Source organism: Nansenia antarctica, assembly GCF_963989245.1.
Source record: "Nansenia antarctica genome assembly, chromosome: 2".
NCBI lineage: Eukaryota > Metazoa > Chordata > Actinopteri > Argentiniformes > Microstomatidae > Nansenia > Nansenia antarctica.
The window spans coordinates 46,367,492-46,429,247 of record NC_137675.1 but is presented as its reverse complement, the minus strand read 5'-3'; the positions used below and the strand labels follow the sequence as shown (position 1 = coordinate 46,429,247).

The 61,756-nt window shown below is 45.4% G+C and overlaps 3 protein-coding genes across 3 annotated transcripts; all 3 read left to right on the top strand.

The window, feature by feature from the left end:
* Positions 1-9,350: 9,350 nt before the first annotated feature.
* Positions 9,351-19,567, top strand: LOC308150189 (alpha-N-acetylneuraminide alpha-2,8-sialyltransferase-like; the record flags this gene model as incomplete). Its single annotated transcript, XM_080523048.1, has 9 exons — positions 9,351-9,463; positions 10,559-10,645; positions 13,236-13,380; positions 14,238-14,350; positions 14,462-14,548; positions 15,576-15,858; positions 15,976-16,144; positions 18,314-18,526; positions 19,557-19,567. 9 exons carry the CDS (start codon positions 9,351-9,353, stop codon positions 19,565-19,567), a joined length of 1,221 nt encoding a protein of 406 aa, XP_080379174.1.
* Positions 19,568-39,371: 19,804 nt separating this feature from the next.
* LOC308176047 (fructose-bisphosphate aldolase A-like) lies at positions 39,372-48,632 on the top strand. The gene is made up of 8 exons (XM_080550642.1): positions 39,372-39,442; positions 40,420-40,538; positions 42,942-43,208; positions 44,033-44,193; positions 44,772-44,855; positions 45,212-45,386; positions 46,650-46,849; positions 48,109-48,632. The coding sequence occupies exons 2-8, from the start codon at positions 40,427-40,429 to the stop codon at positions 48,202-48,204; spliced, it is 1,095 nt and encodes a 364-aa protein (XP_080406768.1). The 5' UTR covers positions 39,372-39,442; positions 40,420-40,426; the 3' UTR covers positions 48,205-48,632.
* Positions 48,633-55,184: 6,552 nt separating this feature from the next.
* On the top strand, positions 55,185-56,492 carry LOC308150188 (actin-1-like; the record flags this gene model as incomplete). Its single annotated transcript, XM_080523047.1, has 1 exon — positions 55,185-56,492. One exon carries the CDS (start codon positions 55,185-55,187, stop codon positions 56,490-56,492), a length of 1,308 nt encoding a protein of 435 aa, XP_080379173.1.
* Positions 56,493-61,756: the final 5,264 nt, after the last annotated feature.

Below are 61,756 nucleotides of genomic sequence, written 5' to 3'. Positions count from 1 at the left end.
GGTATTCGGCCGAATGTGTGAAAACACCGAATGTTTATTACCGAATAGTGGGCGTGTTTTGATGACGCAATCAAACAGTGTAAGCATCCCATGCTGCTCAGCGAATGAGACGAAGAGCCCAAATCGAACGTATAACGAGTTGTTTGTCCGTGAATAACACCGGCTATGCCCGAGGTAGAAACACAAGACTATGCTGGATAAGGTCCTTAGGTCATCACGGTCATTTTAAGCCGTCAACCAGCCCTCTACGACCCCGGGAAGTGATGTTAAAAGTGAAGTTACTTCTGTTCAACTGGCTAAGCTAAACATCGCTAATCGCCATTACTTCTTAAAGTCACAAGCGCCCTTTTTTAATCTAGTGTTCAATACGTTTTCCCTGTTTCATTCCACTTTATTACACATAACTTTATTTACATATGGACTTAAATATTTAGATTTTTTGTCTGGATTGTTTGAGTTAATACCAACTTTAGATTTGCAGCCCGTTCCTTGGCCAGAGCCTTCAGCAGTTTGGGCATCGATGAACCTGCCACTTTTCCTGAATAAGTAGGCTTATATTGTTTTAAAGGGCAGCCAGTTATTCATTTGTTTTATTTATCCCTATGCACATTTTTGTTATATATTGTGTAACTGACATGCCATAGCTGACAAGCTACACATACATAAGTTATATACATACGTTATACAGACAGATTTAATTTGAGCAGTCAGTCAAGTATAGGCATAATGTTGTTTGTTTGTTTTCTAATGTTTTGTTAAAATGAAAAAAGTTTAAAACATTTTGTTAAAATGTTAAATATAGTCTTTTACGAAAAGAAGTAGCCTAGTAAAAAGTAGGCTCAAAGCACTTTTATCCCAATGCACTTTTTTGTTGTAGGCCTACAAAGATTTTCTTTCAGCAGCTATTCAGGGAAAACAAAAACATTTAATTTGACTGATTTATTTTATTTATTGTGCTTTGTTGGTATAGACTGATGTCTGCTGGAATGTTCAATAAAAGTAACAATTTTTCAATCTCAATTTCTTTCTTTGAGAAGCATGAATAAAAAGCAAAATGTATTTAGTTTATGCAATGATAAAATTAAAAACTGCCGATACACATTCGGTATTCGGTATTCGGTATTCGGCCAAGTGTTTCCTTAAATTCGGCTTCGGCCTCGGCCAAGAATTTTCATTTCGGTGCATCCCTAGTGTGCAGTTGTCCGGCTGTTCTCAATTACCACATCGTTAGCCCTGCATAAAGACCCGGTCCAGCCTTCACTACACTGCCAGATCGTAGCTTCAGCTTACCGTAAAGATACGCTTCCAGCTCCCCTACCTATTTACTACCCTGCCTGTACCTGCCTCCTACTTATCCTTTGTTTGCCTTTACCCCCCAGTACCCCTACCGGACTCCTCCTGCCTGCCTGCCCTACCTGCCCTCCTCCTACCTGCCTGCCTGCCCTACCTGCCCTCCTGCCTGCCTGTCCTACCTGCCCTCCTGCCTGCCTGCCCTACCGGCCTGACCCCTGCCTGCCTAACGACTACTCCTCCTGCCTAAGCCCCTGCCTGCCGACTACCCCTCCTGCCTAACCCCCTGCCTGCCTGCCGACTACTCCCCCTGCCTAACTCCTGCCTGCCTGCCGACAACCCCTCCTGCCTAACCCCCTGCCTGCCTGCCGACTACTTCTCCTGCCTGACCCCCCCGCTTGCCTTACGACCATCCTCTGCCTACTCCCTTAAATCAATATACTTTATTTTACTTTATCTGTCTCTGGTCTGTGTCTGCGCTTGGGTTCCCTATCTGACCATAACAATTGTGCTGGCTTCAAGGTTAGTGGACAGAGGGTGTTGAAGGATGAGGTGAGAGTGGACAGGAGGGTGGAGGTTGCTGCATCAGTGGATCGAAGGGAGAAGGATTCAACAGAGGGGTTTATTGTAATAGTTTTAGCTGACATTGAATTGTTTTGTATTGTTTTGAAATGAAATAACTAAAAACAAAATGTTTGTTATGCTCCGCCCCATAGTCTGGTTAAGCTAGTGTTGTTCCTTAACTCAAGTAACTTGTTTGAGATAGATCACGAGTTAACATCTGAATTCTAAGACTATTTATTAAACAGAATTACAGTTACAGAGATTACATAAAAAATGGTGCTGATGGGTGAGCTTAGTGGCTGAAGTGAAGAGAGGTTGCTGGGGTGAAAAAAAAGGAGGTTGGTTTCATCTGTCCCCACCTTTATACCTTTTGGTATGCAAATATAGCTTCAACAATGGCCCTATAATTTTTACTGTAGGGATGCTCGAGGTGTGAAAACTAGGAAGACCTACATGATGTCACTTAGGTTATAGGTCAGGGGGGGAGTCATAGATTACCAGAGGTGTCAAGTAACGAAGTACAAATACTTCGTTACCTTACTTAAGTAGACATTTTGGGTATCTATACTTTACTGGAGTAATTATTTTTCAGCCGACTTTTTACTTCTACTCCTTACATTTTCACGCAATTATCTGTACTTTCTACTCCTTACATTTTAAAAATAGCCCCGTTACTCCTATTTCATTTCAGCTTGTTTTCATTACAGCTTTTCATCGTTAAAAAAAACACACAAAAAAAACCTATCCAGATAAGTCGCGCCATCCGGATAGAGTGAATTTGATTGTGGTTGGATGAGAAGTATAAAACAAGGTAGCCCGCACTCACTTTTCGTTGCTCCAATTTTTATTTAGCAAGCAGCAAGTGTACTAAATATTACTGCACTGTCAGTTATAGCTCAGCACCGAAGACAGGAGGATGTGCGTTATTTTTTCTCTAAATGGATGAGAAGTATAAACATTATACCATTCCGACACCCTATTGGTTTGTACGAGATGCATTCCATCTGCTGCACATGACACAAATCACACTCCAGCAAGGAAAGCAGATGTATGTAGCCAAAGATGTCCGTGACCGTGCCAGAGACTCAAAATAACAGCGAAATGTCCCAACCAAGCACCAGCATCAACCAGGTTGATAGCCAGGAAGATCAGCCAACCCTTCTCCATCCCTGGCCGTACCTGGAAGAATTTTTTGAAATGGTTGGATGCAAAAACAACTCCTTTCGAATGCGCTGCAAGCTCTGCGCACCCAAGTACCACGAGCTAATGGCCTTCAAAAACTCACCGTCTAATTTGAAAAAGCATATTGAGGTAAGCTGAAAGTTTGTTATTATCAGTCGACATTTTGTAGTAACCTAGTAACGTACTAATGGTAAATTTGCAATGTTTGCTATGGCTAAGAACATGCCATGGTTTGCTTGCTAGCAGTAGGCTATGATTCAATGTTTCATTTGTAATCCTTCATGTGTTGAGGTCGGAGTTTTACCGTGTTTGTTGCTGTAAAGAGTTAATTATGTTCCCACGGGAGAAGAAATGTGCGCGGTGTGTGCCATTAACAATAATGTTACTTTTCAGTCATGCCAGCAGCTGCTTGTGGTCCTAAAACAGCTTTAAGTGGCAATATTCTGGTCTGCTCAACATAATGATAGTCTGACCTCCATTCATGAACTTCCAGCGTGACATTTAATACAGCGGAAGTCCTAGATAGTCTCAGCTTATGGTTTGAGAGAAATAATATGAATCTCAATCTGTGCCTGTGCATTCATTTTCTCCACAGAAGAAACACCCCACTCGTCTAGAGAGGTACACACAACTTTCTTCAACAGCCCTCAAAAGGAAGTCATCCACTGAAGGTTCTTTGACCCCACCCTCCAAACAAACCAAGCTGTGGGAGGCTCGAAGAGTGTCCCAGGCAAGTGTGGATGAAGTAGTCCTCAAATTCATTGTCCAAGGCTTGCACCCACCACACATTGTTCAGCAACAGGGCTTCATTGAGCTTGTGCAACATCTTCAGCCAAATACAAATGTCATGACGCGTAATACTGTTGTTAACAAAGTCACAAAGGCCTCTGTTGAAATGAAAAGAAAACTGAAAGCTGCCCTTAGTGAAATTGAGTTCATAGCAACAACAACAGACTGCTGGACGGCACACCGTCGCGGTTTCATTGGTGTCACTGCGCACTGGTTTAACCCCCAGACCATGCAGAGATCCTGTGCTGCCCTGGCATGCAAGCAACTTAAAGGGTCACATACCTTTTCTGCCCTGGCTGGTGCCCTAAATGATATTCCCACAGAATTCAATGTCAGAGAGAAGATCGTTCGCACTACAACTGACAACGGATCAAACTTCCTCAAAGCCTTCAGAGTTTATGGGCAGACTGACGAGAACAACAATGCTGAACCTGTAGGAGAGGGTGATGGAGAAGAGGATGATGGTGGCCAAAATGATGATAACGATGAAGAAGAGGAAAGCCTTGAGGGTGTTGAATTTGTTGATGCCGGAGCCCTGTTGGAAGAAGATGACTACTTAGAATACCAGCTACCCAAGCACCATCGCTGCGCCTGCCACCTCCTCAATTTAGTGTCCACAGTTGATGCTTCAAAAGCAGAGGTCAACCCACTGTACAAGCGCGTGTCAAGGTCCACATTTGCCAAATGCTCTAGCCTGTGGAATAAAAGTTCAAGATCAACCACCGCATCTGAAGTAATTGAAGACCACTGCAAACTCCAACTCGTAAGGCCTGTTGCTACAAGGTGGAATTCACTCTTCTCAGCCGTAGAAAGAATAGTGAGAATAACACGAGAACAAGGCGAGGGAGCCCTTGCAGCTGTCTGCAGTGAACTAGATACACCCAAGTAAGTGCTTGTTTTTCTGCCTTACAGTTAATGAAGTGAATAGATTAAGTCACAGTTTTATACTTGGAATACTGTAGAACACGTATGCACTATGCCAATATGCAGTCCCCATATTTACTATGAATGTGATTTGTAGCAACACAACTTCATTTCTAAAAGTCTCAGATGACAATATTTTTCCTTTTTAATGATCAGTTCCTCCAGTTGAAGGTGCTACATCAAGTAGACTTAATGTTCCATGTTGTGTTTTTCTCTTCTTCTTTGTACAGGTTTACTCCAGTGGAACTTGCATTTCTTGCAGAATATGCGAAGACAATGAGCCCAGTTGCAAAGGCACTGGATGTTCTTCAGGGAGAAACCAGTGTGCAGATGGGATGGTTGGTCCCCACCATATCTCTGCTAAGGACCAAGCTACAGCACCTTCAAGTCGCCTCCAAGTTCTGTGAGCCTTTGATTGCTGCACTTCTTTCAGGCCTTGAGAAACGCTTCGGAGAGATGCTTGCAGATCCAGAACTGATAGCCGCAGCCATTCTAGTTCCCAAACGAAATTACATTTAATGACACACACACACACAACACTATCCAATACACAGTTACAATACTGCCATATACCGGTAGTCTAAATTGTCATGATTTTTGTTTTTTATTCCACAGGCCTTCACTATATCAGAAGCCACTTGGACTGTCAGGCCGAGAAACACTTCAGTGAGGGCTCCCAATCGTCTGAGGAAGAGGACTTCTTTTCCTCCTTGAAGAAGACCGGCCCTCTTGAAACGTCCCAGCAGTTGGATGCGTACCTGGGGTGCCCAGGAGACACAGTAGAGGTACTGAAGACCTTCCCAGCTGTGTGCCAGCTATCACTCAAACTTAATACGGGACTCCCTGCCTCAGCAGCCTGTGAAAGACTGTTTAGTGTCGCAGGGCTGATCTTCAGGCCAAAAAGAGCATGCATTGGCTCAAAGAACTTTGAGAACCTGCTGCTTTTGCGGCTGAACAAAGCTTATTGGTAACTCTGATGCTGATGTAGATTGTGTGTATGTGTGTTTTTTCAGGAAATATTGAATCACTACTTTGTTATGGTTTGTATGGTTTTGCCCTCACAGTTCCAATAAAGGCTATTGACTTTTGACTTTTGACGTTTGACTTTTGACTTTTTGCACCATTACAATACTTAGGCAACTAGTCATCATATCTTCCGTGTTCACATGTTAATGCTCAGTAGTACACATATATGGTTCTTTAATGTATTTGCATTGTACTAAAATGTGTTCATTTTCAATGGGCATAAATGAGTCTGAAACAAGTGCATCCCAAATGTTTCAACATTAACATTTTAATAATAACATAATAGTCATTATGGCCTTTAGAAAAAAGTTTTTTGGGGGGGAGGTGGGGTAGTGCACTATAGGCCCCTGTGGCGTGGCCTAAGCTTTTGTCCTTAATGGCATTTTTTCCCCCTTACATTACTTTTACTTTTATACTTTAAGTAGTTTTGAAACCAGTACTTTTATACTTTTACTTGAGTAAAAAGCTTGAGTTGATACTTCAACTTCTACAGAAGTCTTTTTAAACCATAGTATCTATACTTCTACTTGAGTAATGAATGTGAATACTTTTGACACCTCTGTAGATTACAAGAAAGCCATCTTGAAATGCCCACATGGCTTTAACAAAGGGTCATAAACCTTACCCTATCCCCCACAGTCAGGAGGATGCTTATAGCAAAAGACAAACTATACAGTTTATACATTCTATATAGTTTATATGGTGTGTGCCAACATATACTACACTGGCGTGGTACTGCATCTGGTCCACTTCAGTAAGGTAGACACGCCCATTATAAATCAAGGGAGCACTAGACCAAGTGATTGTGTGGGTCTTCCTCTTTCATGCACTTATCCAGTGGTTTCATTTAGAGTGCTGTGTGTGGCATTGCCAGTGAATCTCCTATTGTGTTTTATTGTCTATTGTTATTGTGCGCTCCACTATTGTGTGCCCTATATTGGGTTGAAATACCACCTTTATCTCCAGTGTCCCTTAGATACTAGGTGGCTGTTGCTCCCTGTGTTGGGTCTCATGCTCCCCTGTTAGCACCATTCATACTGTGGGTGTTCCCTTTTTAAAAGATGTCTTGTTTTACACCATGATTGTAATAAAGTGATATTTTATATACTTTTCTAAACACCTTGTCTCTGACTACTCTGTGGCCTGTCTACCTGCAAGAAGGGAATCCCTGTTCATGATAATCAGCCAGCCAGGCTTGCCTTGTTGGTATCAGTAGACTCTTTAGGTGAAAGTCCTAAGGCGTTGTCACACCTTGTAATGTTAGGCCCCCCGCCGTTGACCGGGTTACAATCTGATTCATTTGTGTTGTGGTAGCCTTTGGACTTACATTTCACAACTATAACATTATAATGTTAGCTAGCAAAACCGAAGGAAAATAGTAATGTATAGCTAGCTAGCTAGCATGCCATCAACTCAGGCTAACAACGTCTGGCTGGCTGCTATTAAGTTAACTTACGTTAGTCAACAACAACATTTCTTGACCAGAAGTCTTACCTTGTAACAATTTCTAAATAAAATAGTTTTGCTCACCACAGGTGGGTCCAAGCACAGTGTTACAGGGGTACTGGCACCTGTTGGATACTCCCCAAAACCGCCAATGGATAGATGAATCACTTACTTAGACAAATGTATTTGTTGTAAGTTCCATGGATAAAGGTGAGCATGCCAGAAATGTAAATGTAAATGTACACAGTCTGTTTGTGTCTGTTTAAACAAACTTTCAGCATGTAAATCAAGTGGCACTCCCACACACACCCTCACTCTTGTGTCATCCTTGCCACCCCACACAAACGTCCACATCTCTCTCCTGTGGTCCAGTGTCTCTGCAGGAGGGAGCATGGCTCTGAGTCCACATCTCTCTCCTGTGGTCCAGTGTCTCTGCAGGAGGGAGCATGGCTCTGAGGCCCATCTCTCTCCTGTGGTCCAGTGTCTCTGCAGGAGGGAGCATGGCTCTGAGTCCACATCTCTCTCCTGTGGTCCAGTGTCTCTGCAGGAGGGAGCATGGCTCTGAGTCCCAGACCCACATCTCTCTCCTGTGGTCCAGTGTCTCTGCAGGAGGGAGCATGGCTCTGAGTCCACATCTCTCTCCTGTGGTCCAGTGTCTTTGCAGGAGGGAGCATGGCTCTGAGGCCCATCTCTCTCCTGTGGTCCAGTGTCTCTGCAGGAGGGAGCATGGCTCTGAGGCCCATCTCTCTCCTGTGGTCCAGTGTCTCTGCAGGAGGGAGCATGGCTCTGAGTCCACATCTCTCTCCTGTGGTCCAGTGTCTCTGCAGGAGGGAGCATGGCTCTGAGTCCACATCTCTCTCCTGTGGTCCAGTGTCTCTGCAGGAGGGAGCATGGCTCTGAGTCCACATCTCTCTCCTGTGGTCCAGTGTCTCTGCAGGAGGGAGCATGGCTCTGAGTCCCATCTCTCTCCTGTGGTCCAGTGTCTCTGCAGGAGGGAGCATGGCTCTGAGTCCACATCTCTCTCCTGTGGTCCAGTGTCTCTGCAGGAGGGAGCATGGCTCTGAGTCCCAGACCCACATCTCTCTCCTGTGGTCCAGTGTCTCTGCAGGAGGGAGCATGGCTCTGAGTCCACATCTCTCTCCTGTGGTCCAGTGTCTCTGCAGGAGGGAGCATGGCTCTGAGTCCACATCTCTCTCCTGTGGTCCAGTGTCTCTGCAGGAGGGAGCATGGCTCGGAGTCCCAGACTCACATCTCTCTCCTGTGGTCCAGTGTCTCTGCAGGAGGGAGCATGGCTCTGAGTCCACATCTCTCTCCTGTGGTCCAGTGTCTCTGCAGGAGGGAGCATGGCTCTGAGTCCCAGACTCAGACTACTGTCCACATCTCTCTCCTGTGGTCCTGTGGTGTCTCTGCAGGAGGGAGCATGGCTCTCCTGTGGTCCAGTGTCTCTGCAGGAGGGAGCATGGCTCTGAGTCCACATCTCTCTCCTGTGGTCCAGTGTCTCTGCAGGAGGGAGCATGGCTCTGAGTCCACATCTCTCTCCTGTGGTCCAGTGTCTCTGCAGGAGGGAGCATGGCTCTGAGTCCACATCTCTCTCCTGTGGTCCAGTGTCTCTGCAGGAGGGAGCATGGCTCTGAGTCCACATCTCTCTCCTGTGGTCCAGTGTCTCTGCAGGAGGGAGCATGGCTCTGAGTCCACATCTCTCTCCTGTGGTCCAGTGTCTCTGCAGGAGGGAGCATGGCTCTGAGTCCCAGACACATCTCTCTCCTGTGGTCCAGTGTCTCTGCAGGAGGGAGCATGGCTCTCCTGTGGTCCAGTGTCTCTGCAGGAGGGAGCATGGCTCGGAGTCCCAGACTCACACTACTGTCCACATCTCTCTCCTGTGGTCCAGTGTCTCTGCAGGAGGGAGCATGGCTCGGAGTCCCAGACTCAGACTACTGTTCACATCTCTCTCCTGTGGTCCAGTGTCTCTGCAGGAGGGAGCATGGCTCGGAGTCCCAGACTCAGACTACTGTTCACATCTCTCTCCTGTGGTCCAGTGTCTCTGCAGGAGGGAGCATGGCTCGGAGTCCCAGACTCAGACTACTGTTCACATCTCTCTCCTGTGGTCCAGTGTCTCTGCAGGAGGGAGCATGGCTCTGAGGCCCAGACTCAGACTACTGTTCGTGGCTGTTCCTGTTCTGTTGTACGCTCTCCTGCTCTGCTCCTGGATGCTGTGGGACACAGGGACGCTGAGGGACGCAGGGTGAGAACACGTGTGTGTGTGTGTGTATGTATGTGTGTGTGTGTGTGTGTATGTGTGTGTGTGTGTGTGTGTGTAACAGTATGTTTAACTGTTGGCAGGAGTCCCTGGTTCTACGCTTCCCACACTTCTCATGGATGTGTCTCACTGAAACACAAGTTCCTTTCTGTGACATCAGTCCAGATGTGAGTGAATCTCAATGTTGTTAAACACCTGTAGAAATGTCTGTACCTGATCAATTCACAAAATGACTGTCTACTTGTCTCGTGGTAACGACTAACTACTGTCTTGAACAAGAGATCCTAATAAACACCTAATAAACACTTTTTGCTGGCCGATTGTTGTAATTCTGTTCTGGAAAATGTAAACACACTCTGCTCCTCTGAAAGTCTCGTATGCTAGTTTTTGAATTGAATGGATGCAAAATGCTCATAAGATGTCCCAATGCCTCAGTACATCTTGTAAGAAACGTTTTATTTTTGGCAAAGGTATTGTCACTTAAAATGCTAATTTTGTGTATATGCAACCTATGGTCTTACGGACTTACACACATTTATGCTTTCCTGTTAAATGATATTTGTGTGGCTCCAAAGCTGAATGAAGACGTACATTTAGAGTCTGGTTCTCTTTATCACACATGAGTATATGAGAATGTTAACTGCCTGTATTATAAAATAATATATATATTTACATTTAATATATATAAATGATATACATTTCCAAGTCGTTTTTCCATTAAAAAAGCCATAGAGACATGCATATAGGCAACATTGCTAAACTATTGATATTATTATTAGTTTTATACCAGAACTGTGTTGTTTGGTGTCTCCTGGGGCAGTCATAATCACTGCTTAATATTCATGCAAGGAAAACTGTCTCTGGGTATCTAAGGGTTAAAACTGTCTCCGGGTATCTAAGGGTTAAAACTGTCTCCGGGTATCTAAGGGTTAAATCCGGGTCCAGGTATCTAAGGGTTAAAACTGGGTCTGGGTATCTAAGTTCAAATACCCAACACATACCCAACACTCTCTCCCTCCCACTCCTTCTCTCTCCCTCTCTCTCCCCCTTCCCCTCCCCCTCCGTCTCCCTTTCTCTCAGGATAAAGCAACAGTATCTTGTAAAGGAGGTGACAGAGTTGATGAACTGCCATCACAAAGTCAACATCACCCTGAGAGAACAATACAGGTAATGTCTGATCAGGCCTCAGATTCAGATTCAGATTCAGATTCAGATAACGTTTATTGCCATTATGCTTGACACATGTAGGAATTTGCTTTGGCATTACAGTAGGTGCGTTCATGCTTTTTTCACATGTATTCATGAACAACAACAAATGCGAAAAACAGGACAACACAGTACAGACAACAGTGCATTGGATAGTGCTATATATATAAAGTGCAGTGCAGAGTTTTTCAATGGGTCCAGTGCATATTCAGTCCTGAGCAGACTTGGGGGCGGGGGGAGGGGGAAGCCAGAGTCATTTAGCAGCCTGGCGGCTGAGGGGAAAAAACTGAGCCTGTGGCGGGCCTTTACTGTTTTAGGCAGCCGCAACCTTCTTCCAGAGGGAAGCAGGGTGAGGAGGCCGTGGCTCTACAGGTGTTATGCCCATGTGTGGGGCTTGCCTGTTTGTTTACATTTGCCTTGCAGGTAGAATGGAGGCTGCTGAGGCTGCCTATTTGAGTGGCACCTGTTACAGTTACTGATGAAAATATAATTAATTTCTCTCCATATACCCAAATATGTCAACACGGAGAATCACAACAAAACATGTCCCAGTTTTCATGCTACTACAGTAATGTGCATAACACTGTATGCTTAGCAAATATCAGACAAACATAAAATACTCTATCCAGTACAGGAAAATACAGTACAGAAAATACTAGACATTATCCCTTCACCTAGCTGGATCTGGCCAGAGAATTTCATCTACATCACAGGCGATATCCTCATTGGCAAGACAACGTGGGAAGAACCGTCTTGAATTTCAAATCCATCCTTGTACAGCTGCGGCGTCGATTTGGTCACACGCCTCAACATGGCCTGAATGAGACCAGAGGCCTGTAATGGCCTGACCTGAGCCCGGAGATCGTAAACCCTCCACCTCCACCACCATGCCCAGAAAAACTCTTCAATTGGGTTTAGAAACGGAGAGTATGGTGGAAGGTATAGCACTGTAAACTGTGGATGGTGTTGAAACCAGTGCAGAGTGGTGGTATGACACATTGTCTCAATGTATTGCATCTGGTGCATTTGGTTTACTGCTGTGATGATGTTGTGCAATCGGTCCAAAAATGTGAGACTGTGAAGTGTGTTGTAAGGGCCTATTGGCGGAGGAGGACCCCATTCTGTGTAACGGCAGCGCAAAGGGTGATGTTATCCCCGTGTTGCCCTGGGACATTTATTATAGCCCTGTGGCCAATGATATTTCTGCCTCTCCTTCTTGCTTTTGTAAGGTTGTGTATATGAATTCATGCGGGATTTCCTCAGCATCCATCTGTAAAACTCTCTGAAATACAGTGAAAGACAAGATTGTGTAGTTCAGCATAGATCTAGTATGCAATACATTTACATGTAAAAAGGTTACGGTTATGTCTGGTAAACATTTTTGTCATTGTTACTCTTGAGTAAGTCAGACTGTCTGGGTTAGATAAACACACTTAACGACATCAACCTGATAGACAATGAAAACCAGTTTTTCTACTTGAAGGTTGACATTGGCTAGACATCAGATACATTTAAAGGATCGCAAAGACCTGATTGATTTTTGTGTTCCTTTTCCACCTTTGTGTCTCTAAAGCCCCTTTCACACATAGTTCCTTGTTAATTGCATGGAATCCCAACCCGTGTCCACCAGTGATTTTCGCCGTTCACAAATGAGATAAATGCCCGACAATTACCGGGTTGCTCCCTTTCACACATGGCTCCGACCTGGGTCTTGAATCACGCATTCAACTGGATGCAGAACTGGAACGAGACAGACGCAAGAGACTGCCATATACCATATATATCTGCCATATATCATACCTCCGTTTTATATGTATTTATCATCATATTTGTCACATTAATTTAACAGCGAATCAACTCGTATTATGCTTACCATCACCAAGTTCGCTTGCCAACTAAATTACCGTTGATATAAACATACTATACTAGTCCAAAACCACAGTATGGGAGAACTTGGTGATGGTAAGCATAATACGAGTTAACTCAATTAGACATATTGCTATGCGCTCTGCGCTGCGGGCTCTCTCCCTGCTGACTGCGTGATGCAGGACAACTGGGAGGAGATGGTGTGGGTGCACTGCTCCGTAATGCGTCTATATCACAAAAATGTACATTTCATAAGTAAGTAAGCTAGCTAAGTAAGTAATCTAGCTAACTATGATTGGAAACAAAGTAGTATCCAGTTGTAGAATTATATTTATCATTACTTTGGCTGATGTGATATGGGTTAACTAGCCAACTCTCTAACATCAGCGGAGCGAACCAAAAGTACCAAGTGAGAAACTACTCGCTGTGATTGGTTAACTTGTTCCATGTGAAAACGTCTTACGTCTCCTAAAACTCTCTACCTCCCTCACTCCCTCCCTCTATCCCTCCCTTCCTCTTCCCCTCCATCCCTCCCTGCTTCTCTCCATCACCCTCCCTCTCCCCGTCCATCACTCCCTCCCTCTCTCTATCCCTCCCTCTCTCCCTCCATCTCTCTCTCCCTCCCTCCTTCTGTCCATCCCTCTCTACCTCCCTACCTCTCTGCCTCCATCCCTCTCTCCTGTAGGGTAGGACTGCGATTCTGCTGTGATGCCACCAAAGATCTGATTCTGACCCAAGAGAACACTCAACTGGGCCAGAAGATCAAATATGAGAGCAACCAAAAGAAAACTAAAACTGTGGACAAGAATCTCTACAACATGCTACCACAGGTCAGTGCGTGTGTGTGTGTGTGTGTGTGTGTGTGTGTGTGTGTGTGTGTGTGTGTGTGTGTGTAACGATGGTCAAACAGGCAAACTTCTTTCAACCAATTCTTTTTATTGATCTGCATGGAAGACATATAAAACACAAATCTTCCTCTGGTCTGCAACTCTTGTGAATCCATTAAGATGGCAGCCATATTCTGCTACCACCGTGTATGTATATTTCACATCAGGATAATTTGTTTACAGAAAGAACACAAATTTCCCTCAAACATTACAAATAACAATTACAAACAACATGTGGAGCAACATACCTGCATGGAAGACATATAAAACACAAATCTTCCTCTGGTCTGCAACTCTTGTGAATCTGCGCATTCAAAATAACATACAATAAATGTTCTGTTTCACATCATCACAATACATCACATCATCACAATACATGTAAAAACAAACAGCACAGTACTACACCAACATTTCCACCCTACATTACAAGATTCTCCACACAAACAACAAAACACGAGGAGCATTTTACATCGCGCACATACCCATTAAGATGGCAGCCATATTCTGGTACCACCGTAAGTACGGCAACAACAGAAGGACAAAAGAACGCGCAGACCTGCAGTACACCCAAACTCCAAAGGGGGCTCCAACAACAACCAGGGCTGCTCAAGCACGGAGAAACTCATCTACATTCACCACAACTAAACATACATTCCCAACTCTGTTACATGTGTGTGTGTGTGTGTGTGTGTGTGTGTGTGTGTGTGTGTGCGCGTGCGTGTAAAGGGAGTAAAGGGTGTTTGTTCACGGTGCTGTTGTATAATGTGTGTTTGTGTGTGTGTGTGTGTGTGTGTGTGTAGAGTCATCCCTGGGGTACAGAAGTGTTGGGTCGCTGTGCTGTAGTTGGAAGCGGAGGCATCCTACAGAACAGCAGGTGTGGAGCTGAGATCGATAACGCTGACTTCATCATTAGGTAACTATCGCCATCATCATCATCGTCATTAGGTATCTTCATCATCACCATCACCATATATCATTGAGTGTAATGTTACAGTATATGCCGATGCCCTACCCCCCTCTGTAGGTTTAACCTGGGTCCAGTCAGTAACCATGGTGATGTGGGTAACAGAACCAGCCTGATGACTATCAACCCCAGCCAGATCAGAAGGGGGTAGGAGAGAGTTCTAGCACACACACACACAACATTTTATTTTTTGTAAATTTTTGATTTTTTTTTTGCGACGCCTTTATCCAAAGTGACTTACAACAAATACATTTGTCTAATTAAGTGAATGAGCTACCCATCAGTCATCATAAGAAAAACAAATCTATGCTAGGACAGGGTGCCATTGGCAGTTACCATGCTAGAAGAAGGAAGAATTACTCCCTGTCGAGGCGGTTTGGGGCCTGGCCATTGCTTGCAAGTAGGGAGGGGCTGTTCCCTTTGTCGCCCGGTTGGCGAGCACCAGGGTCTTGAATCTCATGCAAGCTGCTACCGGGAGCAAGAGAAGGGTGCGAAGGAGGGGGGATGACATGGGACAACTTGAGGTTGAACACCAGACCGGCGACAGCATTCTGGATGAGCTGCAAAGGTCTGATGGCACACCGTTTGTCGTATATATATGTACATCCTGGATGGAGGGAAGCTTACATCCGGTGATGCGCTCGACTGTCCGTACCACCCTCTGTAGTGCTTTGTGGTTGACAGCAGTGCAGTTGCCATGCCAGGCAGTTATGCACCCAGTCAATATACTCTCGGTAGTGCCTCTGTAAGAAGTGTTAAGATTTGAACAAGATGAAATTAACTTATTCAGTCTAGAGAAGTAGTAGAGTAGAGAGAAGTAGAAGGAGTATTCCAGCAACGTCGCTAAAGGAAAAACCGGTGTAAGTCTCGCGAGACTGGATTTTCCTTTTAGCGACGTTGATGGACGACCCCCCAGGATTCACCACTCATTCCAAATGTATTTACACACACACACACACACACACACACAAGCACACACCATATCACCCCCCCACACACACACACACACACACACACACACACACACACACAAACACACACCATATCACCCCCCCACACACACACACACACACACTCACACACACACACACACACACACACACACACACACACAGACAGACACCTACCTGCATGAATACATAACTGGCTAACGTGTCATTATGTGTCTCCATAGTTACCGTAACCTAAAGAAGAACGCACGGCTGTTGGCCCATCGTGTGTCTGCATACGGCGATGCCCTCCTCCTCATGCCCGCCTTCACCGACACATCCTGCACTGAGGTCTCGTTGGCTGTACACCGCGCCCTTCAGCCTCTGCGGCCCAATCAGAATGTAGTATTCTTCAACCCGGACTTCCTGTTGGACTTGGAGAAGAACTGGAGGGGGAGGGGCCTCAAGGAGCTCCGCCTCTCCACTGGTCTGATGCTGGCTAGCGTGGCGATGGAACTCTGTAACCAGGTGTGTGTCTGTGTGTGTGTGTGTGTGTGTGTGTGTGTGTCTGAGAAAGAGAGAGAGAGAGAGAGAGAGAGAGAGAGAGAGAGGTACAGTAAAGTGATTTGCTTTACTCTCTGACAGGTGCACCTGTATGGCTTCTGGCCCTTCCCTATCGACCTATCAAAGAAGCCGCTGCCCCACCATTACTATGACAACGTGGGTCCAACGTGGGTGCATTCCATGCCTGATGAGTTCCTGCATCTTCTCCAACTCCACACCCAGGGGGTGCTACAGCTACACCTGGGGCCCTGCCCAGCTACACCTGGGGCCACCCTACACCCTAACACCTCGACCCTACCACATAACCCCTAACCCACACACCCTAACCCCTAGACCACACACCCTAACTCCTAGACCCTAAGCCCTACACCCTAACCCCTAGACCCTAACCCAGGGGTGGGCAAACCTTTTGGCTCAGGGGTCACATTTGATCTTGAATACCAGATGAGATTTTGTGCTCCATTCTCTTTTGAAAACACGACATTCACTGTCGCTTTTCGTTTTTTGCAATGGCTCATTTTCGGACTTCTTCCACACACTGTAGGATCGAGCAGAGCAACAAGCAGGAACAGGCAGGGGGTTCCTACTTTTACTGCCATCTACTGGAATTATACTGTACTGAAAGTAAGTGAATAATCTATCCACTAGTCATAGCAGGAAAAAGTAATCTATGCTCAGGCCAGGGGCCTTTGGCAGTCGTCATGCGAGAAGAAGGAAGAGTTAGGGTTAGGTTTAGAAAAAAATAATATGACACTGGAGAAACAGTACAGGGAGGGTAGTAGATGTCTCAGGAGAAACAGTACAGGAGGGTAGTAGATGACTCAGGAGAAACAGTACTGGGGGGTAGTAGATGTCTCAGGAGAAACAGTACAGGGGGGGTAGGAATCATGAAACACGGGACGTGATGTTATACTGTCCATTGTGCCAATGGATGGTACGCACATGAGGTTTGCCTTGATGTTGAGAGTGGCATGGGAGCTGTATCTCAGACATGGGAAGGATGTTAAATTTCGGGACACATCGTCAGTAGAGTACCTTTGAATCATGGGGTGTTTCGGCCTTTTCAACACTAGTCACCCTCATCTAAGGCGGCCAGCTACAGGGTGATCAAGCCTGAGCTTGTGTCCCATGCCCAATCATGAGAATTGCCTGGTTGTTTAAATGGCGCAGCCCACGGGACTATGCAAGGCAGGGGTGTCCTCTTCCCTGAGTCAGGCCTAGAGCTGACCGCATACCTTGTTCACCCTCCTCCTGGAGGGTTCTGACCTGGGTTCTCAAGTGGGAGTGGGGGTAGGGGGGATTAGTGAGCGGGTCATGTTGCTGTTCTTTGAGCCCAGCAAGGGTCCTTCCGCTTTATCCATATCCACTGGCTGCTTCTTTCGGCCGCTTCAGAGAGTGATCTAATTGTCTGTCGCAGAGCCTGTCCATGGATGCCAAGGTCTTTCAGCAGCCTAATGGTGGAAGAAGCCACGAAACCTCTGCATCCCACTTCACCCGGATAGACTTTTGCCTTCCATCCTCGTTGTTGAGCGTCTGCTGCCAGTTCTGTGTAGCGCAGTTTCTTGCGCTCATAGGCCTCTTCAGCTGAATTCTCCCACGGGACTGTGAGCTCTATGATGTAAACAGACTTCAGTGAAGGGGACCAGAGTACCAAGTCTGGTCTAAGGGTGGTGGCTGCAATCTCGGGTGGAAAGATTAGTTGCTGGCCAATATCGACTAGCATCTTCCAATCCCGGGCCATGGCTAGCTGTCCAGCTTCTGGTTTGGTTGGAGGATGGTTGGACTTTTTCTGTCCCTCTCGGATGAATGTTGGTGCCGTGATGGAATTGGTTGCTTTCAAGGGCAAGGAGTTGGTGGTATTCCTCTTGCTCTCAAGAGCTGCTGCCAGGCTCTTGAGGACCTGGTTGTGCCTCCAGGTGTAGCGGCCTTGTGTGAGGCTGGTCTTACAACCGGACAAGATGTGTTTGAGAGTCGCTGGAGTTGGGCAGAGGGCGCAGGTTGTAGTAGATGTCTCAGGAGAAACAGTACAGGGGGGGTAGTAGATGTCTCAGGAGAAACAGTACAGGAGGGTAGTAGATGTCTCAGGAGAAACAGTACAGGAGGGTAGTAGATGTCTCAGGAGAAACAGTACTGGGGGGTAGTAGATGTCTCAGGAGAAACAGTACAGGGGGGTAGTAGATGTCTCAGGAGAAACAGTACGGGGGGGAGTAGATTTGATTTGATTTGATTTGATCTTTATTTATCTCGAACATTTCAACCATAAAAACACAGACATTTGTAATAACAAAAAATAACAAAACTACATTTAAAAAGAAAAAAAACAAAATAAAAGAAAATACAAATAAAATAAGATATAAATTAAAATAAAATATATCTTCCTAGACATGGAAGTAAGTCAACAATGGTTTTGTTCGAGAAGGGACAGTCCCCTGGACCACGGCCGAGTGGGAGAGCCAGTCACCGGCGTGCTCCGACGCTACAGCATTCACCCGGGAGTTACGCAAGATATTCAACACCTCCCGGGTGATATCGGGGCACGAAGCCGGTCGGCTGCTCACGGCTTGTCGACAGGGGGATCGCTCGGTGGCGGACTACTCCATAGAGTTCCGCACCCTGGCTAAGGAGCAAGAAAGTACGGTGGCCGACAAGGGCAAACGCGCTGCAAATACCGGAAACGCGCTGCATATAGAGAAACGCGCTGCATATAGTTCACAACACAACGGAAGTGTTCTCACAACACAACGGAAGTGTAGAAAACGCTGCAATTCAGTTCACAACACAACGGAAGTGTTCTCACAACGGAAGTGTTCTGGGGGGGAACGATAAGTGGAACGGACCGGAGACGTGTTTTTGAAGTTCCGAAAAGCAGTTCTGAAGAGGTTGTGGAGTGAAGAGGCGACATAAAAGGTACATATTATATTTCTTATTTATGTCTGCAGATAACATGTGCTGTATTTCAAACCGAAGGGCTCATTCTATGCCCTACACCCTATGAAGGGTTCGTAGAAGCTTGTGCAGTGGAGGGATTCTTTATTGGGAATTCACAGCCGACTGAGGCACTCTCCCCTCCCGCGACGGAGGGTTATCAGCCTGGCTGGGGTTCCATACTATAATTGTGTTAGTATTAATGTTAATACTATAATTGTGTTAATATTAAATAATAAACCATATTACCTGCCAGTCATATGTATGGCTCCTCAACAGCAAACCAACGAATCGAAAGCTGGTGGTCATACTTCCGCAAACAGAGGTGTCCTCAACTTTAAAAAATATTTCTTACACCCCTAGTAGGGAACACAGTATATCTTAAAATACCCATGGAATTTCATTCGTTCTGATTACTTGGTGGTACATCTAGTTGTTGGAGCATTGATTTCCATTCCACTGAACTGATCAGAAACACCTTAAAACACAGAGGGACCCCTTCTATTTAGTAAATACCTTTTGTGGCACTGCAGGTTTTCTGTTGTTTGATGATCATAATGCTAATTCTAAATCCATTACATGGAAATGCATCACCTACAACAAACTACATCTCTAATTTGAGTGTTTTTTCAGATCTCAATTCTGGATGGACCTCATGAATGAGGGAGAGAGATTTGTTCAGTGGCAGTCATGAGCACACATGCCTAGTGCGGTTTGTGTTCATGGGTGTGCTACAGCGGGACCTTGATGAATGCAGGGAAAAGTGGAACACACACACCATCAGACCTGTTCACCAGTCTCGTTGTCCATCTGGGAAACCAGATGTCATGTACAACCTGCCTCACAGGTTTGGTTCTATCAATTAAAATTATTTTTTCATTCTTGTACTTCTACATTCACAATTCACATGTACTTCTAATTGTCTAAAATGCAATCAACTGTAGTTGCCTGTTGAGTTGCTTTCAATTGAAATACTTTTCTCTAAAAAAGGATTCTTTGATACAATGATACATTTATAACAACATGTTTTAATGAAAACAGTACAGTTAGTGTGCCAGTTAACTGTTACCCACAGGTTTGGCGGAACTGACTGTGGGTTCAAAGTCCCACCACACGAACTGGGCCAGTTTGTTTCGGAGTCTACCTACAGTCCATGTGGAGATCAGCATCTCCAGGGACACTTTGAGAACCTGCAGAGAAGGCTTGGTCTGATGCAGGCCTTGACCTGGCAGTCTGGTGTACAGAACTATATCAGACTGAAGAACATGGCTGATATGTCATGATATGTGAGTACACATTTCAAAGAACAAAGTTAACCCTTTAACTACTGAAATCTAGTTAAGCCAGTTTAGTTTACTGTAGTCCAAACCCTGGGGAATTTTGTATCCCAAAGTCCATGTTGTTCTGAAACTCATTGTAATTCATGGCCATCGGTATCTCTATTGTGTTGGCGCAGGTTCTGCTCATTGGGAAGCGTGATGTCCGCAGAAAAAGCAGTTTGGGTGGTGGCTGGATCCCAGAGGGAGGCAGTGCGTCGAGTCCTGTGGCGAACATGAGGATGTCCTGGAGGAAGATTCCTGTTTGTTTCTCTGAAAAAAGTAGATTTAGTTTAGTTGTAAAATATAATATTTCAATGGAACTGCCAGCAATAGAAGATGATATCAAGATGACATAATTAAAAGATCTGGGGACTGTTCAGGTCTTCTGCAGGGTAGGGAGTGTGTTTATGATGAGATAATTAAAATAAACCTTCTGTGTCAAGAAGATAGTCTCTCCAGAATCCAAGTACACAGGTTTCTTCCTGTCGCCTTGTGCACCCTGCTTCACTGAGCTGAAAAATAAAAATACCTACGGCTTAAATTCAGATGTCAATCCTTGTCTGGTTTCTTTGAAAAACATTAGGTTTAAAACATACAATACCAGCACATTTGGCATATTGGTGCACACTGCCCGTAAACATTTGACAAAGATGCAAGAAATAAATTGAAAATCCACACAATTCTGAGTAAACTAGCAAATGTGTAAAGGTTGCATCTGTCAACACAGCTTACCTGTAGAAGTTGTTCTGACCCCGGGCACATTTGTCTTGTTCCTGGACTGCGGTTTGTCCTCCATCCTAGTTTTACCCCAAAAATTAGCAGTTAATTTAATGACAGTGTTATTGGCTTAGTAACTAAAACAGCACACATTACATGTAGTTTGGCTTGGTGAATTAATGAAATTATTTACAGGCATTTCATAATTTCAGGTTCACACATTCAACACTAGAGGATATGGATTTTCTTACTTGATGAGATGCTGTCTGTAAGCGTCTGGCAGGTCTGGGAAAAAAAAACAATTTAAACTGCTGTACTGTATTGTGCTGCTTGTGCAAGAAAAGTTCATGTTGACTGTGCTGTGTTTTACCCTTGCAAAATGTTCTCCATTCTTGGAGTGCTCACTTCATTTGGAGTGCTCACTTCATTTGGACCGTCCCACACCTGCATACAACACACAGATGACAGATTAGATCAAATGAAAATATTATCAAAATATTGTCAATTCACTTCATTTAAGGAGAAATGCCAAAAGTTCAGGCCATAAGACCTGTTTCTACCCCATGGCAGTGGGACTCAAAAACACTCCCTATACCCAACTGTTTAATCATATGCATCGAGAAATTGTATACAATTATTATATAACTTACATTTCTAATAAATTAGTCTACAATCTAATCATGACCTCAATCTTACATTCAGGAAAGTAGGCTTCCATACTGAAAACTATTGCATTAGTATTCCCAAAGGTGTGTTGTACCCCATATTCTGCAAACAAACTCAAATACAATCATCATGTCTACTCACTGTTGCCTTCAGGTGCTGCCAAAAACTGTAAATTTTTGCCACATGAGCCACAGAAGCCACAGAAGATCCCCAGATCTTGGCCACAGAAAGGACAAAACATGGCAGCCTGGAAGACAGGCATTGATATGGTTTATTATTTAATATTAACACAATTATAGTATTAACATTAATACTAACACAATTATAGTATGGAACCCCAGCCAGGCTGATAACCCTCCGTCGCGGGAGGGGAGAGTGCCTCAGTCGGCTGTGAATTCCCAATAAAGAATCCCTCCACTGCACAAGCTTCTACGAACCCTTCATAGGGTGTAGGTGTAGGGCATAGAATGAGCCCTTCGGTTTGAAATACAGCACATGTTGGAATGGAATGGAATGGAATGGAATGGAATGGAATGGACTTTATTTGTCATTGCTACAGTACAGGTACCAAACAACGAAATTTAGGAGGGGTGGCTCCCCTGGTGTTAGGAAAGGGAAAAAAACACATTTAGAAAAAGAATAAAATCACAAGAAGGTAAGGAGCTGGTTTACATAAATAAAGGCTATGTACACAATCCACTGTACTATACTGCACAGATAGTCAACTAGGGTTGTCATATTGCACAAAAGTATTTTTTTCACGTTATTTTAAAGTGTCACAGTTATCTGCAGACATAAATAAGAAATATAATATGTACCTTTTATGTCGCCTCTTCACTCCACAACCTCTTCAGAACTGCTTTTCGGAACTTCAAAAACACGTCTCCGCTCCGTTCCACTTATCGTTCCCCCCCAGAACACTTCCGTTGTGAGAACACTTCCGTTGTGTTGTGAACTGAATTGCAGCGTTTTCTACACTTCCGTTGTGTTGTGAGAACACTTCCGTTGTGTTGTGAACTCAGTGGTGTAGTCTAGTGTTGTCTAGTGGGTATACTGCAATTTTCCCCTCCCAGCCTCATATCGTTCATTTCGGAACGCCATAAAAATAAATCTGCGCTCCCTGTCTAACGTTATATATCTAACATTACATAACATAACATTACAAGGTTATAAGGTTGATCTGTGCATGATAGTGCTGCATTTTTACATCATGTCGCATTTCCCCCCGTTGATGGTGTATGACGCTATAGTCAGTCCCAATGGTCCAAAATTCAAGTGCTTCGTAACACAGACAGGGTGAATTTTATGAATGAAAGTGTGTCACAAAACACTGTTACGTATCCTCGCACATTTTTAAGTGGGTATACGGAAATCCTTGGCCTTTCCTAGTGGGTATACGGCGTAGTCCTGCGTATCGCGTAGACTACACCACTGTGTGAACTATATGCAGCGCGTTTCTCTATATGCAGCGCGTTTCCGGTATTTGCAGCGCGTTTCTCTATATGCAGCGCGTTTCCAGTATTTGCAGCGCGTTTGCCTTTGTCGGCCACCGTAAGAAAGCCCTGATGGTACTCTTTGCGCAGGGGCTCTCGGAGGCGATGAAGGACGAACTCGCTCTCCGGGAGCTCCCGGAGTGGCTGGACGGTATAGTGGCGCTCTCGGTGCAGGTGGACAATCGGTGCCGAGAGCGAGCTTGTGAGAGGGGCTCGTCGCAGAGTGCTCCGTTCCAACTCCCTCCTGCTCGAGAGGCCGCCAGATGGTTTCCGGAGGAGACCACGGAGGAAGAGGAGGCCATGCAACTGGGCGCGGCACATCTCAAGCACGGAGAAGCGGCGTCGTCTTGACGAGCGGCGCTGTTTTAGGTGTGGTCGCAAGGGTCACCGCTATGCCGCCTGCCCAGGGACCTCGGGTAACGGGGCAGCCCGCTAGTGTCGGGAGGGGTAATAGCGGGTGGGGACCTACCCTCGGGTTTTAACGACCCACAAACTTTTTTTTAATGTAAGGTGCGGTGGGGGGGCTGTATCCGTCGTGCTCGGCCGCTGGTGGACTCGGGGGCAGCGGGGAATTTGATGGATGAGGGTCTGGCCTTGGGGTGGGGGGTTCCTTTAGAAAGGTTGGAGGAACCGGTTCCTGTTCGGGCCCTGGATGGTTGGCCATTGGGGTCGGGTACCATCACTCAACGCATGATGCCGGTGCGTCTCCAGGTGGGGGGGGGGGTCGTTGGGAATTCATACAGTTTTTGATTGTAGCCTCGCCTGATTGCCCTATCGTGCTAGGCCACCCCTGGCTAGCTGCCCTCAACCCCCGTATTGTCCCTATCCCAACCTAATTCACCCACTCCCGCTCTCTCTAGTCCCTCTGTTCCTGCTCCCCCTCCCAGTTCTGACCTGACAGGCATGCCCCGGATATATTGGGACCTGGGAGAGGTGTTTAGTAAATCTAGGGCCAAGGAGTTACCCCCTCATAGACCCTATGACTGCACTATTGACCTTCTGCCGGGTATCGTTACCCCCTTCCTCTGATGGATACCGCCTTCGAGTCGCTGCAGGGGGCTCGACTGTTTACCAAGCTGGACCTTCGCAATGCTTACAATCTGGTGAGGATTAGGGAAGGGGGTTGAATGGAAAACCGCCTTTAACACACCCAATGGACATTACGAATACCTTGTTATGCCGTTTGGCCTCGCCAATGCCCCCGCAGTGTTTCCAGGTCGTCCCGAGCACCTCAGCCTCAGGGAAACTAGGTGGCCTGTATTCAGAGGGAGGAAGTATAGGTCGCCAAGTAAACTCCCATTGTGAGGACGAATCTAGTGCTGAGACAGTGTATATAGCTCTCAAAAGCTCAAGTGATAACTCTGAAGATATTGTTTATCAGAATACGCATACAATTGGTGGTAGTGACAGCCTTTTCTACACACCTGTGACAGTTGGTAATACAGTGACTCTGAATGCTATGCTAGACAGTGGGTCTATGGCTTGTACAATGAGTAAGACGGCAGAGGGAAAGCTTAGAGAGGTTGGAGTTGCTACAGAACATAACCAGTTCAGTTCAAATGTGGTGCTTGTTGGCTGTGGTGGTCGCCGTGTCAAGCCTGAGTCAGCTTTCAACGTGGAAATGGAGGTGTATGGCTGTAGGATTATGGTTCCCACTCTGGTAGTTGAAGGCCAGCATGATGAGTTGATACTAGGCACCAATGTTATTAAATATATCCTCCGGCAGTATAAGCAATGTGATGGCTACTGGAAGGCTGTGTCTACGCCCTGTCCTGCTGGCGATCCAGAATCTGAACAGTTTCTCTCGATGCTCGCTGGTCTGAACCGTTGGCGAGGTGACGTCATACCTGACAAGATAGGCACAGTCAGGTGCAACTCAGCCGTGTGTCTTGAGCCTGGTCGGGAGTACCTGATGTGGGGCAAGCTACCCAAGTCCACTATTGTGTCTCCTGGTAGCGCTGTGATGACAGAGCCCACATCGTGTCGCTCAGCTCCAAGAGGGGTTCTGGTGGCCAGAGTTGTTACTCCTTTGTGGGGAGACGGATGGGTTCCATTGAAGCTGATCAACTCATCCGACAGGCCCGTCTTGGTAAGACGCAATGCTAAATTGGCCGACGTCTTCTCCTGCATTGCGCTCGAGGACATGGATGAGACCGGACCTGCTGAGGTCCCACTACTCAGTTTCTGTCAAGTAACCCCGTCCAGTGAAAATGCGGCCCGCACTGTTGATGAGGAACTGAAGTACATGGGACTGAGTGGGCTCGACATACACTCCTGTGACGTGTCTGAACAGTGTAGAAGCAAGATGGCTGACCTGGTTGTGCGCTACGAGGACATCTTCTCACGCCATCACCTGGATTGTGGAGAGGCAAAGGGCTTCATACATCGCATTCACCTCTCAGATCACAGGCCATTCCGGCTCCCATTCAGACGAGTGCCCCCCAGTCAGTATCAGAAGTTGCGCCAAGTACTGAGTGAGATGGAGGAGAAAGATATAATCAGGAAGTCAACCAGTGAATATGCATCTCCGTTGGTTCTTGTATGGAAAAAGAACGGAGATCTCCGTATCTGTACAGACTTTCGCTGGCTGAACAAGAGGACCCTGAAGGATGCTCACCCTCTCCCTCACCAGGCCGACTGCTTAGCTGCACTTGGAGGTAACTCCTTGTTTAGTACTATGGATCTAACCTCAGGGTTTTATAACATGCCACTACACGAGGATGACAGAAAGTACTCTGCCTTTACAACACCTATGGGCTTGTATGAGTATAATCGCCTCCCGCAGGGCCTCTGTAATAGTCCTGGGAGCTTCATGCGTATGATGACTAGCATTTTCGGAGACCAGAACTATCTGAGCTTACTGGTTTATCTGGATGATTTATTGGTGTATGCCCCTGATGAGAGGACAGCTCTGGAACGCTTGGAGATGGTGTTCAGTAGACTGCGTGGTCATAACCTGAAATTGGCCCCCAAGAAGTGTTTTTTTCTCCGGAAATCCGTCAAATTCCTCGGCCACATAATTAATGACAACGGTGTGTTGACTGATCCCAGCAAAGTTGAGAGCATCGCAAAGATGACAAGTGCTGACCTGATGGAAGCGGACGGTGTAACCCCCTCACAGAAACGAATCAGATCTTTCTTGGGATGATCAATTATTACCAGCACTTTGTGCCTAACTTCTCCGCTATTGCAAAGCCTCTCTTCTCTCTGTTGACGGGCCAGAAGAGAAAAGGGAAGGTGAAACAGTCCAAACAAAGGTCACAAAGCAGGAAGTTGAATGTTACTGACTGGACCCCCGAAACGGAGCAGGCTTTCCAGAAGCTGAAAACGGCGCTGGTTGAGACGGCTGTCCTGGCTCACCCTGACTTCAGCCGTCCCTTCATGCTGTCAACGGACGCGTCCCTTGATGGCATCGGTGCTGTCCTGTCGCAGATCCAAGAGGGTGAAGACCGAGCGAGGCCAATCGCATTCGCCAGCAAGTCCCTCTCTCAGTCTCAGAGAAACTACCCAGCCCATCGGTTGGAATTCCTAGCCTTGAAGTGGAGTGTCTGTGACAAGTTCAGCCATTGGTTGAAGGGGCATGATTTCACTGTTTGGACGGACAATAATCCATTGACTCATATTATGACGAAGCCCAAGCTGGACTGCTGCGAGCAACGATGGGTGGCTAAGTTAGCGAGCTATAACTTCGACATCAAGTACGTGCCAGGCCCACAGAATGTTGTCGCTGATGCCTTGAGTCGTGTGCCTTTCGTCAAGCAGAGAGTCAGTCACAGATTACTTGAAGAGCCCTACAAGAATCTCCTCTCCGAAGTCCAGGATGTGTCGAGTGCTTCTGTACAGGACGCCTTCCGGTCGTCCAATGATAGTGGTGACACTCCACGCCAGGCAGAGAGTTACGCTCAAAGTGTCCCATCACCTCTGCATGTCCACGCTCAGTCTATGGAGATGGATGAAGTGTCTGTTGTTCTACAGTCATATGATCTGTGGGAGGTCGGAGCAAGAACGCGCGCTGTAGCAGTCTTGCACCATTTGCCTCAGTTAGTCCCAGGTGGTCAGGACTCACTTCCTGCTTACAGTGAGAAGGAACTCCGGGATGAACAGCTCAGAGACAGAACTCTCTCTCGAGTCTTGTACTATGTGGAGAGACATCGGAGACCCTCCAGGAGAGAGAGAGATAAGGAATCAGTCACAGTCATGAGGTACCTGAAGCACTGGGAGAAACTTGTTGTGAGCAATGGGATACTCTACAGAGTCTCGAGGGATCAAGTCGTGAAGTCAAAACGCCGCCAGTATGTGGTTCCTGAGTCTAAGAAAGTTGAAGTTCTGAGAGGTGTTCATGACCATGCCGGCCATCAAGGTCAGTTCAGGAGTCTTGGCTTGGCCAGAGTCTTGTGGGGTGTAGAACGCATCCTACCGCCAGTAGTTGGTTGGAGAGATAGTTTACCTCTCTTTCCACTTCATCCTTATAGGATACTTTTCAAGTTGGCTGTCCTGTCCTTTGGCGGCCCTATGTAATAGTGTAAAAAGTAAAAAGTAGTATTTAAATGTATAGTTGCTGCTCAAGGTTGGCGAAATTCAGGGGAGGTGGGTGTAACAGAGTTGGGAATGTATGTTTAGTTGTGGTGAATGTAGATGAGTTTCGCCGTGCTTGAGCAGCCCTGGTTGTTGTTGGAGCCCCTTTTGGAGTTACTGCAGGTCTGCGCGTTCTTTTGTCCTTCTGTTGTTGCCGTACTTACGGTGGTACCAGAACATGGCTGCCATCTTAATGGGTATGTGTGTGATATAAAATGCTCCTCGTGTTTTGTTGTTTGTGTGGAGAATCTTGTAATGTAGGGTGAAAATGTTGGTGTAGTACTGTGCTGTTTGTTTTTACATGTATTGTGATGATGTGATGTATTGTGATGATGTGAAACAGAACATTTATTGTATGTTATTTTGAACGCGCAGATTCACAAGAGTTGCAGACCAGAGAAGAATTGTGTTTTATATGTCTTCTCTGCAGGTATGTTGCTCCACATGTTGTTTGTAATTGTTATTTGTAATGTTTGAGGGAAATTTGTGTTCTTTCTGTAAACAAATTATCCTGATGTGAAATATACATACACGGTGGTACCAGAACATGGCTGCCATCTTAATGGATTCACAAGAGTTGCAGACCAGAGAAGAATTGTGTTTTATATGTCTTCTCTGCAGGTCAATAAAAAGAATTGATTGAAAGAAGGTTGCCTGTTTGACCATCGTTACACAACCCCATACTGTGCTGAAACTAATTATGGTATAACAGAATCAAATGTATTGTTTTGGTTAAAAGTTTGCGATTAAAACTCATGGCGGGCCGAATCCATGCCTGCCCTAACCCCTTCATACAGCATGGCATGGATCCTGATTAACATCATAGCTGCCTGAGCTCTTCACCTTTCTTTTTTTCTTTTTCTTTTTCTTTTTGAATACAATTTTATTTTGTGTAAAGCCAAAATTATTTTACTCTTGTGTACTTGTACAGTAAGATGTAATAAAAAGCTATTCTGATTCTGATTCTCTCTACTTGTCTCGTGGTAACGATTAACTACTGCCTTGAACAAGAGATCCTAATAAAAACTGTCGCTCCCTCTGCTGGTCGATTGTTGTAATTGTAATTACACCAGTGTAAGTTTGCTCTGAAAAATGGCGGAAATCACAAGTCTGTAAGCACACTCTGCTCCTCTGAAAGAGTCTCGTACGCCAGTTTTTTCATTGAATGGATGCAAAATGTTCATAAGATGCCCAGAGATGTTCATCTCTCCTAACCAATACTCTCCAATACAGAGCTGCTGGATAGGGTCAAGTCGGATTGTGTTACTGAGGCTGTGACATCTATTTTTTGTTTCATGCTGTCATTTTGGTACAGCTTTAATTATACCACTGGGCAAGTGTTACTGTCGCTAGAGTCAAGCTACCAAATCGGGCTACTTTATTGAAAGATAATTATATGGATATTAGTAATGTTCATATCCAATATTTTTGCAACACTTAACTTTGAATTGCTTATAGCCTACTGTCCTGAAGGGGAAGACATCAATTCTGCTCCGAGGTCCCTACCCCGATTGGCCATGTTGGCATAAATGGCTGTTATCTCTGTGTGGCAGGCACGTGCCGTGAGCTTTTAGATTGGGTAAGCAATGCATAAGATATAGAAATACACATAATTACACATACACGCTATCAGTGAACGCAGTTTCAAGGAAATGCAATTTTGATGCCCTAGAACCCGCTAATAAACTGTAGGGTCACTTTGTGATCAGATTACCAAAAACAAAAAAAACTGTTGCCAGTTTCGACTATATTTTTTTTGAACCAAGATCTTTTCAAGTAGCCAACCTGCTGAAATCTACAAGTCCAGTTTCAACATTGCAAACGCACACACGCACAACACAGACACACACACCGTTTCCATCCTCCATAGTAAACTCACAACACACTTTCTTTTCACACTTTTGTCACACAGGCACTTGACATCACATCACAAACCCTCCCTCTCTATCTCTCTCAAACACTTTTGGTCCAGAACCACTGGCACGGACAGCGACATTAGGCCTATCTCAGCGATTGATTAAGCAGCTCTCTCTCCAAACACAACGGCACAGGCCTACATTCAAAGGTAAAAGCAGAGGCAGTCTTAAATAAGGAGTCATAACCAGCAGCACAGCAGTACTCAAACCATATAAACAAGCACAGATCGGGCTGAGGCATCGGAAAAAATAAAAAAGACATTTTCACGCATTCGAATGTACGCGAGGGAAAGCAGAGAGAGAAGTGCTTATAATGCAACGCAATGCAAGCAAGCAGAATAGCGAGTGCTTACTCCTGCAGGTGGCGCCAAAATGAATGACTCCTGCTGCCCTGGGACCTAAAATACGACTCTTTTAATGAAAACAAACAAACGGTTACATGCACTTTTATTTTAATATTTTCACTGTCCTTTTTAATTTTTTCGTTGGGTAAGCACTGCTTACTATACTAACAGTATATGGACGACACGTCTTTGCTGTGTGGTGATGGTGTTATCTCTATGTGGTGATGGTGTTATCTCTGTGTGGTGATGGTGTTATCTCTGTGTGGTGATGGTGTTATCTCTGTGTGGTGATGATGTTATCTCTGTGTGGTGATGGTGTTATCTCTGTGTGGTGATGCTGTTATCTCAGTGTGGTGATGCGGAGGTGTCATGTGTTTAGGATGGTGGTCTGATTGGTTCCCTTGCAAACAGCTCTTAATTTAAGTACTATGGCTGGAAGTCGGGTATAAAACAGAATATTTAGAAACAGATTATTTCTCGTTGTCTGTGGTCTCTGAACTGACCTTTGAGTACTGTCTAACCATGTGGTTTAGCGTTCCCTCTCTCTTTCTATCATTTACCATGAGGTTATAATGTAACATTTCTCTATGATGTATTTGCCATGTAATAATTGTATAAATGTACACTATTATTAAAGTACAGGTGGAGGCATGACCAAGTCCTGAAGACCATTGCTGAAGCCATCAGTGCAGGACTTGTGTGGGCAAAGCAGTTCCGACCCTCCAAGAAAACCATCGCCTTTGTCAGAGCTGGGGAGCAGCCAACCCCTGCCAGGAAAACATCTGCAGGCATCTTGACCTCTGCAAGAGACTGGCAGCTGTTGGTTGACCTTGAACATCAGCTGAAGTTCCCCAGCCACATTGCAGTCACCACCCTGCGACCAGACATTGTTCTCTTTTCTGAGTCCACCAGGCAAGCAGTGCTGCTGGAACTGACAGTCCCGTGGGAAGACCGCTTGGAAGAAGCCTTTGAGAGGAAGCTCTCCAAGTACGCGGGACTGGTCAGTGACTGCAGCAGGCTGGGTGGAGAGCGAGGTGTTTCCCAGTAGAGGTTGGTTGCAGAGGATTTGCAGCCCGTTCCTTGGCCAGAGCCTTCAGCAGTTTGGGCATCGATGGAGAGAGAAAGAGGAGAGCCATCCGCAGTACCACCAATGCGGCAGAGAGAGCCTCTAGATGGCTGTGGCTCAAAAGAGGAGAGCCATGGAGTCATGGTAGCTAGTTAGCCATCTGGACACAAGCTGGGGTCTGATCAGCCCCGGCTGGGTCACCTGGAGGAGGGTGTATGATGTTGAAAGACCCGAAACGCCCGATGATTCCAGGAACATCACTGAAGATGTGTCCAGAGGCATCAGTAGATGTATGTACACAGCGAACCCCCTGAGTCATCAGTGACAGCCAGGAAAGACTGGATGACAACCATGAAGAGTGTGGTGACTACTGGAGAGTCAGTGACAGCTCGGAGAGACGGCGACCGGGGGCAGAACGGGCTGGCAACCCAATCTGTGTCCTCTGAGAGGAGGACCCTAACAAAGCTACGATGAACTTAATGGAAAAATACCCCCAGGGGTGCCCGAGAGGGGGGGAGGATGAGCACCCCAGTCGGACGGACACAACGGTAACAGACTTAGGCAATGGACAAACGACTATGAGCAAGCAGTGTACATGCGGTAAAATCTCCAAGAACATCCATGGCTTAAAGATCCACCGAGCGAGGATGAAATGCCCGTTAGGAGTAGAAGCAACACAACGCACAGGTGTTCAACCTGGTGAGACGCAGGAGGTGCCAGGCCCGGAGTCACCCCATAGTGCCCAGAACCTCCAAGTGTTGCAGTCTAACCCCTCGAGCATCAAGTCCGACCGTAGGCGGATCAAATGGCCAGCAGCTAGCATGACTTCACTGTGGAAGCAGTTCGATGACGATGTCGACCAAATTCTGGAGGTAACGGTGAAGGGCGAGGCTGACAGGAAGCTACAGGCGATGACAACAATCATTGTCAGCATTGCAGCTGAACGGTTCGGCGTGGAGGAGAAGAAAAGCTCCGGAACATCTTACGTAAAGAACCAAAGAGCTGCAAAGATCCATAACATCAGGCAGGAGATTAAAGCGCTGAAGTCCCAGTACAAGGTGGCAGGAGAGGAGGAACGCACTGGCCTGGCCCAGCTAATGTGCATCCTACGGAAAAACATCAGGATTCTCCGCCGGGCTGAGTGGCATCGGAGGCGGCGGCGTGAGAGGGCACGTAAACGTGCTACATTCATAGCCAACCCCTTCAAGTTCATGAAGGATTTGCTCGGGCAGAAGCGCAGTGGCAAACTGGCCTCCTCGCAGGAAGAGATAGACCATCATCTGAAGCAGACGTACAGCGATCTCGCAAGAGAGCAGGAGTTGGGAGAGTGCAACATCCTCATAGACCCCCCTGAACCGGAAGAGCAATTCGACATGTCAGAGCTGCAGCTGAAGGAAGTCAGGGAGGTTATCCGCAAAGCAAGGGCAAGCTCTGCTCCAGGACCGAGTGGCACTTCATACAAAGTGTACAAGAACTGTCCCAAACTCCTGCTGCGTCTGTGGAAAATCCTGCGAGTCTTCTGGAGAAGGGGGAGGATACCTGAACAATGGAGAGTGGCTGAAGGGGTTTGGATCCCGAAGGAGGAAAACTCCACTCAGCTAGACCAGTTCCGCATCATCTCCCTGCTGTGTGTTGAGGCAAAGGTTTTCTTCAGTACTGTTTCCAGACGGCTGTGTACCTACCTGGCAAAGAACACCTACATCGATACATCCGTCCAGAAGGGCGGTGTGTCAGGAATGCCAGGCTGTCTGGAGCATACCGGCGTGGTGACACAGCTCATTCGGGAGGCCCGAGAGAACAAAGGCAACCTGTCAGTGTTGTGGCTTGACCTGGCAAATGCATTCGGCTCCATTCCACACAAGCTGGTTCAGTTCACCTTGATGAAGCATCATGTCCCCAGCAGGTGCAGAGACCTCATCGCTGATTACTACAGCAATTTCAGGATGAGGGTCTCTTCATGAGCAATAACATCCAGTTGGCACAAGGTGGAGATCGGTATCATCACAGGGTGCACTATCTCTGTGTCACTGTTCTCCCTAGCCATGAACATGCTCACCAAGTCTGCTGAGCCAGAGTGCAGAGGGCCCCGAACGAATTCCGGACAACGGCAACCACCCATCAGGGCATTCATGGATGACCTCACAGTCACGACAGAATCAGTCCCAGGCTGCCGGTGGATTCTGAAGGGATTCGAAAAGCTAGTGGGGTGGGCCCGGATGCGTTTCAAACCCGCCAAATCAAGATCTATGGTGCTGAGGAAAGGGACAGTGGAGGACAAGTTCCGGTTTACCATCACAGGCACAGCCATCCCAACTATCACAGAGAAGCCAGTCAAGAGCTTGGGCAAGGTTTTTGACTTCTCTCTGAGGGACACAATATCCATCAAGTCGACCTGCACTGAGTTGGATGGCTGGCTGAAATCCGTGGACAAGTCAGGCCTACCCGGGAAGTTTAAAGCCTGGGTTTACCAACATGGCATTCTTCCCAGGATCCTGTGGCCCCTCCTTGTCTATGCGGTCCCTATCTCAACAGTGGAGACCTTAGAGAGGAGGGTCAGCAACCACCTCCGGAGATGGCTTGGATTACCAAGGAGTTTGAGCAGCACCGCACTCTATGGGAACACCAACAAACTGCAACTGCCCTTCAAATCCTTGGAGGAGGAATTCAAGGTGACAAGAGCCAGAGAAGTGGTTCAGTACAGGGACTCAAGTGATCCGAAGGTGGCTAATGCAGGGATCCAAGTGAGGACTGGCAGGAAGTGGAGGGCAGAGGAAGCTGTTCAAGAGGCAGAGGCGAGGCTGCGTCACAGGAGCTTGGTGGGAGTGGTCACACGAGGTCGAGCTGGGCTTGGATCCTTTCCAACTCCCCAAATGAACACCAGGGGGAAGGAAAAGCGCCGCCTTGTTCAGGAGGAGGTGAGAGCAGCAGTGGAGGAGACAAGAACCTGCAAGGCAGTGGGAATGAAGCAACAGGGAGCTTGGACGAGATGGGAGAATGCGATTGAGAGGAAGGTGACCTGGGCTGAGCTTTGGAAAGCCGAGCCTCACCGCATCAAATTCCTCATCCAGGCAGTCTATGATGTGCTTCCAAGCCCGTCAAATCTGCACACATGGGGCATAGCAGAGACACCAGCATGCCAACTGTGTTCCAAGCGAGGAACCCTGGAACACATCCTCAGCTGCTGTACAAGGGCCCTTGGAGATGGACGGTACAGGTGGAGGCATGACCAAGTCCTGAAGACCATTGCTGAAGCCATCAGTGCAGGACTTGTGTGGGCAAAGCAGTTCCGACCCTCCAAGAAAACCATCGCCTTTGTCAGAGCTGGGGAGCAGCCAACCCCTGCCAGGAAAACATCTGCAGGCATCTTGACCTCTGCAAGAGACTGGCAGCTGTTGGTTGACCTTGAACATCAGCTGAAGTTCCCCAGCCACATTGCAGTCACCACCCTGCGACCAGACATTGTTCTCTTTTCTGAGTCCACCAGGCAAGCAGTGCTGCTGGAACTGACAGTCCCGTGGGAAGACCGCTTGGAAGAAGCCTTTGAGAGGAAGCACTCCAAGTACGCGGGACTGGTCAGTGACTGCCAGCAGGCTGGGTGGAGAGCGAGGTGTTTCCCAGTAGAGGTTGGTTGCAGAGGATTTGCAGCCCGTTCCTTGGCCAGAGCCTTCAGCAGTTTGGGCATCGATGGAGAGAGAAAGAGGAGAGCCATCCGCAGTACCACCAATGCGGCAGAGAGAGCCTCTAGATGGCTGTGGCTCAAAAGAGGAGAGCCATGGAGTCATGGTAGCTAGTTAGCCATCTGGACACAAGCTGGGGTCTGATCAGCCCCGGCTGGGTCACCTGGAGGAGGGTGTATGATGTTGAAAGACCCGAAACGCCCGATGATTCCAGGAACATCACTGAAGATGTGTCCAGAGGCATCAGTAGATGTATGTACAAAGCCTCATTTGATTTATTATAATGTGACTATTCTTGCCCTAATCAACAGAAACTCAACAATTATTTGGTAATTATTTGGAGTCAGATTATTAATATTAAGATATGCTTTGCTATTACCAAAACATTGTCAATTCTTCCTATTGTAACTGTAAACCTATGAAGGCCTTACAATACCATTCAGTTACTTTAAAAGTAGTTTGGCAACTGTTGTTACATTACTTGCTCCACAAATGATATTACGGACACTGCTGGATTATTTTCAGTTTGAGCAGATAATGTAATAAGGAGTTACAAATAATTATATAAGAGATGATTCATTTGAATATTATAGGCTACAGTCAAAATAAAAAATAAAAAGTAAACTCTCACCTCCTACTTCTTGAATTTCTTCTTTTGTACGTTGTCGTATTACAGTAAGGATATTAATGTAGAGGGAATACTCGACCCAGCAGATGTGTATGGCCTCTCAGTGGGTGGTGGTTTTGAGGGGTATATACAGTCATGTGTAAGAAAAGTAATGAAATATGTAGTTCTTTTTTAGGAAATATGGACATCAATATTTGATCTTTTTTCAAACAATATCTATACATAAAGGTGATGTATAATTTGTAATAGAACAAAAAATTATGAAAATGTAACTTTGTTATCATTTATTTAACAAAAAAATAACAAAGATGCTAATTCCTAGTGAGGAAAAAGCTAGGACCTTAATAGCTGGTATTGCCCCTTTTAGCAGAAATAACAATTAAATAAGACGTTTCCTATAACTGTCTACCAGTCTCTGACATCGACTGGGAGAACGTTTTTCCCACTCCTCCATGCTGAATTATTTCAGCTGTGTGATGATCTGAGCTTCGATTTGGCCATTACAGAACTCCCCATTTCTTTTTCTTGAGCCATTCCGTGGTGGATTTACTGGAATGTTTTGGGTCATTGTCATGTTGCATGGTCCACAACCGCTTCAGCTTCAACTTTTGGACAGATGGTCTCACATTTTCCTCAAGCACCTTCTGATACAATAAAAAACGTAACGTAACGTTTATTTTTTATAAAGAACAAAATGTACAACGACAACAGCCGCCCAAAGTGCTTGACAGATAAAAAGATAAAGAGAAAAACAAGATAAAAGAGATAAAATGCAGATTAAAGAAAACAGATAAAATAGATCAAATACACTAAAAGCAAGGTGAAATACAAATAAAAGTGCAAAGAGTGCAGTGTCGGGAAGGCAGGCTCACCTCAGGTCAAAGGCCAGGGAGAAGAGATGTGTTTTGACTAGTTTTTTAAAAGCCTCAATGCTCTGGGCGGATCTGATGTGGAGGGGGAGACTATTCCAGAGCCTAGGGGCTTGTTTTGAAAAGGCTCTATCCCCTCTTGTTTTAATTTAGTCCTGGGGACCTCCAGAAGCAGTTGCTCAGCTGACCTAAGGGCTCTGGATGAAGTGTGGTGGCGCAATAGTATGGGGGTTCCAGCCCGTTCAGTGCTTTAAATACAATTAAAAGTAATTTAAAATCAATGCGGGAGCGGACGGGGAGCCAGTGGAGTGAAGCCAGGATTGGTGTAATATGGTCATGCTTCTTTGTACCAGTGAGTAGTCGAGCTGCAGCATTTTGAACTAGCTGCAGCCGACGGAGCAGGGACTGGTCAATGCCAACATACAAAGAGTTGCAGTAATCCAGCCGGGTTGTAATGAAGGCATGGATCACCTTCTCTAGGTCCTTCTGTGGAAGATAGGCCCTTGGTTTAGCAAGGAGTCTGAGGTGAAAAAAGCTATTTTTGACCACAGAGCAGACCTGCTTGGTGAATTTGAAGTCACTGTCAAAAATCACTCCATGATTTCTGACTGATGAGCAGATGTTTGAGCCAAGGGGACCTAGAGCATCGACAGAAGGGCCTAGAGAAGTGTTGGCAGAGAGAATTATCTCAGTCTTGCTCTCATTTAGATTGAGGAAGTTAGCACTCAACCATGCTTTGATGTCAGTCAGGCAATTGAGCAATGGCTGAAGTGCAGCCTTTCCTCTAGATTTTAGTGGCAGATAGACCTGGACATCATCAGCATAACAAAGAATTCATAGTGGAATCTATGATGGTGAGCTGGCCAGGCCCTGCTGCAGCAAAGCAGCCCCAAACCATGACATTTCCTCTCCCATGCTTCATGAGAACCAAAGACAACATTCTTGTGCCCAAATGCTGTCTTTGGTTTGCACTAAACATGTTTTCTGTTACTGTGCCCAAATAATTTACCTTTGGATTAATCTGTCCAAAGCATAATTGTTCCAGAAGTCATGGTGTTTGTCTAGGTGTTCTCTGACTTTAGTCTTGCCCTGATGGGATTTTTTGGACAGCAAGGGTTTCCTCCTTACCTCCCATGATAATCAAACTTGTGCAGTCTCTTTCTGATGGTAGATGCATGTACTTTGACATGAACTGTGGCTATCTGTAAGTCCCATGATGACATTTTAGGATTGTTGGAGACTTTATGTTACGGCTGGGCCGTCACACACGCCCTCCCCCGCCCCCACAGCTCGAGCACCCGCCCCCACAACTCGAGCACAGCGTGCTCTCCGCCGCAGGTGAATCTCGTTCCCGGTGATTGGAGGGTTATCCAGCCACAGTCAAACCAACACACCTGTCTCCACTCCCAATTAACCCTCTGGCTACATCTACCCTGGACTCCCTTCAGTCATCGTCAGTTCTTCCCTAAGAATGACCTGGCAAGTATCCTCTGTGATTAGTTATGAACTTTGCTCTTGTGCCTATTCTTGTGATTCGTTGATATCTTATGTACTGGCCTACCGTGGAGACTTACCCTGCTTTCCTGTTCCTCCACAGCCCATGCCAACCACTACCGCCATCCCGCCAGGTTGAAACCCCCAGCCCGCCAGGCTGAAACCTCCGGACTCATCATCTGTGTTTCCACCCACCTGCACTGTAAATAAATACCCTACGGGGCTAACACTGTATTCTGCCTCCGGTGTCGTGTCCTTGAGCTCCCTCGCCCCCGTGTCATAACACTTTAAACATCTGCTCTTGGGTTGGCCTGGCCATGTTGGCAGTTGTTTGAAATCAATTATTTTCCCGGACAGTGGAATGGCTGATTTCTAATTGTTTGGAGATCTTTTAAAATCCTTTCCCAGACTCATATGCATCTCCAACCTTCTTTCTGAAGCTCTTTTGATCTCACCATGGTGATACCACTCCCTTCAACAATCAAGATCAAACCAAAGAAAATGTCTGAGGTTTAAATAAGACAGGCTCCTCCAAAATCCTCTCTAACAATGTTCTAATTATTTTCACCTGATGTAATTGATTGTAATTTTAGGCATTTTAAGTAGTAATATGTAGATGTTGGGGTTTCCTAACTTTTTCCTCACAAGATAATTGCATTTCTATTACATTTTACAAATCATTTTGAACAAATATTTGTTCAGTTGTATTTGTTTAGTTATACTACCTACATCTCTCAATGTTGAAGATCAAATGTCTGTTGAAAAAGACAATGGTTTTCATGGGGTGTTCTATCTTTTTCACATGACTGTATACTGTATATAGTAGTCTCTCTCTCTCTCTCTCTCTCTCTCTCTCTCTCTCTCTCTCTCTCTCTCTCTCTCTCTCTCTCTCTCGAAAAAGCAATCAGTTGTCCTTCCAGCACAGTTGGGACAGATTATGTAACTTGATGGTCTGACTGCACCAGAGGAAGGTCACCTACTGTAATCGACCTCAGAGAGTCTGGGCTTTAGAAAACATTCTTACAATGTGTTAGATTGTGCTGAATTTTAACCCTAACAACTTGTTGCACAGGGGAGGTTGAGAATCAGAGAACCATTTCACATTTCCTGTGCTACTCACCATAGAGAGAGAGAGAGAGAGAGAGAGAGAAAGAGAAAGAGAGAGAAAGAGAAAGAGAGAGAGAGCGAGCGAGAGAGAGAAAGAGAGCAGAATTACACAATGAAGTACTGAATGGTAACAAGGTGACATTGCACATTGCTATTTTGAGCACACAGACGATAGACAGAGATACAAAGGAGAGAGAGAGTGCAGATGATGATGATTGTGACATGGAGCTGACTGAGTATGCCCAATTAGGAGGATTTGGACTTGATTTGTCAGTGAGGAATGATCATGAAAATGTTCATGTGTTATGTTTGTCATTCAAAGGAAATAACATGACCGTCGCTGTAAGGGATGTATTCACGAGGCAGAGCCGCAGCAGTCATTTCCATGCCATTAAACCGGGGCTTGTGTTACGTGCACGTATTGAACACGCATTCTGCATGTGAGATCCGTCACGTAGGCTACAGTATGACAAAATTCTCCCATCCGATACCCCAAAACACTCCTTCTTTCTCTTCCGTCACACCACACGAACACGCCTTCGGACGCACGTACTGGCGGAAACTGTGCCTATCATATGGAAAAGTGCTCTTTGATTGGACATTCTCCTCGCGACGACACGGCTGGGGCTGATGTCCCACCGTACTTCCCTCTATCACTTGACATTAAATTTTAACAATACGAGACATTCCTCTCTGCTGCCTGTTACTGCAACTTAACGCACCGCCTCCTCCTCTACCGCTCAGTAAAACTGGTACGTTTTAAACATCTATCATTATATGAACAATGCAGACATTATTTACTATTACTAGACACTATTCATTGGTTTTACGCTTTCATCTTGCAGTTGTAAAATATGGTGTAGCTTTTCATTTTAGAATCTAAAATTGTTTCATCAGTCAGTGTGTCATCTGTTATCCGGCAACTCCCAGTGCAATACAAGGTCATTCGGATGCAATGGCAAGGACACACGCGGAAGTACCGTCCGTGCGCAAGGACTTATTTGTACAGGCCATAAAATAAAGCGCATATTATGTAAACTGCGCGGATGATAATACAACAATACTACATTAACGCTCCTATAATACGAACAGAACATTTTGTACACGCCCACATGAACACCAGCGAATCCCTCACGTACGCACGGCATGGCAAAAAAAAATCGGAGTGCACCGAGCTATGGAAGATACGCATTTGGATACAAATTACGTGTATCCTAGAAATAGTGATATGTCGTCGTTTTAACGGTCGAAATTAGAATGTGTGAGTTTTTTCGTCTCAACTGATGGCGAGCGTTTAGCAACAGGCTTCCCAATGTACCAGACAAATTGCATCAGGATGAAATTGGGAAGGGGAGGGGGGTCAGGACCGCAATTCATGACATGACCAACGTGCGCGCTAAATAGATAGATAGTATACAGACCTGGCTACAGTTAATACAAATATGAGATTAAACATTCAAACACGCCCCGGTATATCAACAATTCATTAAAAAAAATGTTTTAAACTGATTGGGTGGGCAAGACGCACGTTTTGGTGGGCTGAGTCCACCCCTGCCCAGGCCTTGATGTTGAAAGTAAGTTTGTCCCAGATAGGCCTTGGATAATCCTGTCTCAATTATCATATTTTGTAACACTGCATCTATCTCCCTCTGTCTCTCTTTCCCTTTTTCCATCTCGCTCTCTCTCTCGCTCTCTTTCTCCCCCCCTCTCTGCACCCTCTCTCCATCAGTGTCAGGATGCCTCACTCCTACCCATTCCTCACTCCTGAGCAAAAGAAGGAGCTCAGTGACATCGCTCAGAGGATTGTGGCTCCCGGGAAGGGAATCCTTGCTGCAGATGAGTCCACAGGTATGGGCACCACACACACGCACACGCACACAGATGATCAGAAATCAAACACAGGCATCACCACTGCTGTCTGTATTCTCTTTCAGATCCATGATATAATCAATTCTCAGTCAAAATGGTGGACAGTGGCATGTAACGTAAATGTCACGAGCACTTCCCCACTGCCTGGGAGGTGTTCGTTTGAGATACAAAAGCCATCAGAGATACTTTAACAAGTGATGATAGAGTTAACAGTGTTAGTTACAATGACAATATAATGTTAGGCGGAGCTGTATGTACATGATGGACATTGACTGTCCCTCTAATCTTACACACCAAGACTGATATGAATCTGCATCTGTGGTGAAATGAAATAAATCCATAACCTAACCCTGTAGCCCTCGCATTACGCCAGGATGTCAAAATGACGGAAGACAGCCTTATGACATAACTCGTGCAACTTGTAAGAACAATGTACTGGACAGTCATAAAAAAATGTTAATATATGATAAAGAGTTGATCGAAAAATATTCAGGCACAAACCCATTCTCAGTTGTATTGACAAAGTCTTGCCAAATATATTTTAAAAGTATATATTATCGGTGGAAAGGGAACGTGACGACATCTCACGCACTCCTGTTCCCATGGTGATGTCCTGAGATGATCTATAGAATCATATTCGGTTGTTAAGTCGTGACGTGTTTCCGGGTCCAACGTTGGCTGAGGCGCTCTCTTCGAAATGCTGCGGTAATAATAATAATTCATTATATTTACATAGCGCTCAAAGACGCTGACAAATATGGGAAAACAGGAAAGTGCTGTGTCCCTTGTTGTATGAATAGATCCGAGTCTAAAAAACGATTTAACTGTCATTCTACCGCTGTAGTACACTGGTACTCTGGTGCAGGGAATTTCTGGTTTGGACCCGGAAATTGCTAAACGTCACGTTTGACGTCAGACTTAACAACCGAATTACATTCTCCATGTCGGCGTCCTAGATTCATGGGATGAAAGAAGTATGTAATACAACGGGAAATATAGATGGTTTTCATTGTGTTCTTATACAGTACAGGCCAAAAGTTTGGACACACCTTCTCATTCAATGCGTTTCCTTTATTTTCATGACTATTTGGTACATTGTAGATTCTCACTGAAGGCATCAAAACTATGAATGAACACATAGGAATTATGTATTTAACAATAAAGTGTGAAATAACTCTAAATATGTCTTATATTTTAGATTCCTCAAAGTAGCCACCCTTTGCTTTTTTGTTGTTAATAAAATATATAATAATAATATTAAATATAATATGTGTTAATAATAATATGTTGTTATATATATATATATTTAATATTATTATAATATATTTTATTAACAAAAAATATATATATATATTTTATTAACAACAAAAAAGCAAAGGGTGGCTACTTTGAGGAATCTAAAATATAAGACATATTTAGAGTTATTTCACACTTTTTTGTTAAGTACATCATTCCACATGTGTTCATTCATAGTTTTGATGCCTTCAGTGAGAATCTACAATGTAAATAGTCATGAAAATAAAGGAAACACATTGAATGAGAAGGTTTGTCCAAACTTTTGGCCTGTACTGTAGTTCTTTCCACTTTTTGAGGGGTTAGATATATATTTCTACCCAGTGATGAAGTAAAAGCATTGAATAGATGCAATCCTAGCTATGCATCCCCCTAATGTAACGTCTAGAGAAAGGGTGTCATGAAATGTCATCTGTCACTCAATGTTTCACCAACCCCCAAATGAGCGCCAGTATTTTTTCAGTAAGAATATCTAGAACCCTGTCGACCGAGGCCATGGTGCCAGTGAATGGAGCCGTTGGTGCTAGCATGGCACCTGTTAAAATGTTATACCTCAAACCAGTTTTTCATATACATATTTGTGGGGTGTCTAGAGCCAAGAATTGTGCCGATAAAGTATAATGATTATAACATGCTATGTTTTGCACCATATACATAAGCCCCACCCCATACATTTGCAGGATACACCACAAATACGACTGATGGAACTAAAGGGTATAAAATCTGTATAGTGTGTATGTATAAATGTAAGTAAGTAGCAATGAGAACCAACGGTTCTCGAGCCTAATGGCCTTGAGGCGGCAGGAGCCTATCTCCTGTTTCCGTAGCGTGAGGCGGCTTGATGTACAAGTACACCCCCCTGGACATGAAGCTGGTATGTCGCAGGGTCTTACCCCCCCCCCAATCCAACCCTTAATGCTGAGTGCCAAGCAGGGAGGCATCGGGTAGCATTTTCATAGTTTTTGGTATGACTCGGCCGGGGAATCGAACTCACGACCTCCCAATCTCAGGGTGGGGACAGTAACCGCAAGGCCACTGAGCTGGTATGTACAAAAAACATATTCCCCCCCCTCCCCCTCACACCTCCAGGCAGCGTGGCCAAGCGCTTCCAGGGCATCAACGCCGAGAACACGGAGGAGAACCGCCGGCTGTACCGCCAGCTCCTCTTCACCGCTGACGACCGCGTCCAGCCCTGCATCGGGGGGGTCATCTTCTTCCACGAGACCCTCTACCAGAAGACGGACGACGGCAAGCCCTTCCCCCAGCTCATCAAGGAGCGCGGCATGGTGGTCGGGATCAAGGTGGACAAGGGCGTCGTCCCCCTGGCCGGCACCAACGGAGAGACCACCACCCAGGGTGAGGAGAGGGGGGGAGGGGAGGGGAGACACCACCACCCAGGGTGAGGAGAGGGGGGGGGGGGAGGAGAGACACCACCACCCAGGGTGAGGAAAGGGGGGGAGGGGAGACACCACCACCCAGGGTGAGGAGAGGGGGGGAGGGGAGGCGTGACACCACCACCCAGGGTGAGGAGAGGGGGGGAGGGGAGGAGAGACACTACCCAGGGTGAGGAGAGGGGGGGAGGGGAGGCGTGACACCACCACCCAGGGTGAGGAGAGGGGGGGAGGGGAGGAGAGACACTAACCAGGGTGAGGAGAGGGGGCGAGGGTGGTAGAGGTGGAGAAAACAGGCCTACAAACATGTCCACTACTGCCCTATCACAGAGCGAGCTAGTGCCAGAGAGGTTTGAAATGGAGGGGACTTCCCTCTAAGTTGGTCAATGTCAACCAATGGGAGACTGGCCATATTACTTATTTACAGGAATGAATCGCTTGTTGTCTCACAATTTCAAAACTGGTGGTATTAGACCTTCAGTATTGAGCTTGGTTCCTTTTTCAATGCAGATTGTTGAGAAGTCCCTTCCACTCCTGCTCCAAATTGTATTGAGTTACCTGTGTGTCTCTTAAAATGAGATGAGTTAGATTTAATCAGTTCAATTGAATCCATTTTGATTCAGCTGGCTGGGTTTTCTGTGGTGAACGTGCCATCCTGAGGTCCTCTGTAGCAGCTGTGTGTTGATGATGCAATAGTAGTAGTAAGTTGTGACATTTTTAGGAAAAAAAAACTCATGTTGACTTGTTGTAATCCATACCTACTTCCTCAATCTGCCCTCTCTCTCTCAGGTCTGGATGGGCTGTACGAGCGCTGCGCCCAGTACAAGAAGGACGGCGCTGACTTTGCCAAGTGGCGCTGCGTGCTGAAGATTACCCCTAACACCCCCTCTAATCTGGCCATCATCGAGAACGCCAACGTGTTGGCCCGCTACGCCAGCATCTGCCAGATGGTGAGAGGGAAAGACAGACACATACACGCACACACACACACACACACACACACGTGTGGACAGACAGACACACACACAGACAGACAGACACGTGCACACACACACACACACACGTGTAGACAGACAGACAGACAGACACACACACACACGTGTGGACAGACAGATACACACACACACACGTGTGGACATTGAAAGTGTGGACACACATACAAAGTAGAGTTGGCGCACGTTCCTCCTAATCCCCCTAACAGTTCAAACTCACCTCATCCGTGTCTTGATTTGAGGAATTTCTCATCTGAAAACACAGTCATTGTTCCGACACGGTTGATTTCCGTCATACATTCACAGAAGAAGTTCTAGTCCTTGTAGGCCGCTCCTCGTGGCAGTGACGGAGTTAACAGCAACGTGACCCAAATGTAGCTTGAGCACCAACACTGGCGGCAATTGATACGCTGGGCACGGACCGTGCCAAGTTAAGGCGTATTGTCTGCTGTGGCCACGGTCGTTGCCATGCCCCACCCCTCCTCCTCCTCCTCCCCTAGCAACGGCATTATGCTCTTCCTCTCCTCCTCCCCTAGCACGGCATCGTGCCCATCGTGGAGCCTGAGATCCTGCCTGACGGGGACCATGACCTGAAGCGCTGCCAGTACGTGACCGAGAAGGTGAGTGACGGGTTTATTATTATTATTATTATTTTTTTTGTTATTACATGTTTTAGATTGAAAATGTTTTATACTTATACATGTTAGTCAATTAAGGACATTTGCAATGACAGCCTGTCAAGGGGAGTCAGCTCAGAACAATCCAAATTCCAAATTCTGGCAGCTTGACAAACTCATGGATTTGTGCACTTTGTGAAATCCTAACTACTTCCCTCTCTTACCCCTCTCCTCCCTCCTCCTCCTCCTGCTCTCTCTCTTTCTGTCTCCCTCTCTCTTTCTGCCCCTTCTCTCTCTCTCTTTCTCCACCTCCAACCCCTCCCTCTTCCCCTTTCTGCCCCCCCCCTGTGTGTCGTCAGGTCCTGGCTGCCGTGTACAAGGCTCTGTCTGACCACCACGTCTACCTGGAGGGCACCCTGCTCAAGCCCAACATGGTGACCGCCGGACACTCCTGCTCCCACAAGTTCTCCGCCCAGGAGGTTGCCATGGCCACCGTCACCGCCCTGCGTCGCACTGTGCCCCCCGCCGTGCCTGGTGAGAGGAAGGACACACACACACACACACACACACACATAGATACTATACACAATATGTACACATGCATAGATACTATACACAATATGTACACACACATACATAGATACTATACACAATATCTACATGCATACATAGATACTATACACAATATATACACACATACATAGATACTGTACACAATATGTACACACATACATAGATACTATACACAATATCTACATAGATACTATACACAATATGTACACACATGCATAGATACTATACACAATATGTACACACATACATAGATACTATACACAATATGTACACACACACATACATAGATACTACACACACACACACACACACACACACACACACAGATACTATACACAATATGTACACACATGCATAGATACTATACACAATATACACACACATACATAGATACTATACACAATATCTACACACATACATAGATACTGTACACAATATGTACACACATACATAGATACTATACACAATATCTACACACACATACATAGATACTATACAGAATATGTATACACACTTACAATGATATACAGTACAAAACATACTCACCGGCCACTTTATTAGGCACACCTTGCTAGTACTGGGTTGGACCCCCTCTTTTTTCTTCAGAACTGCCTTAATTCTTTGTGGCATAGATTCAACAAGGTGCTGGAAACATTCTTCGGAGAATTTGGTCCATATTGACATCACGCAGTTGCTGATTTGTGCCAAGAAAATATCCCCCACACCATTACACCACCACCACCATTTTCGCCCAGAGAACTGCTGCTCACTGCATATTTTCTCTTTTTCTGACCATTCTCTGTAAACCCTAGAGATGGTTGTGCGGGAAAGTCCCAGTAGATCAGCACTTTCTGAAATACTCAAACCAGCCCACCTGGCACCAACAACCATGCCATGTTCAAAGTCACTTAAATCACCTTTCTTCCCCATTCTGATGCTTGGTTTGAACTTCAGCAGATTGTCTTGACCGTGTCTACATGCCTAAATGCATTGATTTCCTGCCATGTGATTGGCTGATTAGATATTTGCCTTAACATGCAGTTGAAAAAGTGTACCTAATGAAGTGGCCATTGAGTGTATGTGCATATGCACACACACCAGTGTCCACACCACACACACATTTCTGTCCGCACTCACACACACAACCACACTCCCCTTATCCTCTCTCCTCTCTGTTTCCCTCCCTCTCTCCCTCCCTCCCTCCCTCTCTCCCTCCCTCCCCAGGCGTCACCTTCCTGTCCGGTGGCCAGAGTGAGGAGGAGGCCTCTGTCAACCTGAACGCCATGAACCAGTGTCCCCTGCACCGGCCCTGGGCCCTCACCTTCTCCTACGGCCGCGCCCTGCAGGCCTCGGCCCTCAAGGCCTGGGGGGGCAAGAAGGAGAACGGCAAGGCCTGCCAGGACGAGTTCATCAAGAGAGCCCTGGTAGGCTGGCTGAGGGAGGGGGGGCTGGGGGGATGGATGTGGGTGGATGGATGGATGTGGCTGGATGGATGGATTGATGTGGCTGGATGGATGGATGTGGGTGGGTAGGTGGCTGGATGGATGGATGGATGTGGGTGGGTAGGTGTCTGGGTGGATGGATGGATGTGGATGGATGGATGTGGGTGGGTAGGTGGCTGGGTGGATGGATGGATGGATGTGGGTAGTTAGGTGGCTGGGTGGATGGATGGATGTGGGTGGATGGATGTGGGTGGATGGATGGATGGATGTGGGTGGGTAGGTGGCTGGGTGGATGGATGTGGGTGGGTAGGTGGATGGATGGATGTGGGTGGATGGATGGATGGATGTCGGTGGCTGGGTGGATGGATGTGGGTGGTTAGGTGGCTGGGTGGATGGATGTGGGTGGGTAGGTGGATGGATGGATGTGGGTGGATGGATGGATGTGGATGGATGGATGGATGTTGGTGGATGGATGGATGTAGGTGGCTGGGTGGACATACAGATGTCAAACCACAACCAGAATATAGCCACAAAAGTGACTTGTATGCCCCATTTTCCCAACAGATATGAACAGGGAGGGAGGGATGGATGGTTAGATGGCTGGATGGACAGATAAAACCACAACCAGAACATGCTCCTAAAAGCTGCTCCACGGGTGTAAACATTGTGAAAGTCGACTCTAAAGCCTGCTAGGAGTGTGTACATGTGCAGGACTGTGTGCAAGTTCAAGTTTATCGTTCTACCCGCACACTAGTCAGTTCAAGCTGACATCCGTGGGCATGACCGCGAGAGTCCTTGGAGATCAGGACAGTGACTGTGACTAAGTGAAAGGTGACACTATGATAAAACCTAAGTAAGGCCGTTGGTAAGTGTTGACCCATAACCAAGAGTTAGCAAGAGAAAGTTCAACAGTGGTGCTGTCTGTCCTTGAATGTGGATACAAACACTCTGTATTAATCCTTGCTTTTACATTTTTTGTTCTTCTTTCTCACCCTCTATTTCTATCTCTCTTTCTGTTCTTTCTGTTTCCATACCCCCTCTCATTCTCTGTCTTTCTCTACATCCTATCTATCGTGCTTCTCGCCTCTATGCTCTCCTCCCTCCCCCTTTTCTCCCTTCCTTACCCTCTCACACACTTATTTTCTCTCCCTTTCTTTCTCTCTCTCTCTCTCTCTCTCTCTCTCTCTCTCTCTCTCTCTCTCTCTCTCTCTCTCTCTCTCTATTCTTTCTCTCTCCTACAGAACAACAGCCAGGCCTGCGTTGGCAAGTACGTGTCCTCTGGAGACAAGGGCGCCGCCGGCGGAGACTCTCTCTTCGTGGCCAACCACGCCTACTAAGGGTGAACCCACCTTTGCAACGACAGACCACAACCTCCCATTCCCAACCTTTTCTGCCCAGCCACAGAAATAGACCTGTGGGGGGTCTATTTCTGCCACTCTTTCCTCCCAGAAACCCCTCCACAGTCACCTCCTCACCCCCCTCCCCATTACTAATATATGGTTTATTTTGGACTTGTGGACTCACGGTTATGTTATTGTCTAGTGCAGGGGAGTTGAATGTGTTTTGCAAGAATCTGCAATCATCCACCCCCCCCCATCCCCTCAGTTGTGATATCTAGCCCCTCCCTCTTTGTGCAGAGCTCCACCCCTCCCATGTCATTGTTTGACGTCATCCTGATGATTCCTAAGTACATGTGCCTTCTTCTCTACTGAAACAACCACCGGAGGAAGACCTTGTAAAGTATATTATTATTGTATGGGATTATATAGCCTACTGTACACTGGAAACGAATTAATAAAGAATCCTATTCACAAGATGCTTTTTGTTTTGTTTTGTTTTCTTCAGTTTCCTGTATTTCCTGTATTCTCATCAAATACTCTCTGTGTCAAACAAGTGCACAAAGAGCACTAACAAAATACTTCTTAGTCCTATACTCCCAACAGTTTGGATTTTAAATTAAAGTCAAAGTAGAGATCCTCAAAGTGCTTTGAGTTGCATTTCATGTACGAAAGGCGCTATATAAATAAAGCTTTACTTACTATTTAATTTAATGTTTTTAATCTATCATGATTGGTTTCATAATTTAGAACATTTTCTAAATACCCCTCCTATTTCAGGGCTCCAAAAGTATTGGAAGAAATCATATAATGTCCAATTCAAGCACTCATGTTTAGTATTTGGTCGACAATCCTTTTCATGCAATAACTGCCTGAAGTCTGTGACCCATTGACCCCACCAGATGATGGGTATATTTTCTGGTGACCCTCTGCCAGGCCTCTACAGCCATCTTCAGTTGTTTGAGAATTGTCAACTTCTTTTGCCCTGAAAAACTCCCTAGTTGCTATGGCAGTATGTTTGGGGTCATTGTCTTGCTGTATGATGAAGCACCATCCAATGAGATTGGAAGCATTTGCTCATACTTCAGCAGACAATACGTTTCTGTACACTTCAGAATTCATCTTGCTGCTGCCATCAGCAGTTACTTTGTCAATGAAGACAAGTGAGCTAGTTCCAGTGGCAGCCTTACACGCCCAAGCCACGACACCCCCTCCACCATATTTCACAGATGAGGTGGTATGCCGGGGACTTTGGCCAGTTCCTTTTTTTTCCTCTACACTTTACACTTGCCATCACTCTGGTACATATTAAGCTTTGTCTCATCTGTACACAAGACATTTTTCCAGAACTCTGCAGGCTCTTGTATGTACTTTTTTCTAATCTGGCCATAAGGTTTCTGCTGCTAACGAGTGGTTTACACCTTGTCATAGACTCTTTAGTTCTTCTGGTGTCTTCTGCAGATAAGTAGTCTGACACATTCACACCTACCGTCCTGGAGAGTGTTCCTGATCTCGTTTGGGGGTTTTGTCTTAATTATGGTGAGCATTCTTCGGTCATCCACTATAGAAGTCTAACCCTCGGCCTACCAGGACGTTTGAGTTTGCTGAGCTCAGCAGTGTTTTTCTTCTTTTGGATGATGTTCCAAACTGTTGTTGTTGGCAAGCCTAAGGTTTATGATAGTTTCTTTCAGATTTCTCAGCCTCATAGAGGGCAATAATATCTGTATTACCTTTTGTGCTTGAAGTCTGCCCTTAGGACACTAGGAGATCTTGACCCAAAGAGGGAGCCATTCAAATGGCTGCCCCTAGGACAATTAAGACTTATTTATTTTTGTATTACCTATTGTGCTTGACATTTGTCATTATGGCCTGTGATCTTGACCCAAACGAACATTTCATAACAATTACGTAACTCAAAGTTTTATTAACAAGATTCTCATTTCATACCTCCGCCATGTTTTCAAAAGTTGCGCATCTGTTAAACTCCACCCACTTTTTTAGAAACCAATCGGATCTGTCCTAAACCGATCAGATTATTTCTGTCCTTAGAACAAAGTTGACTACACTTGCTGTCAACGTGAGTGTGCCCCAGGTGCGTCCGTTAAGGCCTCTGTTGCTTTGACCTCAGCATGAAGGGTCATAAAAGGCTTGGAGATTCATAGTATTTCTTGCTGTAGTCAAATAATGAAAGGGACATAATAAATGTGAGGAAGCAGGTGCTTATCAACTCCTTTCTCTCAAGGCCATGGCCCATGTTGGCATTGTAGGTAGCACACTATTGGCTTCACAGTAAAACCTTACAAAGTCTGATACAGAATTTAATTTGTATCTGTCAATTGTGGGGCGAATAATTAATATCCATATTATTAGTATTAGAGTACTAAAATTGAATACAAATCATCTGACACACACAAGGGGTTTATACTTGCAGATTTTACTACAGGTTGGCTATTTAAACATAAGTCAACACAGTAATCAAGAAATCATTTTCTTTAAGAGAGGGTTTAACAAGCAATGCATATGGACAAAAGTCCCATGTTACAGCATATTCAGTTCAATAATAAAAACTGCAAATAAAACTTAAATAATAAACGTATCAATAAGAGAGGCCCTTGAAGTGATTGAACAGAAAAAGAGAGAGAGAGAGAGAGTGCGATGGAGAGTGGGGAGGACTACGGGCAGCCTAGACCTCAGTAGAAGCCTCAGTATCGGGGAGAATGGTCTTCTGAATGAAGCCCCGGTAGCTCTGGACACGGGTGTACACCCCGGGCCAGCGTTTCCTGGCACAACCATTCCCGAAACTCACTAGTCCCACCTGGACAAACCTGCCAGCAGAGCGACACACCAGCGGACCACCAGAGTCCCCCTGTGAAGTAGAAAAGAAACACACAAACGTAAATACAAGTATTTAACTCGTAAAAGTATGTGTAGGACTCTATGGGCTCCAATTTGCTCCCACTAAACAGCTAAAACCATGTTCAAAGACAATTATGGTCATTTGGTATCACCTCAAGGTGAGTCGTCTGCTCCAACCAACAAAAACTTTTCAACAATATAGGCAGAGCTGTAAAATGGGGTTGCTAGGAGGTCAAGGGGAGTGGGCAAATTAGCCATTCCACATTCAATAATTAACAACAATAATGAAATAATTAATTAAACAATAATGAAATGCATGTAGGCACCTGAAGACAGCAGGTGATTATGGTTATGACTAGGGGTTGCGAGTGATAATGGATTAGTGGATAGTGGATTTATTTTGCTGGGTACATGTACATGTTGTCCTCCATGCCAATGGCAATTTTATTTATTTTATCAATTTTAAATGGAGTCTAACACAACAAAATGTGGAAAAAGTGAAGGGGTGTGTTGACTTTCTATAGCCTGTTAAGTGACACAGATAGTATAGTTATACTACATGCATGAATATTGCATGTACATTATTTTATGCAGCACATATACAATTTGCTTCTGCTGAAAGGTGTGCACCATGACGTTTTGTTGTCTTGGACGCTGTGTTGGACATTTCATTCAGTAAAGTTTCAGTTAGCAGGTCTCCAGCAATCAATGGGTGGGGATAATTGAGTATGAACATGTCCATTTTCCTCGCCTAACAGGTTTCTACTGCGAATGTTGGATTGGATAATTATGTATTTGTTTGACCTGTATATACTGGTAATATTGCACTGAGGGGTTCAGAAAGAGGACTCACCTCGCAGGCGTCTTTCCCTCCCTCAAGGTAGCCTGCACAGAGCATGGCAGCAGTGATCTTGACAGAGTGGTATAGGGCCTTACAGCTGTGTTGATACATGAGAGGAACTTTCAGCTGCTGCAGCGTCTTAGCACCAGACAGTGTCGCTGGAAGTATGGGAGAAAGCGAGACAAGGGAAAGAGAGAGAGAGAGGGAAAGAAAGAGAGAGAGGGGGTGTAAGGAGATGGAAAAGGTCGGAGACGTGGGTGAGAGAAATTAGAACAAAGAACCAGTTCTTCCTTCTGTGATTCTACTGCTATTGAAAAATTGGCTTTTTATACACATGAATTCCATGACATTAAAAGTTATGGATTGGAATTAAAGGGATAGTTCACCCAAAAATCCTTATTTCCTAATCTATCACATGCCATAATGTTATCTGTAGGAAGTATTGATATAAGTCTACTAATGTATTCATTATTAATATCAAAATACAAAGGAATATATATATATACAGTATATATATTTATTTTTTAACTAACTAAACAGAAATATAAAAACAATAATAAAGTCATGAGGGATGCAATGAATGAATAAAGGGGGTTTGATGACTGAAAACTTTCACCGGCAACAGCAAATAATAATAATAATAATAATAATAATAATAATAATAATAACCTTTATTTGTATAGCACTTTTCCTGCAAGCGTTGCAACTCAAAGTGCTCGAATGGATGTGGCACATGATACATGTCACGTCATCAGTGAATCAAATAGCTGGAATATTGTAATATCACCTATGAGCTACAGTGTGAAACTCAAATGAACAGCCCGACAGCCTAAGACAGTTTCCTATGCTAGGTGCAGAATGTTTTGGTGTTCACCACAAAGAAAACGTGTGTGTGGGGGGCCACATTGAAAATCTTGCTCATGCCACAAAAGTCCTAGGGCCGGCCCTGATGCTTACCAGTCACTGCAAAGTTTGTGATGGGCAAGTTCATACTTCGAAAAATGCACATGCTACACATGCAAATTGATATGTACCATGAATGATGACGTATGCAAATAGGGCTATGGCTATGGAGCTATTTTAGTGCAATCAGAAATTGAATTGTATTTGACAGATTGAATTGAATATGAGCACAAATTGAATTGTATTTCACAGATCTGAATTGTATTTGACAGATTGAGTTGAATCTGAGCACAAACTGAATTGTATTTGACAGATTGAATTGTATTCAATTCAGTTTTCATTATTTTAATTCAGTTTTCAAATTCAGTTTCTCTAAATACAATTCGTTTTTTCTCAAAATACAATTCAGTTCTCAAAATACAATTCAGTTTTACTCCCACATCCATGCTCTTTGTGGACTTCAGCTCTGCCTTCAACACCATCCTTCCAGACAGGCTAGTGACCAAACTACTAGACCTGGGACTATCACACTCTATATGTGCATGGATCAAGGACTTCCTGTCTGACCGCCCCCAGAGGGTGCGGGTGGGCTCCCACACCTCCACAGCCCTCAGACTCAGCACTGGGTCCCCCCAGGGCTGCGTGCTAAGCCCCATCCTCTACAACCTCTACACCTACGACTTCACCCCCGTCCACCCCAGCAACTCCATCGTAAAGTTTGCAGACGACACCACCGTGGTGGGCTGCATCTAGGGGGGGGACGAGGCGGCGTACAGGGATGAGGTGGAGCAGCTGGGCAAGCTGTGCAAGGTTAACAACCTGCTGCTGAACCAGTCAAAGACCCAGGAAATCATCGTGGACTTCAGGAGGAAAAAATCTGAGGTCCAGCCCCTGCTCGTCGATGGAGGGAGCGTGGAGAGAGTCTCAACCCTCCGATTCCTGGGGGTGCACATACAGGATGACCTGTCCTGGAAGATCAACACAGCAGCCATCATCAAGAAGGCACAACAGCGGCTCTACTTCCTGAGAGTACAACTTCCACTACCGCCATGCAAGATGCGCAGGTGCTTAAATTACCTTGCAATATCACCCCCCATTATGACTTCTCAATACGGTGATCAAGGCAATAAACAAACAATCAAAGTAAACTCACAATAAACCCATTAGCCTGTTATACTAAATAGGCTACCCCCCTACAACACCTCAGGCGTTGGGTGGTTCATCCACATGGATGGAGGCAGACTGAAAGGACACACATTCATTGCCTATTTCATAAATGTTCTCCATATAACGACGTCGATCATTGATCGGCAACGACACTAGGCCTATATAATTGTTTGCCTGACTGGCCATCGGATTTGAGATCCTAATATCTAAAAAGCGATACAGTTTTCTTATTTTATTGGATTAAAGTAGCAAAGACCACAAATTTACATTGACTGCCAGTCAAACTTCTACACTTCTAGCACCCAACAGGGGACGTGATCGTTCTGATGACAGGGAGATGACGTGTAACTGCTCTGGAGACAGACTGAAAGGACACACATTGCCTATTTCATTACTTTTCTCCATATAACGACGTCGGATGGGAGGGATGGGAGTTAGAATCGGTGCTCTATTATTCTACCTAGCCCAGAGTCCCCGGATGAGTGCCTCTAAAACTGAATTGTATTTTGATAAAAACTGAATTGTATTTTGAGAAAAACTGAATTGTATTTTGAGACCTGAATTGTATTTTGAGAAAAACTGAATTGTATTTTGAGACCTGAATTGTATTTTGAGAACTGAATTGTATTTTGAGAAAAAACGAATTGTATTTAGAGAAACTGAATTTGAAAACTGAATTAAAATAATGAAAACTGAATTGAATACAATTCAATCTGTCAAATACAATTCAGTTTGTGCTCAGATTCAATTCAATCTGTCAAATACAATTCAGATCTGTGAAATACAATTCAATTTGTGCTCATATTCAATTCAATCTGTCAAATACAATTCAATTTCTGATGGCACTAAAATAGCTCCATATATGGCAGTCATTGTTAGTCTATCTCAAAGTTAGTGTGCTTTTTGAGACAGTGCCATGACAGATGTGTAGCAAATTTTAGGTTAACCCTTGCGCCCTTTATAAACAATATTTATTGTGGTTTCTGGCTGTGCTTTGGTTTTACTTTTAATTTCTCAATCTCTATTCTTGTTCTCTCGATGGAATGTGTTTATCTATACAAAATAAGTGCATTATTAGGCGAGTTCCAAATTACGCAATACACTATTATTACGAGTTTTAGAAGGCCACGTCACAGAGGTGATAACCTGAGTGGAGATTGTAGACATTCAGTCAGCAGCCTAAATTGTGAAATGAGGTAAAAAAAAAAAAAACATGGACAGCGACGGTTCAAACGAGTTTGTGGGTCCCATCCTTCCCACAGCAGGTCCCGCAAACGTGGCCCAGTTGATCCGGGTCGACGACAGCTATCGGAAGAAGTCCGCCAAAACGAAACACACCACCGGGTCTATTCCCAACGAACTTCCCCGTGCACCAAACCCACTGACACGGGCCCCGGAGGCAGCGGAGCCGAGCCGGGAGGTGCTCGTCAAGTCCACCCGGCCGGTGATCATCGATGTCGGTACCGGCTACCTTAAAGCCGGGTTCGCCGGAGACGAGGCGCCCTCGTGCGTAATCCCCAGTGTCGTCGGTGTTACGCGCCCGGGAGGACGGTCGGGCTGCAACAACAAGCGCGGCTTCGTGGGGAGCGAACTACCTGGGCACCAACCGGACCTCCTACACGTCCGCCCGGTCCACAACGGGATCATAACGGAATGGGACGCCATGGAGACGCTGTGGGAACACGCGTACCGGGCGCTGGGGGTCCCCAGCGAGGAGCACGCGGTGCTGTTGAGCGACCCCCCGCTCAGCCCCACCACCAACCGGGAGAAGCTCGCCGAGGTCATGTTCGAGAGGTTCAGTAGCCCGGCGATGTACATCGAGAACCAGGCGGTGCTGTCCATGTACTCCTACGGGAGGACCAGCGGTCTGGTCGTGGCGAGCGGCCAGGGACACTCCTACGTGGTGCCCGTCGCCGACGGCTGCTACCTGCCCGTGTACACCTGCCGCATGGAGTACGGGGGCCGCAGCCTCGACCTGCACCTCCACAAGTTACTGACCGCGGCCGGGAAAAGCGTTCCGTGTGATCGATTCGACGACATCAAAGCTACGTGCTGCTACGTGGCCGCAGACGTGGAGAAGGAGCTGTCTCGGATCCAGAGCGACGTGATGGAGTATAAACTCCCGGACGGGCGGTGCGTCTCGTTGGAGAAGGAGCGGTTCCTCTGCCCGGAGGCGCTGTTCCAGCCCGGCCTCCTCGGCTCCCGCCAGCCCGGTCTTCACATCGCCGTCATGAACTGTCTCAACAGATGCGACATCAAGCTGAAGTCGGATATCCTTCAGAACATCCTGGTTTGCGGAGGATGCACCATGTTCCGCGGTTTCGCTGAGCGATTGCAGAGTGAGCTGGATGTGATGATGCCGGGCGGCGGGGCCACGGTGATGGCGTCCCCGGAGAGGAGGAACGCTGTGTGGGTCGGAGGCTCCATCCTCGCCTCGCTGTCCTCCTTCCAGGCTCTCTGGATGCAGAGGAAGGACTACGAGGAGAAGGGAGTTTCCGGCGTTTACCGACATTGTTTCTAAAAGTTCTGTTATAAAAGGTACCTCTGTGGATGAGTAAGAACGCAGGAAGATGGCAATAATGAAATGAACGACTTTTAACCACAGACTGACTCCTGTTTGTCCATTTCATAATAGAAATAACATTTTACCTCCACCTATGTTAAACTAAAGTTTCGAGTATGCTTCAATTAGGCCTACTGTTCATGAGTTGGGTCACACAATAACAACAACAACAACAACAACAACAACACTAATCATAATAATGCATTTATTTTGTATATTCCTTTCTTTTTTGTGTGTGTATCTTTTACTATAAAAAAATCATAATTTACATTATTTACAGTACCTTATTTACACATTACATGGGCCCCCTATCAAAAAAACTATAAAATAAAATGCATAAGCAGGGCAACAACAACCACTAGAGGGGGCCACACTTTTGCCGTCGATTTAGCACAAGCTACCACCCGTCAATCAAAAACTCTGGTACCCCTGAAGCACCCGTCAATGAAACGAGACTGGATACAATTTGTATTGTGGCAGCCAGTTGTGATGGTTTGGTACTTCAATCTCGCAGTAGTGGTTTAGCTTTTTGGCTACAGTTAGCTGGTGGTAATTGATGCTTTCCTAAGACATGATCCTTGTTGTGGCAAACAGCTGTCCTTTCCATCTCGTGGATCGGTTCTGGGGAGGGACTTTTAGATTGCCAGATGACGTGGCTGCGTCAGTCCTGAGTCCACATGTCTCTAGGGATGTCTTGTGACAGCCCTGTAGTATACTCTCTGACAAGAGGAGGTATTTAGGTCAAGTTTTATGATCGGTCAAAAGATCAGGGGTCACCCTGTCACATTCAGCCACAAACTGATAGGCAGTGTAAATGGTGGCTATAGTGACATCTTGAAATTTTACCAACACAAGCTTGTAAATATACCTTGTGATGAAAGGAGCAGCCATTGGCAATGGCTTGCCAATTGGCTCCATTGGCATGTTTTGGCAGCTGTTTATACGAAGTAGCGATGCTGTAAAGGCAAATTCAGAGTTGCGTCACACAGAGGAAGGGTTGAGTCAGTGACACCAGGCCAGAGGTCTGGAGCTCCAGGTATCTAGTTGACCTGCCAAGGCGTTGTGTGACTGGTGGAGATGCCCACTGTGTCAAGTGGGCGGAGCACAGGATCAATCTCTTTGAGGTGGTGAGGGACCCTGTTTCACCCCTCAAAAGAATATCATCAGCATAAATGAGGTTGCCTGTAGTGGCCATGTCTGGTATTGCACGGTGCAAGAGAAACTGGAATTCTGCTGGCGAGTCTGTTGAAAGTGTATTGACGACTTGCAAGCGAAAAAGAGACAATCATCGATCATCTGGTGGGACCTTTAATGTCCCGATGCCATTGGCCACATCGACTGTGGGAAAGAATTTGGCTTTTGCACTTTTTGGCAACTGTGGGTCAAGTTACATCATTGGCCGTGGAGACAAGGGAACTTGTTAGGTTGTCTGTAATCAATGATGGGTTCCATCATGTAAGGTTGCACTTTATTCTTTGTTTGCCTAGTCGAGAATCAATGATTTCTTGAACAGAATCATAACCAGCATTGGGCACTATTGTACACAAGTTGGGGCTGCATTTGGTTGTTTGAGAAGGCATAGAAGTGACTCCACAGTCAAGCTAATCTTCCAACCAGAACTTTGGGTTTGTAGAACAGGTGTTTAGTTGCTTTCTCCAGTTGATTTTGTCACACTGTTCTTGTGCAGATATAATGGTCCTGAAAATGAGGGACTATACATAAAAAGTAGTGTAATTTCTAAATGGTGAAACCAATATAGTATTTTGTTTGATTTCAAATCCAAACTTTGTATAGAGTGTAGAGCTGAAAGAAGAATAAATGCTTCACTCGACCTACGCAGGGCATATATATATGTTAGACAAAACATATATGATTTGGGGGTGAACTATCCTGTTAAGAGTTAACAATAGCATAATAGTGTGTGTGTGTGTGTGTGTGTGTGTGTGTGTGTGTGTGTGCGCGCGCGCGCGCGCACATGCATGTGTACATGTGTCCATGCTATGGCTCTGCTCACCTGTCTCTGTGATCTTGCCCCAGCCAGTGACCCAGCACTCTGACCCAGGTTTAAAAGTGTCCCCCTGTCTGGGCAGGGGCACAGGGGACACCAGGCGGGAGAAGGACACACTCTGGTTCAGTTTCATCAGGGCAATGTCGTTCACAATGCCCTTGTCACCGTTGTCCTTGTAGTCTGGATGGACGACGATAGCAGATACAGAACGATAAACCTCTGACCTCCCTGTCAGGTTGAGGGTGCCCAGCCGCATCAGGGTTTGCTTCCCGAGGGGTTTGTCTCTCCTGGAAAAATCACACACTGTACTGTAAATCACACACTGTACTGTAAATCACACACTGTACTGTAAACGCACACCAGGAGTTCCCAACACATCTTTAGACCTTTACTGCATTCAAAACAAACAGTTACAATGGGTGTCTTAGTTGTTGTAGTAGTTGTGCCGTGTCTTGGCTGGAGTGCACACACACACACACACACACACACACACACACACACACACACACACACACACACAGAGTTTCTCACACACTCATATGCACGAAAGCAGTTTTTGAAACATTTTCAGACAAACACACAACTTGACACTTAAATATATCTAAACATATTCACTGTATGCACTCATGTGTACTCTTACGGGTCCACGCAGTGTGCAGCGGTCAGCACCCACGCCTCGGTGACCAGGGAACCCCCACATGACCAGGAGCCCATGCCGTTGGTGATGCTAAGGTGGGCCATCCACGGCCAGCGGCCCTCTGGAGCGTCCTCTCCCCCCACGATGGAGCTGTGAGCTCGGGGCTGGATAAACCCTGGGGAAGAGGAAGAGTATTGACTGCATGGTTTGTTATATCATTTCAAAATGTCAACCCTAATTTTGGAAAAGAATATCTTTGTTGTATTCATTGGGGGTAATTAAATGAAAAGATGGGCATACAGGGAAGTATTTCCCTTCACATATCCATATCTAAAATGGCCAAAAAATAAGTGGGGCTTTTTTCCTAAATAATTGCAACAATGACTGTAGGATGATGCGGTGTATCTGTAGGATGATGCGGTGGATCCACAGTAGGCTGTGATAAGCAAATACCAATAAATGGAAATATTTAAGGTTCATTATACAAAAATGTGCCAACAAAACCGACTGCTCTGTAAATCTGAATAAACAATAAATAAACAATAAAATATTGTATAATGTGGTTTCCATATATGCCTCATAACATACAAATACATTTATATTTCGTTTTTTGTTTTTAGTACTTAAGTAGTTAAAAAAAAGAAAAAATACTAATACTTTTAAACACTTTTTTGTGCAAAGCATCTTGTAAAAAAAAAAAAAAAAAGAAGACTTGTCCCTCAGTATGATTTTTCTACTTTTACTAGCTAATAAGTAAAAAAAAAAAAAAAAAAAAGTCTAACTATCACATAAAAACATAGTTATATTATATAAGGCCACAAATGGCATTTTATTTCTCATGAATGTTCTGTTATTCAGTCCAATATCCCTCTTGAAAGTATGTTTTTTTAAACATTTATTTAACCAGACAATTAATCTGGCCACGGGCAACTTAGTAAAAAAAAAACACAACGGATAGTTCTGCTTTCTGATAGACCAACATGTCACTGGCAAGAACATCTTTTTTTGCAGGGTTGGAATGTCAAAATCATGGTGACAATAATGCAATTAATTTAAATACATTTATTTCACTTCAAAAGAATGTCACATTCAACTTTACGTATATATTGGTCTTCTTGGGTCATGAGTAAACCATCTAAGTAACAGCTTTGAACAAAAACATGTATTAACAGTGTCTACCCTCCAGTTCTGGATACTTCAATCTCTCAATGATGTGTATTAAACTGAAAATAATTAGGACTAAGAGAAGGTATACACTATGTACCGGTCAGAAGCCTATGGGACTTCTTGCTTGTCAATTGACCTGCTGCAACAGTTACAGAGTTGCATGGTTACATGCATGTCCGATGTCCCCCTCAACCTTAGTGGAACTTCATGTGTTAATGAAGGTTGATATTAAGAGTAATATTTAAAATGCATAAAATGCATTTAGTACACATAAATATGCTAGTGACATGTTATTAATAATTAATTATAATATTATAATTCATTATAATATACATTCTTACTATTTGACAGTTGCTTTGAATATGACTAAATTAATTAAGAGGGGTCAATTTAACATATTTCAAGTATACTTAATATGCTTAAAACCCACATTGTTTACAATTGTTGAGCCTACAAATGATGCCTGTTTTTCCTTTACAAATAATAACTGAGTGTGTTGAGCTCACCTGCAGCATCATGGACCAGCAGAGCCACAGCCACTAGTCCCCACAAACCCATATCTCTCCTTGTCCAGGTCCAACCAACCAGGCAGGATATCTGACACTGTCATGGTCCCTGACTGGGGTGTAGCTTTATACAGTCAAACGGTTGAAAGTAGTTCTGCTACATCAGCAGAGATTAAGATAATCTTCCCACCCTTTTTCACTTCCTGTACTTTTTTGATTTGTATTTAGTTTGTTTTCTTGATTTCAACTCAAATGCAATGGCTACAGCAAACACACAGTGTATAGGGAGAGGTACAGTATGTGTAAAGTAACAAAACACAACGTTGTTTGTTTTGAGCCTGGTGTCTGTCTGTAATATTGGGGCATATAATATGTGAAGGTATTACTCAATTTCAAATTGCCACATAAACACTCAAAAACATGACACATACAAGGGTTAATGCTTGCACAGTTTATTAAATGTTTGGTAGCGCATAGTCATGGTCAAGAAGCAATAAGTAGCTCACAACCAATACCAATAGAATCAACAAGACAATCCAGCTCAGACTTTGTTCAATGCTGAAATGATGAACACAAAAGTCACATAGATATATCTTATATCAGGGTTTTGGCTTGACTTTAAGATGAGAGATGCTCAAGAAAGGATAGCAAAACTTCATAGATAAACCAATGGAATACAAGAAGCTTGTATCATGCAGGCATAGCTTAAAGGCAGCCTAGGTATTAGATGAGCCTTCGGTGTCAGATTGAATAATCTCGTGGATGAAGTCCATATAGCGAATCACGCGGGTGTAGATTCCAGGGTAGCCCTCTTGGGCACAACCATTCCCGAAACTTACGATTCCTGCCTGGACAAATCTCCCAGCAGAGAAGCACACCATCGGCCCACCTGAGTCCCCCTGTG

Bases quoted from the DNA above. Each gene is read 5' to 3' on its own strand.
- LOC308176047 (XM_080550642.1), top strand. From the start codon at position 40,427: ATGCCTCACTCCTACCCATTCCTCACTCCTGAGCAAAAGAAGGAGCTC. The intron at 44,856-45,211 runs GTGAGTGACGGG...GTGTGTCGTCAG, and splicing joins GCCAGTACGTGACCGAGAAG to GTCCTGGCTGCCGTGTACAA. The intron at 45,387-46,649 runs GTGAGAGGAAGG...CTCCCTCCCCAG, and splicing joins TGTGCCCCCCGCCGTGCCTG to GCGTCACCTTCCTGTCCGGT.